The sequence below is a fragment of the Dreissena polymorpha genome, chromosome 2 (assembly GCF_020536995.1).
Source record: "Dreissena polymorpha isolate Duluth1 chromosome 2, UMN_Dpol_1.0, whole genome shotgun sequence".
Classification (NCBI taxonomy): domain Eukaryota; kingdom Metazoa; phylum Mollusca; class Bivalvia; order Myida; family Dreissenidae; genus Dreissena; species Dreissena polymorpha.
The window spans coordinates 100,748,959-100,812,533 of NC_068356.1; the positions used below are offsets into that span (position 1 = coordinate 100,748,959).

The window sequence follows — 63,575 nt, forward strand, 5'->3', positions numbered from 1 at the left end:
AATAGTATTAGAATAGTTTTTATACACACGAAAGTGGAGTATACCGAGTGAGTACGCGATGTTCTTTTTAGGTTAACAGGAAAGTATTTATACGATTCGCACCGAGCGCTTTCGAACATAATCATAATTTAATGTACTTCTTTCAAACGAAATTTGTTTAGTGAAAAAAACTTCGTCATTTACTTTCATAATAGCAAATGCCACTGTATCATGTTTTGAAATATTGTCGCTGCACAAGGAAATCCTGGTAATTGTACAGTCCAAAATGAATAAGCAATGCTCTCATCACAATAATGAAATGTGCGAGGCTTTACTTGATTTATAAACATGCGCACGCATATTTTGCTGTGTAAAAATTGGAATAAAATCCGATGTGTTAATGGGAAAACAATCATCGTGCAGAAATCTCGTATTTCGCCAAGACCTATGTTGTCTGTTAACCCATTTATGCCTAGCGTCTAGAAAAAAAAGCCTTGGCAAACAGCGTAGACCCAGATGAGACGCCGCATGATGTGGCGTCTCATCAGGGTCTGCGCTGTTTGCTTAAAGGAATTTCTGTAAAAAATATTCTAAATATAGAAATAAATATACTAGACATCCCTAATTTTGGAAATAAATTGATCCAATTTAGAAGGATGGGAGAGTCAACTCGGCATAAATGGGTTAAACCAACATGAAATGGATTCTGATGAAATACTAGTTCACGTTTTCAACATTCAACATATCAACTAGGCGCGTATTATCCAATGATATGCATTTTAACTTTCCAAGTTTCGCAATATTTTCTCACACAATAGCCCGAGTCGTTGAATAATGCAACTTAATTTATATTTGCTTGTATGTACAATGTTATATTAAAAAAGTGTCGCTTTCAATAAACTGCTCCATATACGCTCTTAAGTATGAATGTTTTCCTTAAATCACCGATTGGTATTCTTTTAACAAATCTGACTCACAGCATAAGAATTGAATGACATGTTAATTGCAACAAAAAAGATCCACCTTGTTTAATCACGTAGTTATAATTCAAGTTCTTTACTTACTACTATGTGACATGTATTACACATGCGTTGTTCAGTCGTGCATAACGTTTTCTGCGTCACTAGGGCAAATAAATTGTTAAGGAGGAGAGTATTTCGTTTAGACAAGTATTTAAAACGTTTTTGCTCATTTATGAAGGGGAAACAAATCAATACAGGATTTTAAAAGTTATATTTCGTCAGTTTAAATACTTTTAAGTAATATACACACAGCACAAAATTATTGATTTTTTATCATTAACTAACGTGAATAAATATATTCAACGTTTCTAAACATATCACGAAAGCTTCAAACGTGTTTGTTCACGTCATGCTTACATATAAACCTTGATAAGTTAGAAAGCTAAGGACATTATTAAATTCATTCGACTAACAATTTACCAAATACAAAATCATATAATTATATAAAGTAGTAAGTATAAATAGATGACAGTATTCAGTTATCATTTATGATTTCTATGATAAACTGTAAACTAATAAGTAAACTAGATAAAACGGATCAGTTTAAGTTGATCATGGTTGACTGGTCCCGATCAGTTTTGGTTGATTAAGTAACACATCTAGGACACTGTCAACGCCTTTATATTTGTTTGGAGCAGTAAGCAAACAGAATACCTTAAAGGGGCCTTTTCACAGATTTTGGCATTTTTTTTTAACTTATTCATTAAATGCTTTATATTGATAAATGTAAACATTGGATCGTAAAAGCTCCAGTAAAAAATCAAGAAAAAATTTAAAAAAAGGAAAAGAACATTGTCCGGACCAGGTTTCGAACCAGTGACCCTTGGAGTCCTGCCAGAGTCCTGAAGTAAAAGCGCTTAAGCCTACTGAGCTATTCCGCCGAGTAGACATACTCGTACTTGTAGACATACAATTTTGACGTATTTTATACCTTATATAAGCAATCTTCGTAGTTTCACAAAATTTAACGACAAAAACAGAACTCTCCAAATTATTCAATCGTTTCGCGTTGCAACGCTTTATAATTTTTAGGTTTTAAAATCGTCAAAAGATGCATATAATGGATATATTAGAGCATGGTTAATGTTCAGTATTACTGTTTCCTCACAAATATCATAACTAAAACGAAAACTTACGAATCTGAAACAACTTTTTTCAATTTTGTCAATTTACCAAAGCGTGAAAAGATCCCTTTAATACGGTCACAAAATAAAGTGATAAACAGTATCACCATGTACGCAGACCTAATAAAATAAGAATTGTTTATTGTCTGTGTCAATACAAGTTAATGTATTTATATACATAAAAACGCTATGATATTAATATCTGTGTACTCACGTTCCCATTTTAAAAAAGACTTCACAAAAGTTGATATTCACACATTTATAATCAACTTAAATTCATCCAGTCATATTGAACCATATCGCTATTTTATAAATCCGTCCTCTAAAATTGACTACAAATACATTCTTCCTATTTTAAATGTGAATATTTCAAACACGATAACGTATTCAAAGTGACACATAACTAGGTCGCGAGAAAATCACAATGCACTTGTCACATTATCAAATACCTGTATTGCTATGCTACTCTTTCAGTAATCCGATCTCTTATCATGTTTGCATGAATGTTTGAAATATATTTCGGATGGTAAGTAGACGCATACATCAAGCACTTGAGGTTGGACAAACGCTTATCAAATATACCTCCCGTTTAAAGGGGACTGTACGCAGACTGACGAATAAACAATAATGTCATTTAAGATTGATTTAAACAAATATCCCGATAATATCTAAATGAAAGCCTTTTTAAAAAGATAACCATGTCAAATGAAGTCTTTAAATCAGGTATGGAATGTGTACCGTTAAACCTGTCTTTGCATCAAGCATTGAATGTGTTCCTTTAAAAAGTATTTGCAGCAAAGCTGATTTAGTGTGCACGACGGTGTGAGAAAATTCGAGTCTCATTCAGGTGCATGATTGTAAGGTGAAAAGGTCACATAGGCTGCCTATCATTTTATCTCATACGGCTACGGGTGGTGGGTTTTACTTCTATACTGTAGGTAATTCCATTGACAATCATTTACCTTCTTGGAATTATAACCAGGGTAGGTGCTCAGTTGAAAAATGCTGACGTTCATGAAAGGAAGTAATTGTTTGTAGCATAAAACGCAATAGTGCACTTGTACTTCCACTTGATTAGACCATAACAGATAAACATTTTTTACTACCGCATGTCGCAAATAGATGGGGTTTGATGATATCTTTTTGGACAAAACACATTGTATCAGGAATTATTCACGTCCGCACATATTGGTGCACTGCAAAAAGGCATATAAAACGGATATTTTTAAATATTTAAAATGTGCTTGCCGGGCTTGCATAACTTGTATCGTAAAAACTAAGAATTTACCTCGAATGATAGACTTCACTACGCATCTGGTATCAACTATTTATATAACCGGGAATAGTTCTCATCTTAACCCATAGCGTGGGCTTTATTCCGTCCAAATCGAGTAAATAATAAGATACTAACACGGATTTAGATTTTCTAAGCGAAAGCAATTTATACAATTTTCGTCTTTGCGTGTTAGCCAAAATGACGTCACGGACCACGTGGTATGGCCACACTGAATCCTGTTAGTATTGCCATATCGAGTGTCCATTCAAAACAGATTTTTTTTTGGACTATACTTTAAACTCTTTGGAAAAATACTAAAAGTATTATGATTTGATATTTCTATATTTGTTCTGATCAAAAACAGACATTCATTATTTCAATACAATATGCTATATTTTCTAATGAAAATAAAATGCTGCAGTAATGGGCGCTTTAACCGAACCTCGCACTTTGCATATATCTAATAATAATTAATAACTAGCGAATTACTAAATATAGATTAACCTCACAACAGTACTGCAATTTAAATACAAACAAACAAAAAATATATGTATATTCAATTTAATGTACATGTATTTGATCGTTCATTAGTTTCGTCGGAAAATGAAAACAGACCAAAAATTCGGATGGCAACACGATGCAATTCATTCCGATTATAGAATGACATGTATTCTCTTTCTGAATGCTGTGACCCATCCAATTGATACATGTTTTATGTTTGAAAACGGATTTACTTGTTCAAACGACAACATGACATGTATTGAATAACTATTTTAAACGGTCAAATGTTAACGCGTAATTTATTTATAGGATCAAAAGATTAACTCAATTACTTTTGTAAACATTTTAAGTACTCGATTAAATATATTGGCAGCGCTTTGAGGGTTGTGAAAGATCGCCACAGAATCAAAACAAGAAAAATTATAAAGAAAAATCGAACTCAAAACAAATTTAATCTGTGGAACAAAAGACGGACGATAATGACAGCTCTGCCGGAAAGATGTGAATATTCAAAATTAATGTTAAAGTACCCATGCATGTTACTTTTATTGTTTTTCATCGTTGCGAGTTTGGTAAATAATGATTAATTAATAGAACTGAAACATTGCAAATTGTGTAATTGTCAAGTACAACTAAAGAACTGTCAAAAATAAACGACATATTTTGTGTTTTAAACGCTGTTTTGTGGTCAAAGAAATGATCATTGTATGTTAATAGTTGGCGCTCTTTTATAAACATAGTTAATAAGGACAAGCATTTCTCTGCTGATAAATTTTCTGGAGTTTAATTGTTCGCTATATCTCTTTTTCCTACCAATTAGCGGATTAGACTTATCAGTATGATTACGTACACAAGGTGTTAACGGGATTTTCTTTCGCTTCGAAGTCAAATAGAGTCAAATGTCTTTGTTGGTGAAAAAAAAACATTAACTGTTTCTTAGTCATAAAGCGGGAGCCGTTTTTTCGAGTTTACAATATAATCGGGTGCCGATTGTCCTGGTCGACAAATTTACAGGGCGTCGGCTGTGCGCATGTTCCGGGTGTGCAAAAAACACAGGGTGCCGATTGTCCTACAATCATATTTCAATTAAGTAATCTGATATTAAAACATCATTATTGTCGAAATGTTGTTAACTTGTTTAAAACTATTCGAGATTTCTGTATTTCGTTTTACATAAACATACACAACCAACCTAAGTAATTTGACCTTTAAAAACCAATTACGGCAACAGTTTCCTTAGAATGCATGGAAATAATATGAATATTTATCTATAAGATGCAAATTCTCAAAACCTTTTAAATCATAGACGATATGTTAGTGCTACTTGTTGAAGTTGTTACCGTGCCTAACATTACAATTAAAATTGCATTGCTCTACTTTGCACTTAACCGTTGGTCTGTTTAAATGTAATGTGAAATTGAAATGTATTGTATTATCCTGTATTGCTACGATATTTGACATGTAAAGAGGTTAATTCTTATTTACATTTAAATGTGGGGTGTATATCACATTTAACCTGTTTCAACCCATAATTCTTTGAAATGACCTTTCCGAAGCGAAGACCTCAGTTATATTCATTTGTGTGTGCATTTGTTCTGTGAGTCATATGTATGTTATTTGTTATTCAAAATGTTTGGCAATATCTTTCTTGTCACATATAAAGGACCACGTGCTCCTACACGTTTATCTTCCGCTGGTTCATATAAAGTTACTCTTTGAATTTGAAGTTTATTAGTTTATTTAAGTCACATCCACAATTCATCATAACAATTATAACAATCAAAGATGCATAGCATGTATGAATATAGTCATTCTTAGCGAATTATAAGAGACTATATATCCCAATCTCATACAAACTGACATAAAATACAATATAACATAATATACATGTAATTAATATATTAGAAACGATTAGCTTTCTTCATCTATGTGCGTGTAAGCCGTAACAAAAGAATAGCGTATTGATTTCCGATGCAATTTACCTACACAATTAAAGATACCTTTAAGGTTTGTATAACATAACACTCAGTTGTTACGATTAATTGTTGTGCTTTCTACTGAAAAAATATTTCTTATCGCTCTTGTGAACGAAACATTTTAAATAATTGTCTATATCAATCGAATGATCCACAAATCACTGTTCCAAATTTTGCCCTTGGCTAGAAGTTTGGTTTATCTCTATTTATCAATTATTTAAATCTTTTTATGGGAATTTGTTCACATATTGACGACACGACAATTGTCCAGATTTTGGTGCGAAATACTACAATACGGACGTTAATACATAGTTCAAAATTATAATCTATCAATTTAAGGAATTAAAGAAACACAACTTCAAAAATATGTGCACAATTGACTTTAAAAAGCTAATCTACATATTGATCAATTTACTATTTTTAAGCAGTTACGAATATTTTATGTAAGCTAGCAATGTTTTATCGAAAAAAACTCATACTTCTAAACCAAATCCATAACAATATGTTATACACATCGCAACTGTTGGTGCTGCCGTTGTTTTAGGGTAGTAGCAGTAGAAATAGCAAAAATAAATGTCTGTTTATTTAAAAAGTATATAACTAATACGAAAAAAAAAATATTAATAGTAGTAGTAATTGTTGTATTATTAATTATTTGTTATTACTTTCATATGCAAATCAAAAACTTTACAACACGTACTTTTTACGACTATTACTTTACAACACGTACTTTTTACGACTATTACTTTACAACACGTACTTTTTACGACTATTACTTTACAACACGTACTTTTTACGACTATTGAACGCACTCTTTATAAGTCCTTTTCAGCCTTAATAAATCGTGCATGTACTGCAAAAACACTTCCCACAAGAAAATCCCAGAACAGTTTTATTACTTTATTCCTTCAGGGGACGTCATCGAGTAACCTGTCTATCTATATTGAACCTCAATAGCACCATTGTTTAACGAAAAGCTTTGTATGTTATGGTGAAGACAATTTCGGCTGGACAATAACAATTATCGCGTCTATAAACGGTCCAAAAAATCCATTTAAAAGAAACAGGTCGGAGCCTTTGGCGAAATATTTTAAAACAAAGGACATGTGCATACACTTAGCATACAGTAAATGAATTATTTATGATTTTGCACATTTTCGTTACAATATGTTTAAGTTTATAAAACGTGAATTTAATATAAGTTCTATGCTTAGAACGCATAAATGAACACAATAAGTAAATTAGACGGAAAACGAATGTTTATTCATAATAATCCAAATGGCTTCTTAAAAAAACATGCTACACGGGATATATAAAAAATTATTAATGAAGATCACAGTTTATATTTAATTTAAATTAATATTGAATTCAAAGTATTTGTTTATTGGTTGTTTTTAAAATTATGTTCATATCTCTTGTCTCAAAAGTTAAAAATCACATTGTACAGTGTTAACTTCCCATACTTCTGACCTCCGAGGCTCTTAGTTAATTGATTTCAAGATTTGTACACACGGTAAAGGAAAGAAATAAGATTCTTTTTATTGAAAAAGCACATATATTTGAAAATAAATTGGGTTTTCAAATATATGTTAAATTTTACAAGTAAAATTTTTAGAATCGCTTCAGAAATGTACTTGTATGTTAATTTTAATATCAAAACATCATACAGATTGTCAACATTACTAAGTATAGCATGCATAAGTGTTTTACTAATTATTCAGCAAATCTTCAAGTTAATACAGTATCCCGGACCTTCTAAGTATTTGTGATAGCTTTCATTTTCGTATGTAAGTTTTAAAATACCAGGGGATCACCCTAGACCAAATTTTAAGACCTAAAATCTTAATTGGTTGAACTCGATACAGTTTTAATAACCGAAAACTACATGCAAGCTGTTCTCAGAAGCATAAGTTTCACAAATATGGCAGATTATGGTCATTTGATTTCGATATACTATTCACGCGTATTAAGGTCGAGAATGCAATCTTGATATCGGCTGTCTCCGGACTCCTCCGTAAGATAGGCAGATTTAAAGGGGCCTTCCAACAGATTTGGGCATGTATTGAAGCTTGTCAAAAAATGCTTTATATTGATAAATTTAAACATTTGAACTAAAAATCTCCAGTAAAAAAACAAGAATACAATTTAAAAAAAGGAAAAAAAGTAACCCTCAACAGGGCTCGAACCACTGACGTTTGGAGTCCTGGAGTAAAAAATCTCCCGCCTAGACCACTCGACCATCCAGGCTCATGCATAGAGCGGATGTATTTTTTACCTATATAAGCAATCCTCTTAGTATCCCAAAATAAAACGACAAAAAAAGAACTTTCCAAATTATTCAATCGTTTCGCGTCGCACGACGCTTTATTATTTTCAGGTTTTCAAATCATCAAAAGATGCATATAATAGATATTTAAGAGCATGGTAAAAGGTCAGTATTACTATTTCCTCAACAATATCATAACTAAAACGTAAATTTGCGAATCTGAAACAACTTTTTTTATTATTTTGTCAATTTATCAAAACGTGAAATCTATTGGACGGCCCCTTTAAGCAATAAATCGTCTGCTGATCCAGTTCGGTGTAGAATGGTTTCCGTCGTTGCTGGTTACGTTATATTATGGTCTTTACGAAGAAGTATGCACGTATTTAACAGTTTAAGGATGATTATAAGATTCCATAGGTCGTTTGTTTTTGATCATATTCGCCAAATGATTTTTTAGAAATAAATATTGAAGATTGATTTGGAAGATCTTTGTGACGTAATTGAATATCCCTATTAAATAAAATTGTATTGATCTTATTAGTGAATTTTGCATTAAGAACTTGATACTAAGAATCTTATATATATTTTTTTAAGTGTGGTTTCAAGTGCAAGTGGTTTTTTTGCTACACAATACAATTCGTTATTTGGATTAAACTGAATATCTTTTTAAGCTCCGGCAAGTTGTTTATAAAACTTTTAGGAAATCGATTGTTATTATAGATGATAAATCTTCCGGGTCAAAGTTGCACACGATAAAATGAAACGTTATGGTACATTTAAATCATAAATTAACTTGCCGCTATGCGTCAGACAATATCACCATGGAGTATATAGACATGTTCACATGCAGTGTGTAGGATACGTTTTTATCACACCACCGCATTGATATCTGCCTGACATAACGTTGCCTGATATATTTTTATATCATGGTCAACAGGAAGTTCTTATATCAGTCATGTGTGGAGGATGGTCATATTACTCGGAATCAACTATAAAGTTATCATTTAGTAAAATCGAATCAGATTCAACAAAACAAAAAAAAATTTGATACCAAGATATATTTTAAACACAAAATGCAACACATACAGCAAACAACATTTTTTACAAATATAAAGCGCGCGTGCTCATGACGTCATTATTAACACGTCAAACGACAAAAGTCATATTCGTTCCCGCTAAAACTGCAGCTTTTTAGCGATTTTTTCATTATTTCTTAAAAATCAGGCACGTAGAGATATGATAAACAGATTAACAGGTTACTGCCTGATCTTTTTGTAATATATCAGGCTCGGCACGAATAAAATAACGGATCGGCAAGCCTCGCCGTTATATTATTCTAAGCCTTGCCTGATATATTACAAAAAGATCAGGCAGTAACCTGTTATTCTCTATTTACCAACCGATGGTCGCGTATTCATACATCTATCTTCATGAGCACTGCACATAATGAATGCATTGTATAGACACTTAACATATTTCAGTGTAAATAGCGCTTTATACTTGAATCAATATTCATTCAAATATTGAACGCTTTAAAATGCATTTTAAATCCATGTGCCGAGGTTTGGCAGATCAAACAAAGGGATATAACTGTGCACCCAAATCGAACAACGGGCAGCGAGACGAATCTTTTTTATCCCCAGTTTTCTCCCTTCTTATCTCTACGCTTTAATTATAGATTTAAGACACGCGTTCTTATTTTGCCGATGTTTTTGCTCTGTGTTTTTGAACCGTTTCTTCTCTTAATATCTTTATATCTAAGTTTTCAGTCACCCTAAATTTGCGGACACATTCATTTGTCACAAATTCCTTTTTTTTGTGACTCTCGTTGTTCGGACATCCAGATTTGGCCTTATTTTTAATGACTTAATTTGAGGACATTCGCATTTTATCAGAATTCATCTTCTTTTCGTTAATACCATTAAACACCACACCTGTGTTTTTAAGACTGTGTGATAAAACATGGCAGATGAAAACAAGAAGTCAGTGAACCGTTAATTTTGGGTAAATAGGCATGACATGATATAGGCAATGATTTATAGCGAAAGCTTTAAGTAGTAACGCAGATGAAATGATATTATTAAGATCTGCTTAATGCATTGATAGTTTTGGTTCGTATGATTTCGAGAGCAACTGTTTGCTGTCATTTAGTGCGAATTATGCGAATCTCGATTCTTTTGAAAAATAAGAATTGTGTTGCTAAATGCTAGTTATCTGAGGCAATTCCCCCCCACCCCTCTCTTCATCGGAAGCGTGACAAATTGGCTACAGTTTTATTGCACTACACATGATGGTGTTTAAGAAAATCGATATGGTTGACAGTAAAACGTGTTTAAACCCTTTCCCAATCAGAAGCAAAGTTAAAATGGCCATGTGCAAACAGCATAAAACCAGAACAGCCCGCGAGTCACTCGCAGTCTGTTAAGGTTTAATGCTGTTCGCTGCCCATCAGTATCTAAGGGTTAGAAATGACGCCTTAAAAACTTGAATATAGTAAGAAAGGTCCTTAATTAAATTTTTAACTTTCTAAGGGACTACACATGCGTCGAAATACGTATCTAAGTGGTAAAGGGTTAACAATTCATTTAAATATATATTTATATATTAATTTATACAATATCCTGTGTTCATACAATAGCAAACACTACCTACTGAAAACCCATCCCGATCTAAAATAGATTACTTTTGAATGCAGTGGCTGCCGTCAACCCGTTTGGAGACGTAACCGTGCGACAAGTTGGTGTCAAAGGTATTCATGACATAGTAACAATAACTCTGCGGTATGTCAACTTACGCAATCATAAAGGAGTGTAACTGAACATTTAATTCAGCATTTTTGTAATGTAAACGTTTTATTTTTAGTCAATACCGATGCTTCCTTGAAAGGTACACAACAAAATGCAATGTTGCACCTTAAACGCTCCACGATAGTTGACGGAAGGAAAGCATTCACATGAAAAAAAAGAATAAGAGAACTTTTCTCAGAGGATGAGTTATAAAAACGCCATGATATATTATTGCAGGTTAACCTACACATATTCAAGGGAAGTAACTCTGAATACAAGAAATGAAAAAGGACACACTTATGTTCGTTTCTTCGAAATTGTAAAGTAAATCACGGCGCTGAACGCTGAAAGACTTTGGCTTGTCATCAATTAATGTCAAGGTCATGTAAGGATACAGCTGCATTATTTATAAATAAACTGGGTACTCATGAATAATGGTTCAAATTCAGATACTTTGTTTGTGAAAAATTGTTAGCGCTCCATATAACATTACACTACAAACAACGATATCGCAGAAGCAAGTCCTGAGCCGAAAACGATCACGTAGGATAATTCATATTCACACAGAACGCTATTAAAAAGTAGTTTTGCGAGAGAATACAATTTTTACAACTATGGCATAAGAGCAACGATGAAATAAAATAACAATCATAGGAAACAAGTCTTTGATTTCTGTCACGAAATTCGGTTTCTTTCAAACAATAAATGTACTGAGAAAAACTCAAATGACTTAAAGGGGCCTTTTCACAGATTTTGGCATTTTTTAACTTATTCATTAAATGCTTTATATTGATAAATGTAAACATTGGATAAAAGCTCCAGTAAAAAATCAAGAATAAAATTAAAAAAAGGAAAAGAACATTGCCCGGAGCAGGTTTCGAATCAGTGACCCCTGGAGTCCTGCCAGAGTCCTGAAGTAAAAACGCTTTAGCCTACTGAGCTATTCCACCAAGTACACACACTTGTCGTATTTTATACCTTATATAAGCAATCTTCGTAGTTTCACAAAATTTAACGACAAAAACAGAACTCTCCAAATTATTCAATCGTTTCGCGTTGCAACGCTTTATAATTTTTAGGTTTTAAAATCGTCAAAAGATGCATATAATGGCTATATTAGACCATGGTAAATGTTCAGTATTACTGTTTCCTCTCAAATATCATAACTAAAACGAAAATTTGCGAATCTGAAACAACTTTTTTCAATTTTGTCAATTTACCAAAGCGTGAAAAGATCCCTTTAAATCAAATCCTTCCTTCTTCGGATAACGTATAAACCTGTGTGACCCAATAAAGGTGATAATAATTAAGTAACATAGTGTAAGAATATATACGCGAATTAGAAAACAGTAATAAGACTGCTCTTACCTATTCTCGGGGTTCTCCTGTTTAATTTTCCCACATTTCAAGCACTCGTTATTATTATGATGATGTATCACTTCTGTCTGTTTTTCTTTATTCGCTTTACCAAATATGTTTCCCATGGTGCATTAGTGTCTTATTTCCACGTGAGCACCTTAGAACAACACAACAACTCATGTCCGACCAGTCTCATTTTTTTCTACACACTTAGATACCTTACTTTACAAGGTGTTTTTAAGTAATTGTGCCAATTTAATGAATTATGTTCTACTTTTATTTGTATTTAAAGAAGAACACATATCAAATATTTAATCAACTGATCAAATGTCGAGGCAGTTCATAGCTACACACCAAAAGTGATGAATACGTATGAGCCGTGCTCTGTGAAAAGTGGGTTTAATGCATGTGCGTAAAATGTGTCGTTCAAGATTAGTCCGTGCAGTCCGCACGGTCTAATAAGGGACGATACTTTCCACTTTTTATTACATTTTCTGTTTAAATAAAGTCTTCTTAGCAAAACTCCAGTTTAAGCGGAAAGTGTCGTCCCGGACTAACCTGTGCGGACTGCACAGGCTAATCTGGGACGACACTTTACGCACATGCGTTAAAACCCTTTTTCACAGAACACGGCCCATATTAAGGTTGTGTACACAAAATCGTTGAAAAAATACCAAAACAACGCCTATTCTGTTTTCCTCTCTTTTCAAGCTTATTTTCCGTTAAGTTATGAACCATAATTTAACCAAAACAACAAAGACAAAGTTCACGTTGTATAATCAAACGACTGGTTGGCTTATATAAGTATAGCATCATGATTTATATATACTACAAATAATCCAAATGAAGCCTCTCACTTCAGTGCTATTTACACGTTCCCCACTCAAACTGTTATTTCCAACTTTGCACTTTACAATGTCTTTGCACGTCTCATATACGATGTAATTACACAAAAACACATTTATCACATTTTCGCCCATTTTTTCTCAAATTCACTCTCACTTATGATGATATTATAATGTGTTTTTAGCGATGAGATACGCCTTAAATACTGATCTTTTTTGGTCAAACACATTATCACGGCTGTTAGTTCTGTAGTAAATTACCCTCTCGATAATTATTTCCTTTAAATTAATAAGACATGCCTAGAAGAGCAATTTATCCTTTTAATCTCACTTAAAGTTTAAAGCAAAATTAATTTCAAACTTTTAAATAATCTTTGTGTGTAACTAGAGGGATACGTATTCTAATGGATATCGTATGAGACGAAAATCTGTTTTCTGGGTCATAAAATGCAATTTTATGACATTTTATTGATGGGGTGACGAAAATTTAGTCATGACTCTAGTGCCTATAAAGGGACAGTGTAAAATCTCATTCATATCCAAGTCATTTCCAGTTGAAATTTAAAAACAACAAATATTTAAAAAAAGACTTTAGGAAGTAATCAAAATATATCCAAAAAGTGCTACAAATAAACTTTGATTATCTAATATTCATTTGACAAACTAGATTATTTGCTTGTTTCCGAGTGTATAAATCTAAACTATGGATTTTTAAGACGCATCGTGTTGATGTTTTGTAATACTGAAATATATAAGCAAATTATTTTAGACATTTAAAATGCTATATTATTCAGACACGAATTAATTATGTTAACAATTATCATCTAAGACATTGATATTGCCTCTGTAATCGTGGAAATAATATACAACGCATAGTGCGCAATAAAGTGCAGTAATTGGACACCATCTAGTTACACAACTGCTGTCCCTTTAGCTCTGTAAGTAACTGTGTTTACAATTCACATTCTTTCGATAAGCATTCTATAGAGGGTGAGTACATGTACTTCAAAATAACTAGGCCAATTTGTGATCTCTGCAAACATTGTCATTGATGTTGGGATCATGTTGCGCGATTAAGAAATACGACTCTTGGATTATTCAATGTATTCCCCGCGTCTAGAGACAGAGCTATTTCTTATAATTATTTTGTACCATCATTTGATCAGGCTGAACTAAAATAGAAAACTTAAGAGTTTTTGGTTTTAACTAAATCAAGGTGATAGTCGGGTACTTTTGTCTATGTACCAGGATAGACAAGTCCCGGTTTAATTTAATTTTTATATTAAAATCAGCTGCTTCTGTTTGAACAATACGAGCAGTAGTAATTTCTTCTAATTTAATAAATAAACATACTCGTTTTTTTATGATCATCCGTAGTTAAAGGAAAGATGTTTAGGTTTTTCCTGGTTGTTAATTTACAACTCGTTCGTAAAGTCCTCGTGCTTTATATTCAACCGAACACAATATCGAAAGAAACAACCACCGTTAAACGTAAGTAATGTTGAAGTCTGAATAAAAGAATATTGTACACTATTGACACCGCGTTTGTTTAACTTTTTAGAGTATTAAATTGACAAAATATTTGCGTTAATTTCACCAAAAAATAAGCTGCGTCATGCGAAAATGGGGTATTCAATGTACGAGCACCATGACCACCCACCAGCCTTCGCGATCGCGCATTTTTGAATGACGCCGCTCAAATTATAAGTGATGTGTGTATGAATATTGGTTAAGACAGTCACAGTTAAATTTGTGCGAGCGATTAATTTATATTAAAAAGGTGACAGCAATGCATACGGAAAATACCGTTATGGCTAGCAATATTTAAGAAATAATTCGTGTACGTTATAGTTTGTTGTCGAATAACCCACGGCCGTGGGTTATTCGACAACAAACTATCACGTACACGAATTATTTCGATTCTAACACGATATTTACGAAAGATTTATAGAATGTATCTTACTTTCTTGCATACTTTTTATGTGAAGCTCCGCCCATAAAAATAGCTTTCGGCTGTTCTGTCGATCAGATCTCCGCCCTCAATAACAGCCAAACTTGATGGAAAAACCCATTTCATTTCTCACGTTTGGTTAAATAAGAACAACAACAACTTGCGTAAACTAACATGTTTTCATTGTACACTTTAAATTAACGCAAGAGTGTTACATCTACAAGAAAATCCGCGATAAGAGCACATTGCTCCGATTCGAACTTCAGCCATTTTAGTATCGAAGCAGCAGACGAACACCGTGGGAAATTGGGTCAATTTTACGCATTTCTGTTCATAGCGTCGTATTTTGTCACGTGGCTTTCATTCATAAAATACCGAATTATTACGCTGGTGAAAAAATGTATCGGCATGTTTTGTTTTGCTACAGCGCGTGCTTTCAGTGTATAAGCTCCGCCCATAAGTTATTGCAGAATAACCCACGCTTGATTTCCTTCTTTGTCTATAGAAAACAAGTCACGTGCCGTGTTAGAATAACCCATTTATTCCTAGCGTCTAGAAAAAAGGCCTTTGCAAACAGCGTAGACCCAGATGAGACCCCGCATGATGCGGCGTCTCATCAGAGTCTACGCTATTTGCTTAAAGGAATTTCTGTAAAAAAAATCTAAATATAGAAATAAATATACTAGACATCCCTTATTTTGGAAATAAATCGATCCAATTTAGAAGGACGGGAGAGTCCACTTGGCATAAATGGGTTAACATGACTCACAGACATTTTTTTGAAACTCGAGATCTTAATATATTTAAATTATCTGTGCAGTTTTGTTTTGTTTGTCAGAAAAAAAATGTTTTGGTTAACATTTTAAGGTCACTTAATTACGTCCCTTCGTAATAGTTCAGGGCTAGTTTAGTGAAACAATATTTATATTGTTTTGTACACGCATCTCAATAGTGTACATATAGCCAAAAGTATAAGTGATATTTAGAAATGTAATACTTCATGTAATAATTGAAGTTGAAGAAAAAAGCGCAATATCATTCCGAAAGAATGTACATGTATACATACATAAAAATGAAAAACAAAGATGGACACGTATTTTGTATAAAGTAATAAATTTAAGTTTGAGTGTTTAATATATCGCCGAACCTCCAGAAATATGGTCGAATTTCGGTTATCAGCTAATATCAGAATATCGAATATTAGTTTGTTTGCACAAATGGGATATAAATTTAATGGACGAGGATAAGTTAAGAATACGAGCGGCTTCTCAGTGTACAGCGGGCATTTAAAGAAGTATTCGGTAGACTAAGAATAGATTGTCCGTCTGCGGGAAGCTGTTGCATAGTCGGCACTTGTTCGTACCAGGACTGTTAACTGTTAACTGCAGATGATTGAAAAAAAGATTGTGTAAGTAAGGCGGTAAGAAACCTTTGGCATGTTTATTTGTCGCTTTTCGACTCCCAAAAATGTTCATTCTGATAAAAAAAAATCATTAAAATAATTGTTATATCTGTTTATTTTTTTTTATGATTCTGGGTTTAATATTTATTAGTTTCTTGAAATATATAGTAAAGGCTTCCTCTGAGAAAACCTTGCTTAATGCAGGTGTGTAAGGTATCGTCTGACATTGTCATGAGCATTTCCTGACGGGCTAATCAGGTACGACACTTTCCGCCTTATCTGGATTTTCGTTCAGAAGACACATTATGTTAAACGACCAACTATTGAAGCGGAAAGTGTCGTCCCTAATTAGCACGCGCGGACAGCACATAATTATTTGGGACGATACTTTGCGTTTAGGCATTTTGTTTAGATTGTTTTTACAGCAAGGCTCATATATTATTTTCTTGGAATATATTTAATCAACTAATAATGTATCCACAATTCATTGATTTTCATGTAAGTAACCAATGTATAAATTTAAACTGTGTGCGCTTGTTTGATATTTGCGTAAGAAAGCTTGTAAAATGGCCCCTTTTACCCGTACGTAACTTGATAGCAAATGAGTTGCACACTGTAATGTAACAGGTCACTTAATTTACTTTCTGTACACAACTTAGTAAATCAGGTGCGCGTTATTCTGCAGAATGTTATTCTAATATTTAAAAAATGGGTTTTAAGAATTACGAGAATAATACAGTAAAATACACTTGCTTAAACACGCTATATGAAAACATTCAGTATAAAGCCAAAACAATTATATTCTTAAAATTGCTTTTAATAAATCTTCAATTTTCCGAAACTGTTTAAAGTGTGTTTGCTAGCATGGTAGTTCCACAAAAGTATCGATTAAAATGACGTCATTTTGGATCTTTTGTTTTAATCCCACTATCAGACGTAGTTCCACGTTGCTTATGTAAACAAATGATGTCATGGTGATATGCTATGGTTACAGCTATGAAAATTTATTAAAGTTCATACCTTAACTTTTCACGTGACTTTATTTCCAGATTCGGCGGAAGTGACGACGTCGGCGTGAAGAAAACGTCATCATCATTTTGTGAGGGCACGCCAGCAGAACTAGGCGATATGACGTCATCGTTATTCGGTGACCTCATCGGTAAAGACAGAAATCTACGGAGATGCTGTTTATAGTTGCTGATGTTGAACGTCGGCAGGTAACGCGTGACTTCTTGAGATTTCCAGCTTGGAAACTTGAATTGCTTTGAACTAGCCACTATTTTTTCTAATGTACACATTGCTTAACACTACGCGCTTAAATTTTAAATTAATTCGAATCTAACCTCCGAACCACAATAAAAACCTACGTCAAATATATGTTTATACTTCTTGCAAGTTTAAACTGTTTTATCTTAAGATTCACTTTTCTTATTTAACACCTCATCAGTCTCGTGAAGTATATTTCGAATGCTCGTTATTCATCCGTGAAGATCGCGTGGGTTTGAATGAAATACAATCGCCTGCGCATCATTTAATCCACTAAGTCGCAGAAACTTAGACCGCAAGGATCGGCTTAATCGTTCGATGTCAAGTAGCTTTCAATTGTAAAGCATAGCAACAATACTTGCGCTCAGTAGGGGAAATGCAATAATTTACATATCATTAGTTATAATCCGGAAGTCAAGATCGCTATTAATTTATACGATTTATAAATTCCCATCACGAAATCAAGAATGCTTTAGAAAAAAAAAACACTGAGTAATATGTGATGTTTATGAAAACAGTGCAAATCAAATCTCACATTTCGAATACATTTACATTGTCTACCTTACTTCACGGAAACCGGTAGTGCAAAACAAGTGTTTGTCACTAAAATCCCTGTCCTTAAATGTGTCCACAAAAACATAAAAACACTCCTAACTAAATATTCAAGCACTCATAGCTGTTCTAGACGAGACCTTTCACCGGACACAAGCACTTGATCTATTATCGCCTGTACCAGTAACTGATCGCGAACAAATCCTGTTAACCATCTTAATCGGGCATATTAAGACGGGCAATTGTCGGTTCTGACGTCATTCGGTATATTACTGGAAGAGAGCAATTATAAAATTCGCACAATTAAGCGAAACATATTTATCAAATCTGCGATCAACAGTTGTCTGCGTCCAATTCATATCTAACTTCCGCTAAATAATTCGCTGAGGTCGCAGATACTACTTAAAAGTACGCCGTGTACTTTTTTTATATACTTCAATATACACCTGGTACGGGAACTACACATAAATGCCCCGGCCCAACTCCGGGGTACGTTTTAGTGTATTTTGTCCACACAGGTACTTTAAATTATTACCTTAGACTTAGTCGACAATGAGCAATTGAGCCTATTCACTGATAACTCATGATTGAAATCGGCTAGCTCAGTTAGTGCCGTGCTGACTAGAAATTATTTGATCTCGGGTTCGATGCACGGCCCGAACACATCCTTTCTATGGCCATTCTCCCTCTGCCGTCTTTTTAAACGGTTGTGTTAAGAAATATTATCGCAACTTTTTACATGTGCTTTTTTCTAAATGTAGGGTCACTACCAGCAAAGATATTCAGTTTCATCAACGGAATGATTCCCATCATCATAATCATCATCGACAATTTTCATTCATCTTTAGGATCACCAATAACAACAGCAGCAGCAGATCATCGTTATCATCGTTTTCTACCTAACAACGCCATAGCCATCATTAGCAATATTCACATCACATTGATTGTGGGCATCAGCGGCATCATTATCACTCTCATTATCAGCGTTTTGCCTATGCTGATTATGAAAGTGATAGTCAGCTTTCATCAGCAATAAGTTCCAATTCCTGTTTGATATTTTTTTCTCTTATCTTATAGTGTATAATTACCTAAATCGTGCTTAAACGCGGACAATTCCCAATAAATGTTGTATAAGGATGTGTGGTATGCGTTAGAATGTTATTTTTGATGATTAATAAGTTATTTATATACGATGATTTAAATCTATTTGAGATAACTCCCTAGGAAATTAGTCACACCGTCTTTGACTTATCAGTCAGTGTATATATTTTAGGCATTTCCCCAGGATTTTGGTCAAGCACAGTGGCAAGACATGGCGGAATGGGGGTTGATTCAAAACGGTACCCATTAAGCTTTCTTTTTTTTACATTTTCTTAATCACAATACACAATACTTAACTTAGTAGCTATTTAACCACTTTTTTCTACATGTTCCTATATAAAATACACTCTAATTTGGAGCTATGAAAACATTTAAAAAAAGTTTATTGATTATTTATTTTTCCTCAATTTATTTTATTAAAGTCATATTTTATATTATAAAATAACAAGAAAAATTACAGCAGGCATTAGAACGCACTAAAATGATTGAAAAAAACACCACAGGTTACATTTTTTACCACACGTGTACATACAACATGTATATACAATTTTCACTTTGAACGCCTGTTACCCGAGGCTTCTCCTGGTGCCAGGCATCCACCATTCTTCCACTGCCTCATTGTCTGGTCCTTCAATGCTGACCATCACCAGAGCATTGAGGACAGCAGACTTCAGGCGAGCAGAATTTTCTGTGTTTTTACCCCCTTTCATTGTGCTTGAGTCTACTCGCAGTCTGAAATACAAACACAATCTAAAATTATTCTGAAATTAGAATGTTCAATCTCATTGACTTAACCCTAAGAGATTCTTAAGCAAAAACTCATTTTTTATTTGTTATTACGTATATTATTGACAGTCTATTCAAGTACCCAAGGAGCAGTACCGATTTTTTTTCTGAACGCACTGATCTGCACATGTGAAGAATACACGTAGAGCACAATAAACCTACAAAAGGGTGGATTATTTTTCAAACAACTGTTTTATTTTAAAATCTAGTATATGTTTATAAAGTTACGTTAAGATATGCTTTTATATTAAAATGTTATCATCGGTAGTGTCTAATATTTGATTCAACACAACATCTGTCTGTTTTTAATAATTATTCACGTGCGTTTTCATTTTGCGTTAATTTCACTACATACTTATAAAAAGTTTAGTTAAGTAAAGATATTCTTACCTCCTTCAACTTCTGTTTCCCATGGACAACATTGGACAATATTGCTGCCACTGACTCGCTGTTTGAGACTTTTGGTTCGTGGTTTGAAGTATCAAGATCACTTAAACGTCCTCGACACTTTCACTTTCACTTTTTTCACTCTCTGACAGCGACGATAATTAGTAGTGCTTACAAAGAAATGTGCAATTTCAGATTTCCCAGACACAGGGACTGGTCGTATATTCCATCGTATCATTATTTCGTGCATCAAAACTAAAGAAAACTTTGTTGCAGATATTTAGCGTTTTCCGAAAATATCGAATAAGCTATTTGATGTGAATTGCATGTTAAGTTGGTTATGTTACTTTAGTCACGTTTGAGAAAATAGTGTGAAAATATTGTGAGTTTGCGGGAGAAATCAAGTTAGACGTTTGACTTTAATTAATTGTAAATATAACTTAAATTACGCTGAAATGTATACCGTGTTTTACTAAAATTATATGATTAACGTGACATGAATCTTCTTAATCACGCTGTGTTTTGTTCTACTGCAAGTAATAATAAAACACATGTTATGTTCTGTTATTCAACTACCGCAACAAACAACGTTGACTGTTTATTTTGTGAATAGTCGTGTGCAATTAAAATGAAACCACAACAAAATCTAGCATACCTTCAATTGCTCTTACGTCACGTGTACCTGTAATAATCGATCATTATAGACCATTATTAGGGGATACACACCATAATTGACCCCTATAAACGACCCATAAATCGTGCTCGCGTCTTATCAAATTTATTATTATGAACATTAAACTTATAAGGATTGGTCGATGCCAGAATGCAGACAACATTCGGATCAGAGCTTGCAATGGCTTGTAAACTTTTCAAGCATCGCAACGTTATTACCTGAAAATCAAGCGCCGCGGCGCAATAGATTTTGAAATCCAGGCACCGTGGGCCCGCTGTGCTTAAACAGTCTGGGGAAATGCCTTTTATATCCTATCAATGCACATTTCCCGCCAAATATTAACTGTTAAATTATTGGAGATTTTTAAAAGTTAATGCGTGTGTTTTACAAGCTGATTCTTATCGTGAACAATAACGACTTTTCCCATGATGCATACAATGATGACGCGAGTGATTGGTTATTCAAACAGAGTCACCGGTTACTGATTCCTATACTTAAAGGGATCTTTTCACGCTTTGGTAAATTGACAAAATTGTAAAAAGTTGTTTCAGATTCGCAAATTTTCGTTTTAGTTATGATATTTGTGAGGAAACAGTAATACTGAACATTTACCTGGGTCTAATATAGCCATTATATGCATCTTTTGACGATTTTAAAACCTAAAAATTATAAAGCGTTGCAACGCGAAACGATTGAATAATTTGGAGAGTTCTGTTTTTGTCGTTAAATTTTGTGAAACTACGAAGATTGCTTATATAAGGTATAAAATACGTCAAGTATGTGTACTCGGCGGAATAGCTCAGTAGGCTAAAGCGTTTTTACTTCAGGACTCTGGCAGGACTCCAGGGGTCACTGGTTCGAAACCTGCTCCGGGCAATGTTCTTTTCCTTTTTTTAATTTTATTCTTGATTTTTTACTGGAGCTTTTACGATCCAATGTTTACATTTATCAATATAAAGCATTTAATGAATAAGTTAAAAAATGCCAAAATCTGTGAAAAGGCCCCTTTAAATTTGACCAAGGAGTGTTCTACTAGCTTATTATTAACCCATTTATGTCTAGTGGACTCTCCCATCCTTCTAAATTGGATCAATTTATTTCCAAAATTAGTGATGTCTAGTATATTTATTTCTATATTTAGAATATTTCTTACAGAAATCCTTTTAAGCATACAGCGCAGACCCTGATGAGACGCCGCATCATGCGGCGTCTCATCAGGGTCTACGCTGTTTGCCAAGGCCTTTTTTCTAGACGCTAGGCATAAATGGGTTAAGCCACATATGGACAGTTCAATGATTCGTCCAATTGCATATAGCTTAAATAGAAATGCACGCTTAACATATGTAAAACCTAATTATTAGTATGCTATGTACGGCATGTTTGTTCTATAATGAAAACGAACCAAGATATTTGCGTACTTCGCTAGCCCGCCTAGCTCTGATGGTCGAGCGATGGATTAAATACTTAGGATCGCGAGCCACATTACTTGTTTGGGGATTTGGTCATTAAATGAGTCGCGTTCTGAGAAAACTGGGCTTAATGCATGTGCGTAAATTGTCGTCCAAGATTAGCCTGTGCAGTCCGCACAGGCTAATCAGGGACGACACTTTCCGCCTGAACTTGATTTTCGGTAAGGAGTGACTTCCTTGAAACTAAAAATACCATACAAGTGGAAAGTGTCGTTCCTAATTAGCCTGTGCGGACTGCACAGGCTAATATGGGATGACACTTCACGCACATGCATTAAGCCCCGTTTTCTCAGAACACGACTGAAATCCTTGCTATGGCCATACTCGCCCTTCTTGTGATTCAAGTAGGCCAGTAGTCAGTTGGCATGTTAAGTACTTAGTACTTGTATACCAGCTGACCATGGAAAACTGAGTTGGTTTACTGACAGCGGCGATATGACTAAAATACTGTTGAAAACGTCGACTCGAAACCCAATACAACAAACAAAATATTTCCATATTGAAATTCATTGCCGTTTCGTCTTATTTTCGATTGCGTTATTCAAACATTTTTAGATGATTTATTATCAAGGAATGGCTAGAATTTAACGATATCATTATATTGCACCAGCTTCAACTATGCAAACCATCCTTTATGGTTTTGTCGTAATTAATATCGCATTACATAGATTTAAGTCAATACAAATGGCTCTTTGTAAACCATGCGTTTAAATGCAAATTTGTCGAGCGATGTTGCCACTAAGCCCAAATTAATACGTTAAAATCTGCATCCGAAGTCAATGTCATCCATCCCATCCATAGCGTAAACATTTAGTTACGATGTATCCTATTAGACAAAGTGACCCGTTGTAACGACGCTTCTTATTGGCTAACACTTGAAATATACTCACTACAGTTTTCGCACTTTAATGTTCGCAATGTGTTTTTAGTTTATGAGTCATAATAATATTGGTTTTAAAGCTACTGTACTCAGTCAAATCAGGAATGTTTTTGTGTTTCATAACGTTTGCTCAATGTGTTTGATTTTTTGCCAGGTATTAAGTAAATCAAAGCGCTGAAGGCACTCCAGTCGTTCTCTTTTGTGTAAACAAAAGTCATTGGAGTGTCGCAGTTTGGTGTAAATCCAACCTTGGTCTTAAAACAAAAGAACGGACACAATACGTTCAAGAAGAACGTATGCATATTGATACGAAAAAAGAGGTTTTGCCTAGTACATCCTAATTACGTCATCATTATCATAGTCATCGTCACCATCTCCATCTCATTGTCAAAATTCAATATCACCATTAAAATCTAAATCACCATGATCACTATTTCAATTATCATCAAATGCACCATCCCCGTATCTTCACCGCCATCATCATCATCGTCATTATTAACACCAGCATACTACCAATGCCCATTCGCTTTGATATGTAGGTATCAGGAACACTCATTTCTGGTAACTGAACTATTGCGTTGAAACTTGAGAATAATAATATTCCAATAATGATTATGTATAACCGTGTAGTATATGCAGATACTGGGAATAATATGATAATAATTATCATATTATAATTAACTAATTAATGATGAAAAGGTTGATTTACATCTTTTATTTTATGATCACCTACAACAAACATAGAACACAAAAAAAATGTGTTCTATAACAAAATCCGGTTAACATCAAAGTGCGTGTGAAAGGGAACGTACTTTGGAATTGAACACAACGCCACAGTGTAGTGTAACATTAAAGAATTCAGTTTCTGTGTGTTATTGTGTGTGTTGTTTTAATAATAACAACACTCATACAAATCAAACTCTAAACTTTTGGTGCAGTGTTGATTCAATAAATGGCTGTCCCATCAATGAATGAGCTCATTTCCATTGTTTTCTTTTTTGAATTTGCATTGTTTAAAGTGAACAGTGTATGCTTTAATCAATGCATGAGTGCAATGAATCACCACACCACGTTGTTAGATTGTGTATTTAGCATTTGGACTGATTTATTTTGAAATGTTTATATTAGTTGTTCTAGAAATTTACCATGTCTGAGAAGATACAACTTTTGTTTGCAAAGTATTTCGATGCGTGTCCTTCAATGATTAAACATGTGATTTTCAAACAGAGGGAAAATACATAGACTAAACAGTTGTTATTATTTGGAATGCCCATAATTATTGCAGAATAGGATTTAGTTGATTGTCCTTATATAGTTAGTGTAATCGTGCCGAGTTAGAATATATATGGAATGTGCTCTATAAAAAGGGGGTTTAATTCATGTGCGTAAAGTGTCGCCCCAGAATAGCCTTTGCTAAGAAGAGACTTCCTTAAATTGAAAAATATCTTAAAAGCGAAAAGTGTCGTCCCAGATAAGCCTGTGCGGACTGCACAGGCTTATCTGGGACGACACTTTACGCACAAGCATTAAACCCCCTTTTCACAGAGCAGGGCCCATATTTAATTTGCAATTTGTACATAATATTGTATAATTGAAATAGTTTGTTTGCCAAGGTGCCAATGATTATATTGATTCGTTTATGAGGATACTCTGTTTCTATTTCTTGTGCAGCTGCAGTTTCCCTTGGTTTTCGTCCATTATTAAAAAAAAAACTTTAGTCATTGCGTGTAGAAATTTCTTGTAAACCGCGAGTGATTCGTATACGTCTGTGAGTAGCCTGTTCTCTATGCCAGGTTTTATGATTTTCATCCGGTTCTAAAACTGCATGATCGAATGGTCCCAGATAATCGAAAACAGGGCAGAAATCTAGTAAAATAGCGCTGTAAAAGTGCGGCCTAACAAATTAAATTACCAACAAAAAGAAATTAAATACATGTATTATTAAATTAAATATTGGAATACTAAATATTATGCGCATTGAAAAAATTTAAACAACAGCAACTCAATATTATAAACGAATCGCGAAATTGGCAAATTCCCACTTTAAGCAATAGCTTACATACAAAGAGCCCAGCTAATTAATGAATTAACGGACACATGTTTCAGAACGATGCTAGATGGCCAGTATCCTCGAGTGACCGGTTTTAACGCCTGTAAGCAGTCTGTTGAATTGTGTTGCTCTAACTAGAGCTATAGGTCATTAATATTTTATTTCATCACACATCTACCTTTTATTTACACAAATGCAAGTGATTATGTTATCAACCAAAATTTGTTGATGAAGTAAATGATTTTATGCTACTGTAACGGCGGCCATTTTGCTGAGAGTGCCCTAACATGACGCCTCTGATTGGTTACCTGCTTTCAATGTAAAAATCACTCCTGTGGAGACTGAATGCATGTTACAAGAATGAGAAAAGAACAAGAATAAGAATTGTTTATTAAACCAATCACGGGTCATATTGATACTGACATATGAATCACATATATAAAACTGAATTGCATCAGTAATTCAATATACTAGTGAAATACGGACATTAAAGAAATAAAGCTTAATTCTAATTAGATGATACATAATAAGATAGAGTTTGATTATGCAAAACAAAAGATTTCTAACAGAAAACAAAAGAGCAAATGTCTTTACACATTACTACATGTTTCTTATAGATAGTACATGAATGTTAAATGTACTCAGTATAAAATATATATGAACTCACAAGTAATACTAAGAGCCTACTCTTAACTATTATTGTAGATTTTGCATGATCATTATTCATAATTAGTATATAATATTATGCAACATTTTTTTAAAGTTACACAGATTTTAACAAATTACCAAATTAGTTCTTTTATTGTATGCATTATACTAGAAGGTGGCAAATAGTGAGATAATATCATGTTGTTCTGAGCTCATAAGCCAGACGAATTTCTGTTCATTTGAAATATTAATAAAATTATTATTTATCTCTTGTACATTTTAAAATAACTTTTCTCTATCATCATGAAAACATTGACACAACATTGTAAAGTTAATTTCATCCTCTACCCAATTTTCAAGTTACATAAAGTACAGAACATTAACTCATGATTGTTGTACTTACATTTGTATCACTGTTAAAGCAGTATGGATCTTAAATGAACGTAATCAAATGAGTTTTTGATTTTTATTCATTTCAGTCATAAACAAGTTTTCAACAAGTTGCATATTTACATTTTGTATCTTGTTTCACTCCTCAAAGAATACTATCAGAATAGCAAACAGTTTGGATCCTGATGAGACGCCACGTTCTGTGGCGTCTCATCTGGATCCAAACTGTTTGCAAAGGCCTTCAAAATTCGGTTCCCGCACTGAAAGGGTTAATAGTTCCAGAAGGTTCAGGTTATTTAGTTTTGCTCAATTTCTGGGACTGTGTCTTTTTGTTTTGTTCATATTCATTTTCCTGTATGCAATGGACATACTATCCTCTGGTATGACATACATTCTGGCAGTGGTTTTAATGGGGGTTTCTGTCATCAACATCTTGTCATAAACTTTGTTCGTGGAAGTAGGTGAATAGCACCTGTATCTCTCTTGTGAAACCTTCAAATAGTAATAACTAAATGAAAATAAGTAACAAACATGACACGCAATTACACACATAACTCTTGCTAGTTATAATTTTATTAAGCATATCCCCCCCCCCAAAATATCCGGACTTCAAATCAAATTTAACGCATACACCTTTTTCGTAATGAAAATAAATCTATGTATATGATGTTTTGTACCATGAAAGTCACGTGACTTATGAATGAAAATAGTGAGCATTTGCCGCAGAAACCGATGTTTTTTCCTACGGTCTTATTTGCAAATAAAAATGGGTGTTGAAAAGTTTTGCATTAAGAAAATACATAAAAATACATAAATTGCGAACCAATCAACCATATCTTACCTTTTAAACAGCTATTTTCCACATAAGAACTCACAACTGTAGTAAATTGTGTGTAGCATACAATCGGTAATTGTATGACGTCAACGGATGTCGCTTATGTATCAAATAGAGGCAAAACAAAAATGGCGTCAACATAAGGCAGCGTCATTTCGGGTCGCTCGACTATATTAACGTCAAACTAGCCAAGACGAACACACGAAGTTAATTACTCATTACTTATCTCGCTAATTAGACATGTGTTGGGTATGCAGAGAATGTAAATGGTGGCTTACATCCTTATACGACCGTCGCATGTATAGCATATTACTTCGCTATCTTTGGGCACGTGGTTTAGCACAAGTTCCCATCGGAAACTGTACACGTCACCATTGCGTGTTTCAAACTATATTAATACACTGTTCTTGAGTAGAGAAACAAGTATCATACACACGGCCTAATATTACATTCACACAATTTATCAAAGACTATGTAACAAAATATACTGTCCGAAAAACTGGAATCATTAATTATGGACGAAAACCCGTATGTCCGAAATAATAGAGTCACGAAAAATAATTATTTTGGCAAATAAATGGGGCGTCCAAAAACTTAGATTGTCCGAAAAGTTAAAGTTAATACGGTAGATCGGAATGTGTGAAAAATTGCGATTTTGTCCTATTCGTTCTCGCTAATTAATAACACCGAATGAAGTGAGGTGCGAAACAGTTTGTATGTGCACTTAATTTCGATAAATAAAGGGGTTTTACGGGTTTTAAAAATCGCGGCACGTGAACCTAAAAAGCGGACACTTTATGGACCATTAACCCATTTATGCCTAGCGGCTATAAAAAAGGCATTGGCAAACAGCGTAGACCCTAATGAGACGCCACATGATGCGGCGTCTCATCAGGGTCTGCGCTGTTTGCTTAAAGGAATTTCTGTACAAAATATTCTAAATAAAGAATTAAATATACTAGACATCCCTTATTTTGGAAAAAAATTGATTCAATTTAGAAGGATGGGAGAGTCCACTAGGCATAAATGGGTTAACCATACATACATACAACAATTAGTTTACCGTAATTCATATTAACGCCGAAGGACGCAGAGGAAAGATTGGTGGCCGTTTAAAGGGGCCTTTTCACAGATTTTGGCATTTTTTAACTTATTCATTAAATGCTTTATATTGATAAATGTAAACATTGGATCGTAAAAGCTCCAGTAAAAAATCAAGAATAAAATTAAAAAAAGGAAAAGAACATTGCCCGGCGCAGGTTTCGAACCAGTGACCCCAGGAGTCCTGCCAGAGTCCTGAAGTAAAAACGCTTTAGCCTACTGAGCTATTCCGCCGAGTACACATACTTGACGTATTTTATACGTTATATAAGCAATCTTCGTAGTTTCACAAAATTTAACGACAAAAACAGAACTCTCCAAATTATTCAATCGTTTCGCGTTGCAACGCTTTATAATTTTTAGGTTTTAAAATCGTCAAAAGATGCATATAATGGCTATATTAGACCATGGTAAATGTTCAGTATTACTGTTTCCTCACAAATATCATAACTAAAACGAAAATTTGCGAATCTGAAACAACTTTTTTCAATTTTGTCAATTTACCAAAGCGTGAAAAGATCCCTTTAAACAATTGAACAAAGAAGGAAGTTTCGACGAATAAATGGTACACAAGTAGTATTTAATATAATAATACAGAACACGTAAAACAACCGTAATATTAACCAATCGTATAGGAAATGGTAGTGGTTGACAGAAAGATAACTCAAACGTGAATAGTTTTCACTGGCACATAAGAGTTGTCTTCCATAGATATAGTATTTTATGCTTTATTGTTATTGACCTTACGACAAACCGATATAAAGTTCGTAAAAAAAGTCATTTTTTACCATAACAATTTCGATCCGTCCCTAGTGTGTTAGTGTGTCCATGTTCACTGTTATAGCGATTGTAACGTGAATCCGATTCTAAAAACGTGTAACAAAAATGTAAAATTAAAAATAGGAGCGTACATCAGTAACATCTGCCAAACTATGTGTTGTTCAGACACGACTGCTTTATACTCACTGTGGAAGGTTTTTCTGTAACGTGACTTATCGAAATAAGACAACGGCGGTTAACGGTGCATTACCATGCAGTTATTGATTTGCACAATTTAAACTTAGTCTTTATTTCTAATCAAGGGTCTTTGCTAAAACAAGCACGCCTGAACAGTCCAATCATTATTCGTTATTTGTTATAGCACGCACTTATGCTGATATATTGCTTTATTAATACGAACGTGACTTATACGTACGTGCCCGTGGTCAACAGCTGAAAACGTTCTTTCTCTCTTATTTTGATCTACATTTTAAGTTTTGCGTTAAACAAAGCACTATATACGAATTTAAATTTTCCCGATCTTTAAGGTAACAGTAATAAGAGCAACTTAAAGGGATCTTTTCACGCTTTGGTAAATTGACAAAATTGAAAAAAGTTGTTTCAGATTCGCAAATTTTCGTTTTAGTTATGATATTTGTGAGGAAACAGTAATACTGAACATCTACCATGGTCTAATATAGCAATTATATGCATCTTTTGACGATTTTAAAACCTAAAAATTATAAAGCGTTGCAACGCGAAACGATTGAATAATTTGGAGAGTTCTGTTTTTGTCGTTAAATTTTGTGAAACTACGAAGATAGCTTATATAAGGTATAAAATACGTCACGTACGTGTACTCGGCGGAATAGCTCAGTAGGCTAAGGCGTTTTTACTTCAGGACTCTGGCAGGACTCCAGGGGTCACTGGTTCGAAACCTGGACCGGGCAATGTTCTTTTCCTTTTTTAAATTTTATTCTTGATTTTTTACTGGAGCTGTTACGATCCAATGATTACATTTATCGATATAAAGCATTTAATGAATAAGTTAAAAAAATGCCAAAATCTGTGAAAAGGCCCCTTTAAATGACTTTCAGGAAATAAGAACACTGTTACGTTTACTTCAATTAGTGTTCAAAATTGCAATGACATATGGCACGGGTTATGCATATGCGGGAGCTGACCGGGTAAAAGTGAGGTAAGTTAGAAATGACTTTCTAAATGACGTCTTTTGATGATTTTCCCTCAGGAGTAACTTGGATTTTCACTCGGTACGCCAAGTTGTATTGATGTTTCCTGAAAATGAATACACCCTTTCGGCTCCAGGGTGTTTGAGCTTCCTTATTTTTTTGTTTCAATATCGTATTCGTCGCAATCAAACATTATTGAAGGAATCAAAGTACTGACAGTACTGGTGTGACGATGCTTTTGAAGCGGATGGATAAACAAGCATCAATTTAAGTTTATCTACATCACCACAATTGTGTTTGTGGGTACGAAAATTTTGGAAACGAAACAAAATTGGGTACGAAAAATTTGGGTACGAAACAAGTATGCACAAAACAAATGGGAACGAAAAAAAATTGGGTACGAAAAAAGTTGAAGCAGCATCGTCAAAAACGTCCACAAATGTTTTGTTTACGTACGTTACCTTCGAGTAATTTGAGGTAGTAATATCATTTTCGCAAATAATACATGGTATTTGCGCATGTGTATTGTAAAATATAACAAAAAAACGATTATTTTATTTTCCCGACGCGGTTTTATCTCTAAAACTTTCTTTTAACCCATTTATGCCTAGTGAACTCTCCCATCCTTCTAAATAGGATCAATTTATTTCCAAAATTAGGGACGTCTAGTATATTTATTTCTATATTTAGAATATTTCTTACAGAAATTTCTTTCAGTAAAAAGCGCAGACCCCGATGAGACGCCTGGGTATACGCTGTTTGCCAATGCCTTTTTCAAGACGCTTGGCATAAATGGGTTAAGCACATTTTTGGGACCAGACTTTCAAATGACAAACAACTCTTTCATATTTTACAGGGTTTGGCACGAAATACCCATCCACCTTTAATAAAGTTTTTATGTGAACTTCGATATTATTATTTGTGTTATTTGTTGGAATGTGTGTTTTCTTACTCACGTTACTTACTGTAGCATTATAATAATGCTATTCGAAAAACATGTCTACAACTGAATCAAATCACGATTTTCAATAGGATTGGCTGCGGGGGGGGGGGGGGGGCTGATATACGAGATAATAGAGTGTGTATTAGGTTAATCCGTAATTGCGGTTCAAAGCGATGCACCATATTTTCGGTTCATTTTGAGTTGAATATCTTGTTATAGAGCTATGTACATGTATATTTGATAGTGAATGTTTTTTCACAGAAGTTGAGTTTTCGATATAATCTGACAATTTTTCATTAAAAATGATGTTTTTATTAATTATTACCAAAGCAACACGCTAACCACCTGTATTATAACATATGTATGAGCTGTGTTTGTCGTTTGAAAGTCAGTTTCTAAAATATTCTAAAAAGAGGAAAGTATGTGTCAAAAGAGGGATTTAATCATTATAATTCGACATTAAATGAATTAATAGAGGTAAAACGCGTCGAGAATATAAAATAATCGTGATTTATGTAATATTTTACTGTAAACCTACGCAAATACTGTTTATTATAAGAGAAAAAGATATTCGTACATCCAAAGTCTTTCTAATCTCGAGGGTGGAATAATTAAAGCGGGACTGCAAGACTTTTATTTGTGCTAAAATGTAATATATTGATAAAAAGACAAAAAGGCAAGAAAAAGTATACATTAAGACGAATTTCATAAAATGCAGCAAAGACAAATTAGCGACCCGAGCCGATTGTGACGAAGATATTTCGTACATATTTTCCTACAATAACCGAAGTATTCGTCTTTTTTATGAGGATCGGAGTTAGTATTCGTGTGTCGTATGAATAGATATCGTTGCTGGAAATTAAAATGATCCGTAAAACTAAATTTAGATTCACATCGTACATGCATAACATACATGCTGGCGAATTCGACTGTACAGACATTTTCGATTTCAGAATTAAATATCTGTCTTATTTCGCATTTTTCGACACATGTTCTTTTTAACGTTTGTTTTAATTTATATTGAAATATATGTATAATTAGTTGTTTACACATTTTATATAAATTCATAAATATTTGACAAAATCGTGCAGTCCCGCTTTAAAGAACCAATTTGTGGACGAGTTTCCTTCAATAACTTTTTTATTCCGAAGTCTACGATCTTGAAACAAAACACCGACGTAAGCACAAACACAGCAGGGCCGAAAATGCGTATTCTTCTTTAAAACGAAATATACATATGAGGTGGCTTACTAGGTGAGAATACACGCTACTCCTTGGCGAAAGTCGCGAAAACGACGCCATTTAGGAAGTCAGTTCCAACTAACCCAGTCAGCTCCCTTATTCGCATACCCCCCCCCCCCCCCCGTATGGCTTTCTTTCTTTGTACAACCACCATAATTATAAACGTGTGGGGTTGATTTGTAATGGCACAATTTATCACGTTACAATACAATTACTATTCCTGTAAGACAAGACATACCTCGTAAGTTAAGACATAAGTTAAGACAACTTCAGGACAGTACATAAAAAGAGTACCTGTTTATGCGATAGCTGATTATCTAATTATAATAAGCATGTATAATTTATGGCATCGGATATTCATAAAAGGAAGCTAGGTAGTAATTAAACCACAGATGTAATCGAAGACCCACTCAATAAATCGATACTTCATGCAAAATCAAATTTCCAATCACCCATTCATTGTACGTTAACCATACTGGAACAGCAGAGTTTTAAAGTATTATTTGTAATGGCAAATAACCGCCAAGTGTATGCTAATCGTAGAATAATTATATTGAAGTTTTCAATCGCAAGGTAAATACAACCGAGTTGAATCGAAGACAAAATCGTGAATTCTTCTTCCTGCTTACATTGGAAATGGTCATGCATAAAGACAGACCGCATTGAAATGTACAAATGAAATCCTTAGATCGAAGTATATATCAATACGTGGTATCTTGATGAATTATTTAAAACGAGTGAATATATATGGATTATTGAATCGCAATGTCGGCTTTCACCGTAAGTACATAACTAACTGCCGTAATAGTTATTGCTGTTTCTTCAATTGCTGCTGATGATGATAATGAAGGTTATTTTGATTATTATGCTTATTATTTTTATGCTGCAATTGAAGATGCTACTGCTGCTATTGCTGCTGCTGCTGCTGGTGATGCTGGTGATAATGGATATGAAGATGGTGAAGATGGTGAAGATGACTGTGATGATTGTGATGATGATGATGATGATGATGATGATGATGATGATGATGATGATGATGATGATGATGATGATGATGATGATGATGATGTCCGTAAATATTATCACATAATTTTACATACCATTTTCAAAAGAAACAGTTTAAAAGCGTGTCGATTTTATTAACACCGTTTCCACCAAGAATATATTTCAGTCATAAAATAAAGAACACATACAATGAGACACAATGTCGTCTTTCTTCACACCTAGCATACATGTACATTCGAAATCGCCACTCAGTTGGTTACAATATTTTACTCTATATTTAACAGCTAAATGAATGGATTTTATTATATTTAATGTTCTTCCTCTGGACCTAGTTTAATTGATTTATACAAGAGATTTTATACAAATGACAGTATCAAAAGCTTTACTACAATATAACACATATTTTTCTGTCATTTGCCCAATGCGGTACCCCCAAAAAAACTTCATAACAATATCATGATACATTTTTTTAGCGGTTAAATATCCATTTTTGTTTTACCTGCTATCAATGCCTAATGGGATATATAGTGTTTCATTAATGACTTATAAAACACATTAAAGAACGTTAACGTTCAACAATACATCAAAGACGCGCCCATATCTTTTAAGTTAAAGGACAGCTCACTGCTAAACCAAGACAAATCCCCAATCAAAGCATATAAATGGACAGTGCTCTATGAAAATGGGGTTAAATTCATGTGCGTAAAATGTCGTCCCAGATTAGCCTGTGCAGTCCGCACTGGCTAATCAGGGACAACACTTTCCGCTTTTACGATATTTTTCGTTTAAAAAAGTATCTTATTAGCAAAAACTAGTTTAGGCGGAAAGGGTTGTCCCTGATAAGCCTGTGCGCACTGCACAGGCTAATCTGGGACGACACTTTACACACATGCATTAAACGACCTTTTCAAAGAGTACAACTCAAATCTATTTGAGTATGCTTTGTTATTAACATTACATTTTCAAATCCTTATTATAATACGTAATATTGTACAAATGATAATACATACGCTATCAACTTAGTTATAACAGAGTTTTGTGTTCCCCAAAATTGCCAAAATCCAAATAATCTGTCGTTTGAGGTCTAAATTACACGCAAACGCTAGGAATTGGCTTGTCGGAGGTATTTATCATTTTGCAGCAGTAACCATTTACGTAGCAATACATGATAATTACACTTCCTCTTAAACAGGGTTATTTAGTATTTAAACTATTTGCCCCAATGTTAAATATATGTACTTAACTGCGTGTCAAAGAAGTTAGCAATTAGACTATTTTTTTTATAAAATGCTTAACTCCTAATGGTTGTCTCGATAAGTGTTCATATGGGCTGTGACTCCTTTGTAAATTGTTGAATGCTTTTATGTTGTATAGAAAGTTGGCATTTTAAATGTGTTTACATTATTGACCAAAGAATATGGGAAGATGTTTTACTTTTTTTGCTACGCAATGTTAAAGAACTGATGTAAGATGCGTATTTTAGAGAACCTGTAAATGTTTTGTTTGTAATAAAGGTGAACGCACTGAGTTAAAAATTATGGCTAAATGAATGTGTTAATGGAGTTAAAAGAATTGGACCTGCTTTGATTCTTTGGTCACGGCAATTAAAGACTTATTCTTTTTCAGTGAAGTGCTCACATGTGGTTTGTCAACATTTGTTCAAATATATATTGCCTCATCTATCTAAAAAATGGTTTGTTTTTGGATTTTTTGGATTTTCTCTTTTGATAAACCCTACATGCAATATTTGAAGTAATAGCTAAGTACACGAAATTTGAGTCTAAATGAAGTATGGCTTTAAGGTATATGCCATTTGTCGTTGTTCTCTTTGGCAAAATAACAATCCAATGATGCTTTATGGAGAACTGGACATGCATGATACTTAATGAGTAATCATGTATAACGGAAACGGATACAGATAGTTTAACCCATGTATGCCTAGTGAACTCTCCCAGCCTTCTAAATTGAATCAATTTATTTCCAAAATTAGGGATGTCTAGTATATTTATTTCTATATTTAGAATATTTCTTACAGAAATTTCATTAATAAAACAGCGCAGACCTTGACGAGACGCCGCATCATGCAGCGCCTCATCTGGGTCTACGCTGTTTGCCAAGGCCTTTTTTTCTAGAGGCTAGGCATAAATGGGTTAATTGTTTGGTCATAGTAATAAAGCTGAAATGATTTATACGTCGGATCGGAAGGTTGCATGGAGTTTTAAGGCACAGTGGTAAAATTCCTAATATATTTGCTATTATTTTTATAGCAAAGATTCAGACATCTCTTTGATCGTTGTTTCTTAAGCTTTCAATGCATTTTCAAATGAGAGATTATTGGGGAAAAAAGCTTTTTCGACCAAACGTATTCAAGCTTAGATGATTCAAATAAATGCCCACGTCTTATGGATCCTCATATGACAAATGCTGAATTTCCTTATCTATTTTCAGAGATTCGGACAGTCGCAGTTCGACTCCGTTAGCAGCTCTATGGCGAGTACCCCCGCGTTCCCTTTGACGTCAAGTGATGGCCTAAGTGCAGCCTCCCGGGTAAACCTGATAATTGAGACAGTCCACACGGTCTTTTCTGGGACGATACTTTCCGCTTTTATGATATTTTTCGTTGAAGGGAAGTATATTCTTAGCAAAAAATAAAGTGTCGTCCGTACCCTGTGCGCATTGCGATGGCTAATCTGGGACGACACTTTACGCCCCCTTTTGACGGAGCGAGGCTAAATTATATATAAAAAACAATACACCATGTGATGATATTGATCCCTAATAATAATATTTGTAGTATTGCACACATTGATTCACTATAGATGTGTAATTGTTGCTGATTATACCCTTGTTAGCTTACAAACCATATGTTTTCTGAGATCAGTGTCATCGAACATTTTAATTGAAATAAAAATGAGCACGACAGGACAGTAGCCAAACTAGTAGTTATGAAAGTCGGGGAATGGAGGAAGACACCGGATTAGAAACAAGCGACGAACACCACACTAGAAATGAAGGAAATGGAACTGATCGCGGAAGATTACTAGTTCGATTGGATTTTAACGAGATCAACAGAGGAAGGCAAAAGGCAGCACTGAAACGGTGGAAACGAGATAGATCAGCTGCAGTATCCCGAGTAAGAATCCTTCAGCAAGAAAGAGACAAGCTTAAAACGAAATTAAAAAGTACACAAAGAGCGTTGCAGAGAGTCAGAAAGAGTACTGAGAGTACTTAGCATGTACCAAGTGTTGAATTGACACCGAGTAAATAGACAGAACCAGACATGGAGGCCGCAAATCTGACTGCTGAACAGAAGGCGAAACTTAGGCGTCCCATTCTGCTAGGTAATGTATTAGTAAGTGAAATTAAGGCGTCAAAAAAGAACACACCGAGAGATAAGAGAGCAGCAATTTACAATATAGTAGCTGGGAGAATAGCCAAGAAGTACAGAACAATTAAATACTTGTCTATGAAAACCGGACTTGGGCGAAATCAACTAGGACTAAGAGTCAATAGCAAAGGGGAGGCGGAAAACTACAACGAGCGAGGCATGGTATGATATTGCGCAAGGGGGGGGGGGGGGGGTTAGAGGGTTAGGGTAAGGGTTAGGGTTAGTGTGAGAGGTCGGGTTAGGGTTTGGGTTAGCCTAAACCCAACCCTAACCCTAACCCGACCCCTAATCCTAACCCTTACCCTAACCTTTTTTTTGGGGTTATCACCCCTGACCATGCCTCGCCCGTTGTAGTTTTCCGCCTCCCATAGCAAAGTGCATCAGATTGGAATTAGGAAGCGCCTGAGTAAGCTTGAAAAGAATCGTGAACATGTAATTAACTCCATGAAGCGTGAAGACAACAGTCGCACCCAGCCAGGTAAAAGTGACGCATAGAAGACTGCAACAGGATGTAAGCAACAGGTGCATATATTAACAGATTACCTAAAAAATCTGTATCTGAAATTCAAAGCAGAAAACCCAGCAAATGACATTTTCTTTGCCACATTTTGCCGATCTAGACCATCTTACATATAAAAAACAGCAATGCTGTCCAGGGTTTCATGTTTATGCTTTAAACATCAAAATGCATCGCTTTTGGTGAAGGCCCTTCGAAAACACATTCAGATGTTCGCAATTCCAGAAAAAGTTGTTGAAACCAAGATTTCTGAAGATATGTTGAGAGAGAAGCTGCCAGATGAGGTGTCGGTAAGTCAGTGGACGCGTGTAGAAACAGAGGATAAAGGCAGAAAACGGACCGTGACGCGGATAGTGGAAAACGTTGTACCCGAGATAAGTTTATTCATCAGACAACTACACAGCTAGAAGACTTTAAAGAACATGTGCAAAGAGTTCACATTCAGTATGAACAAATAAAACTGCTGAAGCAAACATTACCAGAACATCACTTTATCGTACAACTTGATTTTGCAGAAAACTATACCTGTCGTTCTCACGAAGAAGTGCAGAGTGCCTATTTTAATCAGTCAGCCGTTACACTGCATCCTATGGTTGCATATTGGAAGAATGCTGATGGTGAATAGTTGCATAAAAATTTTGGTACGGTCTCAGATGAGGCCTCACACAAAGCGTCCACGGTGTTGGCCTTCATCGATGACCTAATTCCAGAGTTGAAATTGATTGATCCGCAACTGGAAATGGTTCATTACTGGAGCGACTCGCCGTCATCGCAGTACCGCAACAAATATATATTTAATGCAGTTGCCAACCACTTTGAAACATATAGATGTCATGCCCGGTGGAATTACTTTGAGAGCGGGCATGGCAAAGGTCCATGCGATGGATTAAGAGGCACAAGCAAACGGATGGCGGATGAGGCGAGCAGAAGCAGCAGGTGCGTCATAAGCGATGCGCGCGATTTCTACAACTGGGGCAAGACATCGAATATGACCAATGTCACTTTCCGGTTTGTTTCTCGGGTATTTGTGAAGCAAGAGCGGTATCAGTTGCAAGTCAAAGTATTAAGTCGGTAGCCGGTACTATGAAGCTGCATGCTGTAGTTGGTTTGGGTGATTGCAATATATTATATCGAAATACCAGCTGCTACTGTGCTGATTGCTTAACTGGACAAATGGGTTGTTCATGGTCAAAGGCGTCAACCCACGAAGACATGAAAAGCCCAACAACCAACAGTGATACGGTTACTGCTGAAAATAGTTCATTGCCTCTTGAAAACCTTACGCCATCTGAGATAGAGTGCGAACAGGATGATTTTGTCGCTGAGATAGCTCAAGGCCTCTTGAAATCCTTACGCCATCGGAGATAGAGTGCAAAAAGTTTGATTTTGTTGCTGCTATATACCAGGGAAAATGGTATATTGGGCAAGTGTGCGATCTTGCCAGCGGAGAAGTTGAGATTAACTTTATGCTAAAGAAGAAACAGTCGTTTCAGTGGTCGAGCCAGAAAGACCAGATATGGCTTTTCAAAAAAGATATCCTGGCAAGCCTCGCGCTACATCGGTTCTAAGCCTCGCATGATAAACTTGATCTTTATCCAAAACTCTCATAATATTCTCTATATCTTCAGTATTGCATACATTGATTCACTGCATATGTGTTGTTAATGCTTTTTCCTTTCTTGTTCATACAGGAGCAAGCGGTATTTCACTCCATCGAAGACGACGAGGTGAGTGTCTGCAGTTCGATACAAGAAATATTTTTTCCGAATAGAGATGTAGCGCAATATGACAATGTGTGTATTGAGGTCAACCAAGCCCCTCCCCCCAAAATAAACAATATATACCAAGATTCTAAAGCCTAATTGAGACTTTCCCTTGTCCGTTTATCGGCTAAATATACGCTCAAGAGAAGGATTCAAACCCGGATTCCACTGATGGACTCCATCTCCGATTCGCATCGACAAACTTTTCAGTATTCTGGTAATAAGATAACTTGTGAGTGATTTGGGTGAAATAAATTAAACCGTAATTCAGCTTCTAAGCCGTTATTTGTCACACACAAATGAATTAATGAATTCAAAGATGCAAATTGTACAATAAGAACATGCCTTGTGATTACTTCTGTTCTAAGACACCGGTTCATCGTGTATAAAATATCACAATCTGTTAATATAAATTTTAGTGTAAATGTTCAGGCTCATGCATCATTGACTAAACCAATGTGCGTTTTGGTCAGTTTCGGTGTCAACTACCAAGCAGAATGGGATTATAGCCAGTGAGTAAGAAATGTATATCCACTTGTCCCTATGTGTTCATAACTGTGTATCTATCCTTTACAGACTTTGGTTAAGGAACGTGTTATCCACAAACCAACCGCTGACGTAAACAGGCCTATGGACACACCGGACTCGGTAACCAAGAAATATTTTGTTCAATTACCATTACAGTAATTCTAAGCTCAAAAATGCAGTATTTCTTAAGACTTTTTGCTTACTTACCATTCCAGTATTCTACACTACAATCATAAGTATTGCTTAAGAGGTTTTGCTTATTGAAAAATTCCAGTATTCGGCACTACAAACATCAGGTTTGCTCAGGAGCTTTTGCCTCTTTGGTATAACCATAACCATTCAACAATTCAACAATAATATTTTAAAGACATGAAAAACGTAAAGACGTCTGTACGAAAGCAAACTTCTTAACTCGGACTTTTCCGATCAATTACTCAACAACATACTTTTAATTTATGTTTGCACTTTATTTTATTAAAGAACAGTTAATGGAAATGTCATTCAAAACATTCTATAATCGAAATATGTTCCGAACCATCGTTGTCCTAAAGGCAAATAAACTACGTCGTTATTTTGCTTCCAATTCTAGTTATTAAGCCACAAGTCAAACGTTTTAAGGCGATTCCCTATGCATCCGAATGTCAAGTATCCGCTCATGTAACGATAAAGAACTCTCAATCTAATACAATTTATTAATCAACAAACTGGTGAAAACAAGTCAAAATGGCAAAACTTAACTACTGCGTGCGATCGTATACATTATGCTCGCGTACAATTATGAATGACTTCTGCTTCCTATGTTTTCTAAACGCAGACGTTTTGTATTACACACATGCAGTCGGGATTTTGCTTTAGCGGAATGGCAACGGTCCCCCGTCCAATTGAATGTATAATTCTTTAAAAAAATGATTTCTTCTACATATATTTTAATTGTTAATGTAGGTGATCAGTTCGAGCTCCAATCGCTTCATCCTGCCCTCCAACGGTCGGCCAGGAACGTATGTGAACGCAGGAGGTATACAGCAGGTACCCGACTAATGATGTTGCACAACTAGTGTGCAATAATATTGCGTGTGCAGGGAACCATAATGTTGTAGTATAAGTTCAAATTGAAGATAGGACCACCAATATGGCTGTAGATTATAAAGAATATTGTGATTAACATGTTTATTTTAAACTAAGACCTTTAAAACTTCATAATATAGAAAATAGTGTCGCAAAGGTCTAGTTCAACCAGTGTGTAGCCAAAGGACTTAAAAGCATAGAAAAGGACGTGTTAAAGGTATTTTTATAACTAGGACTGTATATCACAGGAAAGTGTGTTATAAAGGTCTAACTTAAACTTACACTGGTCAAAAGAGTGTAAAGTATGGTTTTATGGTTTTATTTCGGAATACATTAAGCTTGAAGCTCATGAGTACTCATCTATATAACACTCAATGTATTCAACAGTGGCCAATGCCATACAGGCATATACATATATAATATTTAGCAATATAAATTTAGAATAAAAAAAAAATTTGCAACTCTCAAGACATGCATATTGCAAAAAAAGACTTTGTTATTGGATATAGCTTGACGCAAGAAACTGGCCTTGTTGAATATAGAAAAGGCATTGGTAATATTGTAAAATAATTTACAACTAGGTACCAATAGATTACGGAAAACCCAAGGACAATTCGACGAACACGTTTTATAGATCGGACTCGAATTGCCCGTCCTATCTATATAGGTCAAACATATATATTAGCGATAGTATTCATTTAATGGAAGCCAGAATTACGCAATAGTACGATTCCTCCCTTTTTGTGAGACGGTATTGTGTGTGTGTGTGTGTAGGGGGGGGGGGGGGGCGGTATCAACCAGGACTAGATGGTCTTTTTAAGCACTCGTACAAACCAAGTCGGCCCTGATCGGACTTTACTTGCATCAAGTAAGGTGAATGTAGACAAACATTCAAACACATAATCCTTGAGCTTACCCACATCAGTAAGTTATCAACCAGGACTAGATGGTCTTTTTAAAGGGGCCTTTTCACAGATTTTGGCATTTTTTAATTTATTCATTAAATGCTTTATATCGATAAATGTAAACATTGGATCGTAAAAGCTCCAGTAAAAAATCAAGAATAAAATTAAAAAAAGGAAAAGAACATTGCCCGGACCAGGTTTCGAACCAGTGACCCCAGGAGTCCTGCCAGATTCCTGAAGTAAAAACGCTCTAGCCTACTGAGCTATTCCGCCGAGTACATATACTTGAAGTATTTTATACCTTATATAAGCAATCTTCGTAGTTTCACAAAATTTAACGACAAAAACAGAACTCTCCAAATTATTCAATCGTTTCGCGTTGCAACGCTTTATAATTTTTAGGTTTTAAAATCGTCAAAAGATGCATATAATGGCTATATTAGACCATGGTAAATGTTCAGTATTACTATTTCCTCACAAATATCATAACTAAAACGAAAATTTGCGAATCTGAAACAACTTTTTTCAATTTTGTCAATTTACCAAAGCGTGAAAAGATCCCTTTAAGCACTCGTACAAACCAAGTCGGCCCTGATCGGACTTTACTTGCATCAAGTAAGGTGAATGGAGCCAAACATTCAAACGCATAATCCTTGAGCTTACCCACATCAGTAAGTTGTTTACACATAATGCCACGAGTGTTTTAACATACAAGGCAACAGTAAACAGAAACAACAAGTAAGAGCGATGTAAATCCTTCAAAAACGACTGTGAAGTTAAGAGAGACACCAATGTATGAAATTTGAAACGCTCAATGAGTTAAATACTTAATACTTATGTTTATGTATATTAGTCAAGTATAATTACTAATCGGTTGTATCGGGCTCTTTCGTAACTACGTTGTGTTGCATACTTTGCTATTTCTTTCTTAGATATTTGGGAAAAACCGTATCACATTAATATGTATTTGCTTTATGATTGTTTATGTGCCTTATTGTTAAATACATATGTGTTTCTCATTTTAAACAACTATTTGTTTGTTGTGTATTTAAGGAATTATTTAAATTATTTTAATCAGTGGTTCACATTTTCTTGTCGAAAAAATAACTTACTGTATATATATATATATATATAAATATATATATATATATATATATATATATTCACACATACCTTCACTTACGGGGTCACTGAATGAGACCATGGTGAGGGGCAGAGTCGGAAACCCGCAAATGTGTATATCGAAACCCACAAATGTGTATATCAAGTCTATAAAAATGCCCCTTTACAATAATATATAATTATATATAATGCCCCTTTACTTAGTATATATGTATAAATTGTAATGGGGGTCTTCAGAAGCCAACAAATATATAGATCTAGATATATATACATATGTTAACAGTATCTATAAAATCTCTTAATACGGTGTACTAGGACGGCATGGCGGACGATTGAAGGCCGGGTTCAAGCAATCCTATAGTCCACTTGTCTCCCATCACGAGTTAACTAAAACTCTGTATCGGAAATGTTATTGAAACACAAGAAATACGAGCCGCATCACATGATAAGATACCTTCGGACACTGCGACCTACATTGACCCAGACAACAGGGTCTGGCGGTGGCTAAAACAACATCTACTCTTTCACTTGACTTGCCAACCTAATCATTGACCCCACATGACACAAAATCGAACTTGGCTTACATATTGTCCAGACAAACATTCTGACCAAGTTTTATGACAATTGATGCAAGAATGTGACCACTAAAGTGTTAACAAGTTTTTTTTAATATAATATTAAACCTAGTGATCTACTTTTTCCCCAACCAAGCATGTCCCAAATTAAAACCGGACACATATTGAATTTTAAATACCAGAAACATAAATATCCATGTCTCTGTAAATACATTTATACCAAGTTTCATCTAGATTGATTCAAAAAGGTGGCTTCCGGAGTGTTAACAAGATTTTTCTAGGATTTGACCTGGTTTTCGACAAAAAGAAATAAAACACTTCAGTATATGTTAAATAGTTTTATTAAACGTTTTACAAACAGAAACACGAATACATAGTATGATACTTCCCACAACAGATTTCAGATTTTATTTAACCAAGGCATAAACTATGCATGTATAAAACATTTTAACAAGATGTGAACTAACAGAAATCATTGCAAAATGTTTAAATGAATAAACCTTTTAATTTCAATTTACTTAAAGAACATAGACTTGCCAGGACTAGAGATAATATTAATTCAAATTTTAAATAGTACAATATCAAACCATGCACTATTTTGAAGGAACAAGTTATTTAAATTGAGAAGCTAATTTAGACTAGAAATTTGTCCATAGGATTTTAACAAGTCACAGAAATGTTCAACACACATGTAACAGAACAACAGGTAGAAAGTATTTGCAGGATTTTATTTTTCAAGATATGTTATTTTACAGTTAGGCAATAGAAAAAAATATTTTAGATTCTCATCCACGCCCGCCCCTGTCCAAAACCACCTGCCCCCCCCAAAAAAACATTATTTGTAAAAAATCAGAACATATACAGTTCCAGACACCACGGGTTTTAGACCATCCCTGATATGAAAAAAACATGGCTGATAATAATAAAGGTTTGGGGTAACGATGAATGCCTTTTTCTCAAAATTTTAAATAATTTTTACTACTGTTCTCCGGTTTTTCGTTAAAGAGACTCTCTCAGAGATCGAGATTTTAACTTTTTGTAAATAAATTGTCTTCTACCATAAACACGACAACATACATTTCTAAAGTAACACAGAACTAGATTATTGACAGCTTTCCAAACTTGCTCATATTTGTACAGAGAAGAAAATTAACATTTAAATCGCAGATATGTAAGACCGTTTAAACGGGTTTATTTTGTAAACAACGATCTTAACTTAGAATAAGAGGTGGTGTTTTTAGATACCATCGTCACGTGGGTCTTCGGAAACGTTTACTGAACATGTGCATGGTCGCATACATTATTTGCGTTAGACGAAAATGGGTCGAGCGATGACAAAAACAAATAGAGAAGACATTAATATTTATTGAATCTTGGTCAATTTGGTAAGGAAAATAAAAAATACTCGCATTTTCTACATCAAATGTTCAGAATTCCACCCAAACTAAGCGCACGATTATTTCCCTTTGCTACTATGTTGCTGTGTAGTGTTTATTTTTAGACGTCACGTGATAGCTTGGCGCGCGAAAAAGAATTCCTCAGTTTATTTATAAACCGGCTTTCCCAACGTTGAACAGACTGGCGCGAAGGCTCACTTCACACCAAGCAACAAAAACATGGGGTTTTAGTAACTTATAAGTAAGGAAAATGAAAGCGGTCTTTGGTATAGTGACGAGGAAGTTGAATATCAAATTTTTAACGTTTATTTACTCCCAAATTACACGTGTCTGAGAGAGTCCCTTTAATGAAAAATAACAAGAGGGCCCAAAGGGCCCTGGGTCGCTCACCTTAGGAAAAGGTCAAAGGTCACAATGGAGCCATTTACAGAGGACCACTAATGTTGTCCACCAAATACTGGTAGAGGACCTCTAGATGATGTTATACATGAAATTAATATGAAAGCTCTAGGACTTGTAGTTTCAGACAAGAAGATTTTTGAAAATTGCATTTAGAAAACCTATTTTTTTACCCCTTGACCTACTTATGCAACCAATCAGAACCATTTGAACAATTGTGGTAAGGGGACCGTTAATGTTGAGTTTGTTCAAATTCCCATTAACGGTTCAAGATAAGAAGTCATTTAAAGTTTTCCTTATATAATTCAATGTAAAATTGTGACCCCCGGTGCGGGGTCAATTTTAACCCTAGGGGCATAACTTAAACCAAATTTGGAAGAGGACTTCTAGAGGATGCTATATACCAAATATGAAAGCTCTGGGTCTTGTAGTTTCAGACAAGAAGATTTTTGAAAGTTGCATTTTAAAAACCTTTTTTTTTTGACAATGTGTACTTATGCAACCAATCAGAACCATTTGAACAATTTTGGTAGAGGACTACCCAGGGACCATTTCTGTTGAGTTTGGTCAAAATCCCATTAGCAGTTCAAGTCATTTAAAGTTTTCCTTATATAATTCAATGTAAAATTGTGACCCCCAGGGCGGAGTCAATTTTGACCCCAGAGGAACAATTTGAACAACTTTGGTAGCGGACCTCTAGATAATGCTACATACCAAATATGAAAGCTCAGTATAAAACAGATTCTAGATTGGACATATTTACTTATATAATTATACAGTAGAATCACAATTGTGTGTGATGTAAACACATACATCTAACATAATTAATTTCTAAAGTAATATGAACTCAAGAACAAGTACCGGTAGAACTGTATTAACAAGCAACAAAACTTACAACAGATTTTAGGATATTACAACAATTATATTATGTCAAAGTAGCACTAGGTCACACTTTCACAATGTAGTTAAAAGAATTATGACTATAGCACAATACTAAGATTTACATGTAATTAAAAATCCATGACATGATTTATAATGAATAAAATTATTCATAACAATTTTACAAAATAATACTAACTTGAAAAAGTACAGATGTATATTACGTATTCATTAACTTTTCCATTTTATAAGAGGATGAATTCTAAAATATTTATAAATATTTTTTTACGTGTAGATTTAAAGTGACTGAAACAGTACTGAAACTCATCACCTAAACAACTTCACAAAGTACATATTCTTTGGTTACGTTCTATGCCAAAATGGCGTAATAGTTCAATAGGAAACCAACTACTCATTGTATGAAATTTACAAAGCCGTCTATACATAGAAACAGATAAAATATCAATATAGTTTTCAAAGCACCAATTTTTCTATCTGATAAGAGTTATATTGTTCTTATTTACAATAATCTGGCAGCCATTTTGATAGTTTACAATTACAGTGGGGGAAAATGTTAATAGCTTCTGTTATTTTTTAACTAAATATAAAAAATATTGTTAACAGCTCTGAGAGGGTATATTAACAAGATGGCCCGATGGCCCTTAGACACTCACCTGAACAATTAGTGTACTAGTTCATGTCAAAATATCCAATAATGTTCTAGCGACAACTGCCATCTCTTGCATCATAAAGAAATGATTTAATCAATTTTGTCAAGGATAACCCAAGGATCACTTCTGTAAACTTATTTGGCAAATTTGGCGTAGTGGTTTAAAAGAATATGCCACTTAAAGATTTTTTTTATTTTTAGTAATGATAGTCATCTTGTGCAACAAAAGCAGAACAAATAAAGCAATTTTAGTATAGGGTCACCCAATGATCATTCTTGTAAAGTTTTATCAAAATTGGCATAGTTTAGGCGATGTCATTTGAAGCAGGTTGACACACCACGGACAACGGACGTAAGGTGATCCTAAAAGCTTCGTGCTCAGGTGAGCTCAAAATGGTATCATTTTAACTGTTATTCATTTTGCATTTTAGATATAAATATATTTTACAATATAATATTGTCTACAGAAAATTATAAGCATAAAAGTTACACTATATGATTTTTTCCCCATAATTTGACTGAAAAGAACATTGAACAATAAATGGTCTGTTTGTTTAACCTCATTTTTAGTTTTTAATTATGACATCTTAAGAATTTCAAGAGCTTTCCAATGAAATATGAACGATAGGTATATGACCAGAAATGATGAAATTAAAAGAAAATGAAATTTCTGTTTATATACATTTCATATAGAAATCTACTGATATTGCTGGACTATCAATATTGCCATCTCTGTGCATCTTGCATGTGCCCATGACATAAAATGGGAACTTTGTATACAGTAATACACGATTTGAAACTATGTAAGAACCAGAACAATGTATTATTGTTACATTACGGTAAAAATTCAATGTGCCTGATGATGTGCTGGGCACAAACCTTCTAAGAATCAATGGCAGATAAAATTCTTTGGGCATGACCAGCATTTGCCTGGATCAGCTTGGGTGCAAGATGTCTCATGGATTATGCTATTCAATGACACACAACACATCAGATAGTAATACATTGTAACACAATTTGGCTGCAATATTATCTGCATTTTTATCTTGTAATTGCAAACATAGATATATGAACCTTCTAACATTCATATGTATAATACTAATACTGACCAGACCATGTCCAAAATGGAATGAAGATACCAATCTTAAAGATCATTAATTAATAATAAAAGAGTAAAACAATGAATGTCCACAGTAGCACAGCTTTACTTTTTTTCTCAAAAATATGTAAAACTTGTAAAATGTGATAGAACTGTTGAACTAAATAAAATGTGAAAGTTGTAGAGGACTAATTGTAGTTACCTTGAACAAATTTTTTTTTTTGATGAAACAAGAGTCGTAATGCCCCAATGCTTGTCTTTTTTTTGAAGGTCACCAAGAAGGTCACACTCAATGAAATATTCTCTATGAGATACACATACATGCCAAATATCAAGTTGCTATCTTCAATATTGCAAAAGTTATGGCCAATGTTAAAGTTTGTGCAAACAAACCAACAGACAGGGCAAAAACAATATGTCCCCCAGCATAGACTGGGGACATAAAAAACAGGCAACCAAGAAAAAAGGCATACCAACAAAATTATTAATGGGGATATTTCTAAAATTATGCAATCTAAAGTTATGATTCTTGTGGGCTGCACTTCTATACACCACAACCTACGTTTATTCCAAGTTTGATGTTAATTGGCCTTATAGTTATGAAGTTATGACTCAGAAAAGAAAATTTAAAATGTGGTATAATTCTGAAATTAAGCAAGCTAGAGTTATGGTTCTCGTGCACTGCACTTCTTCTCAATGAAATCAATCCATATATGAATTTTCATGTGAAAAGCTCTTATACTTTAAGAGTTATACTCAGAGATCTGGAAGCCGCCCACCCATGGGTGATCACATAATATGTCCGTTTTTTCAAACGGGCGTTAACAAAACTTAGTCAGATACCTGTCAAACAGGCTACAACAGTAGATAGCAGACCATTTATTTGGTCAAGGGACATCTACTGACCGACTACAATATCAAAAATAAAATAACCTGAGGTATATACAAAACTTAGTCAGATACCTGTCAAACAGGCTACAACAGTAGATAGCGGACCATTTATTTGGTCAAGGGACATCTACTGACCGACTACAATATCAAAAATAAAACAAAATATAACAAAATAAAGCCGTGCAGGAACATATAATTTTACTACATCCATTTAAGGAATATACACAAATTTAAAGTGTCCACTGTGACCTTGACCTATAAACTGGGGACAAACATTCATCTTATTCGTGCTCAAAGTAGTAAAAAATGGATATACAGGTTTAATAGAAAAGGACAAAGAACTTAAGTCAGATACCTGTTCAACAGGCTACAAAAGTAGATAGCGGACCATTTATTTGGTCAAGGGACATCTACGGACTGACTACATTATCAGAAATAAAATTAAATAATTTTTGCTATATTTTTCTTTCAAAGGCTGTTTCACATAAAAAATTGGGCATTTTTGTAAGTAAAGCAGTGCGACAAAATAAATAAAAATCCCTCTATTTCCAATAAACATTGTTTCAAAATACAATACCAAGTTTTAAAACACAAATCCATACATGCCCTGGGGTACTTAATAATTAATTAACTAGTAACTCAACAACTAAATGCAGTTGTTGCCCCAGACATTACAGTCAAACAACTTACAGACATTAATAGTCACACAACTTATGGACATGACAGTCACTTAAATAATTAACATTTAAGTCACACAACTTACGGACATTACCGTTACTTAGAATAGATTATTAACATTAAAGTCACACAATTTATGGACATGACAGTCACTTAGGTTATGAACAATTAAGTCACACAACTTACGGACATTACAGTCACACAACTTATGGACATTACAGTCACACAACTTATGGACATTACCGTTACTTAGAATAGATTATTAACATTAAAGTCACACAATTTATGACATTACAGTCACTTAGGTTATGGATGTTAAAGTCACACAAGTTATGGACATGCCAGTTACTTAGTTTAATAAAATTACAGTCACACAATTTATGGACATGACAGTCACTTAGGTTATGAACAAATAAGTCACACAACTTATGGACATTACAGTCACACAACTTACGGACATTACTGTTACTTAGAATAGATTATTAACATTAAAATCACACAACAATTTATGGACATGACAGTCACTTAGGTTATGAACAATTAAGTCACACAACTTACGGACATTACAGTCAGACAACTTATGGACATTACTGTTACTTAGAATAGATTATTAACATTAAAGTCACACAATTTATGGACATGACAGTCACTTAGGTTATGAACAATTAAGTCACACAACTTACGGACATTACCGTTACTTAGAATATGTCACTTAGGTTATGGACATCAAAGTTACACCAGTTATGGACATAAAAATTGCTCACATTTAGAAATTTGTTAATTTTAAAGTCACATACATTATAAACAATAAATGCCAACAGGCTGTGGATATTATGGTATAATGTTATAAAAGACGCCTTGATAATAGGGATAAAAGATACACTAGTGATGGAGTTCAGATACACAAATCATGCCTATTATAGTATTAATGACACAGAAAGTTCTGTAATTAAATTTGAAGTATTTGAGTTTGTAGAAGAACTTGACCTTTGACCTAGATGGGTGACATTGAAGTTACCAATTCACTATTTCAAACGTTCAGCTGTATGAGATACATTACATATGAGATATTAAGTATGTGAAAGAAGTTCTAACGAAGTTATAGTGTATATTTAATGAGCGCTTTTAACCGTATATTTGACCTTTGACCTTTCATCACTCAAAATGTGCAGCTCCATGAGATACACATGCATGCCAAATATCAAGTTGATATCTTCAATATTGCAAAAGTTATGGCAAACAAGCCAACAAACAAACAAACCAACAGACAGGGCAAAACATGTCCCCCAGTATAAATTCAAATAATTTGAAAAAAAAAAAAAAAAAAAAATGAATAAAAAAAAACTGTCTTCTTTTATATCATTTTTGTTTACATTTTGAGCATTTTTTTATCAGTAATATAAATGTGTCAACTCTTAATCTATTTCAATCAATCCTCCCTGGTTAAGTGGAACAGTGCTTGACTGCAGAACCATAGGTTCAGCTATAAGAAAGAATCAAACGATTTGTCACTTTAAATGAATATTATACAATAAATTATATTTTTAAAGAAAAAAAGCTGCCTGCTTTTATATCATGTTTGTTTACATTTGAGCATTTTTTTTATCAGTAATATAAATGTGTTAACTCTTAATCTATTTCAATCAATCCTCTATGGCTAAGTGGAACAGTGCTTGACTGCAGAACCATAGGTTCAGCTATAAGAAAGAATCAAACGATTTGTCACTTTAAATGAATATTATACAATAAATTATATTTAAGCAATTGAAAAATTTGGTAAATAACATCAAAAACTTAACTTATTCGGTTGTTGTCAACAACACTAACCCATTTTTCTCTATATATAAAGTTTAAATTATCTTAAATTATATAAATTAATTCGTTAAAGGATTATTGTTTTTAAGCATTATTGCGTGTTTTGTATGTTATCATAAATAGTGTAATTTCTGATAGGTCTACCTTTCACAATAAGTTTATAATTTCCAATATGTCTCAATATCAAATGACAATACATAAACAGTAAAATTAAGTGCACACTAAAATGTTATAGAAATTAAAAGCATAAAAAAAAATGTGTAACAAATCTGGATATAAGCTAGTCCATATGGCTGTTTTTCTTAAGCCTTCTATGCTTCAAGTGGCTTGTATTTCAAATTTGAAACTAAAAATGTTTCACTGACACGGATGGGCATAAAAACACAGTAAATGTTGATACCCTATGAATGGAAACAATGGATAACAGACATTTTTCGTTTGTCTTTGTTCAAGTTGCTGATCTTCTTAATAATGAGATGTGCTTTTCTCATCCAAAGAATGCCGTTGTTCTTCCTGCTTTTTGCCATGGCCAACTGTACTTCTTTGTTTCTAGGTGTTATGCCAGAATCCAAATAAGTCTTAAAATACTCCTTTATTTCAGCAACTTCGTCTACACTCCATTTTTGTCTTGTGTTGGTTTTGACCAAAATATATTATTTGAATAATTCATAGGTGCCATCTACTGGTCACAGCCAACTACACTATGTTTCTTTAACTTAGGCCCAACTCTTTCACAGTGTTTGAACATACAAGGTCACTTTGACCTTTGACCTAGTCACCTAAAAACAATAGAGGTCAACCAAAAAACAAACCTTCCTATTAAGTTTCACAAAGCTTGGCCCAACGGTTCTCCAGTTATTGATTGGAAAAGCAATTTCCTCCAAAGGTCACTGCGAAAACTAAACAGTGAAAGTCATTTATAATTTCAAAAACACATGTCTTTGCAAAGTCCAATTCACTCATCAATTTCGGCATTCTGACACAAGAAATGTTCATGATCATACAACTGTAAACCAATGGCTTTATTTTTTTTTAAATTACCCTTATCTAGCAGTGGTTGAATTCAGTTCATATTTTTTTGTATTTTCCTAATTTGATGTTGTTTATTTTGTCCGAATAACAGCTTCTGAATCTGTCTTGCAACACAGGATAACACTTCTGTGCTTTCCTGATCTCCATTGTTGAAACGTTTTTCTGCATTTTTATCTGAATGTCAAAGGCTTCCCGTAGAGCACTCTCCTCCTCTTTCGACCATCGTTTTTTTGATCCTGAAATATTAAAAGAAAATGCAAATTCTTATATCTACTTAAGGCGTCTAACTATATTTGAAGGCTATAAAATGCATTTTTTTGTTTTTAAATTATATTAAAAGACAACTTGTTATCTGCATATTGATACCATTTTATGCAGATATGATAAGTAGATATTGTATAAAGCGCCGTTTGTTTCAACGCATCGCACGTTTCTACTTTGTTTTCGCCGCGCTGCCATATTGGGAATCGCAGTCACTCAGTAAGAGGGGCGCCTACGGGGTAATCAGCGCATTGATACAGTTGTGCGATTTATTGCCCCTTATTAAACAGATTAACGGCTATGAGAAAGAATACTGTTTGTGATTAAGCCTCTGTCATTCATTCATTTAACTGCAGTTATGGGAAACAAACGAAACAAACAGGCAATTACGAAATTGATGAGACAGTGAAAGATAATTTGAAAGAAATATGCCGTGGATCTTGGTTTACGGGACCCGTGTATGATGATACGGGGAGTATCTGCATAATATATAAGTTATTTCTAAATTACCAACCAATTTAGAGCATCAAACAACATGTTCCACAATTTGCTTCACCCATCGGAGAAACCGTTTAACATGTGAAAATTAATGTCTTTTGACATGAAGCGTGACTATGTCATTTAAAGATCGCAATTATCATCGGTTACTTTGACAGTGGCCAACATAAGAAAGGTGCATTTTAGGTACATGTTGTATTGTTTGAGAAAGGTGTTGAGAATAATTATATTGCGTTAATTATGTAACCGTAACAACCCATTGAAAACCATCAACACATTAAAAACAATATTAACCACGCTTGGAATAATGTTCAAATGCACTGCACTAAAATGCATATTATTCTTTTGTATGGAAAGGGGTATGTAATAGGGCATATTAAAATTCCTTTTCAATTCAATTGGCGAGGATATTTACAATATCAATGTTGAGTAACGAGATAGTATTATATTATACTATACGGTAAAATTCTACTTTAATAATATATAATTATTTTTAAAAGAAATTTCAGTATATTGAAAAAAAATATTATTAAAAGAATGATTATGAACTTGCCTTTATTCAAAGTATCTTATATGTTATTTAGATCATTTATTTCATGTATTATTTAAAATACGACTTGAAAATAATTTTAATAACAGAACATATATTTTATATTCACTTATTTTAAGACATTTCGTGTATCTTAATTATCACAAATGTTTAAAAGAACATTAATTAATGTAATTTCATGAAACTAAAAATCAAAGTCATGAAGGGCCGGAATAGCAGCTCTAAGAGCTGTATGTTATTGTGAAAGGATTTACAAACATGTTTACCGAGTGAGAAATGAGGAATGTTTCTAGATGTGTGACCATGTTATTTTCACAATGCTGAAGGAGACTGTCATAGGCGTTGGTGAGCATGTTACCCTTGTAGGTTTGGAAGAGGTGTAGGTTGGATATTTAATGTGACAGTGTTATACACAATGGCGACAATAACACAGGCATTGTATACAACACATTTATGACAAGAATCATTTTGTTTAGTAAAAATAATGAGCTGTTATTGCTGCATGTGACAAGCCTAATTACAACATTTGTTGATTATTTTGTTGGACGGAGTCTATGAATTGGTTTATGTGATGATTGTCGAAAGATCTGCAACTTGATTAGCCGATAGATATGGATTATTGCCCTGATAACTTGTCTGATAGGGTTTTAGATCTTTGTGGGCGTGATTTTAGAGAACTGATTTCCAATCGTTTGGAGTTTTGAATTGGGATAGTTTTGTTATTTGTTATCTGATTTTCAGGCGGTTTTCGACACATCAAAATCTATCCCCCGGGGAGGGAACCGTGTCACAGAATTTTTATTGTCCAATTTAAAAGAAAGTTGTGTTATTTGAAGTAATAGAGGGTAATAAAAATAGCAAAAAAAAATGGTTATTTCTCAATATCTTTGAAACGCATTCGGATATCAAAATTTTGCAACACGGTTCCCTCCATATTGATATTATTTACAATACAAAGTTTGTTTGAATGAAATTGAAACACAATTGTAAATTTTATCGCAAATCAAAAACTTTGGAATGTGAACAATTTTCTTTTCATAATTATGACACGCAAATGCAAACATTAAAAATATAAACCTTAATGACATTTTAAAACAGTACTTTATCGATGTATATGCTTTAAACATAATTAAAATATTCAGAAGTGTGAAAAATCTATAATAGGCTTCAAATATAGTTAGACTCCTTAAGTTTAACACTGCAAAATAGAGGGCCCAGATGGAATATTTCCTTCTATACATATAAAGGTGGACCACATAAATATATACATATAAAGGGTGTGGCCAATATGACCCCAGTGGCATAATATGAGCAGACTTCAAACCTCTAGTTAAAATAGAGGCCAAACTCTGTACAGGTTACTTCATATTACACCGTTATGAACTTTTCAGCTCTAATACATGATGTAATATGCATCAAAAAGTCATTATTGACCAAGGCGATAGCCGAGAAGTCTTTAAACTAATATTAATAATAAACTAAGTGAATCCTAGTGTTTCCCAATACAACCCTATGAAAACTTAGCAACACTGGAGTAGTGCCAATTATGACCCCAGGCCATAATTGAACAATATTGGTAGAGAACCATAATACCATGCTACATACATAATATCAATGCTCTAACTCTTGTGATTTCTGACAGGATTTTTAATTTTTTTACATGATGTCACAATTCAACAGCCTCCTGTTCAAGTAAACTGGTATCAGGATTGTGTCAAACCATCTCTCCAGTTCACTGACATAAGGATGTTGTAAAAAGTGGTAAATGCCATCACAATTCCACAGCAACCTCTTCAAGTACACTGATATGAGAGTGCTATTTACTATCACAACTGTCAAACAAAGGCCATAGTTCAATAACTATTCCAACTAGAGTAATCAAACTTGATTATGGCAGTAGATGTGATAGTGGAGCAGACACATGTGAAGTTTCAAGCTAATACATTTGACGTTTTTGTGATATTCATGATAAAGTGTTTGCATGCTAAACATTAACCAAGGTGTCATGCCTGGGCGAGTACAATAGCTCAGACTATTCTTCTGATAATCAGGTTTATTAGAATGACCTAGCTGAGGCTAATACCTACAGCCTTCACATCAGAGGAAACTGTATTTTAACTCAACCAACCTGGGCTGATTTTAGTTTCATTAAAGAGAAACTTCAGTTTTTAGTCAGTCAGGACACAACACTTTTTACAGCTACAAAAGTATTCATATAAAATAAATACCTGTACATGCATGAGGCTTCTGTACAGCTTCTGTTTCAACTTCAGGAACATCCTCATAGCTGTTGTCTGGTTCAGACAATTCTTCAAATGACCCTGCTTTGTAAGGTTCAGGTTCAGGTTCAGGCAATTCTGCAAGAAAGGATGTGTTGCTCTGCTGAGAGTGTGTGTGGCAACTTTTAGCATTATTTCCGTCATATCATGGCGGTCAGTTAACCTACTCACCATTCCTGGGCATACTTAGGGCTCTGGCCTAAGTTGGTAACTAAGCACAAACCTACACCAGACTGACCACTTCCCTACATAAATCAGAAGTAGTGGAAGAATAACAAGAGCCAGATGGAAACAACTGCACTCTTGACTATTCGAAAAGTCAGAAATGAAGCAAAGTAAACATATTATGCTCATTTTAAATGCGACATTATTTCAACTGGGGAGTGAGTCAGGAATTCGATCTAAACCTTTCCCACCAACAAGAGGGCCATGATGGCCCTGAATCGCTCACCTGCGTATCAGTTGCCTCTGTAGAGGGTCCATAAATTTTGCAGCACCATATCAGAAATAAATGCAAACAGAACCTAGCGCAACTGTTTAATAAGTGTAGTGTAGTCTATTTTAGCAACAGAGAACTTGACCTTAACACAGACAACAAGGTAGCAATCCAAAGTTGTGTCTTAATATTAGCTACCCACACACCAAGTTTGGTGTCAATGGTCACAGCTTACTCAAGTTATTAAATGGAAACTGAATTTCATTTTTAGCAACCTGAGTGACCTTGATCACAGACACCTAGGTAGGAATCCCAAACTGCCTCTTGATATAAGCTACCTATATACGAAGTTTGGCGTCAATAGGCCAAAGCAAACTCAAGTTATTAGGTGGAAATTGAATTTCATTTTTAGCAACAGTGACCTTAATCACAGACATCTGGGTAACAATCCCAAGCTGCCTCTTGATATAAGTTACCCATACTTTAAGTTTGGAGTCAAAAGGCCAAAGCAAATTCAATTTATTGAGCTGCAACTGAATTTCTGTTTTTAACAACAGTGACCTTGACCTTGATACTATGGTCATGATTTGAACAACTACTGTAGACATCAGTGCCAGGATGCTTCAGGACAAATTTGGTTAAAATCTATCTAGTGGTTTGAGAGGAAATGTTGTTTAAAGCAAATTGTTGAGGGACGATGGATGCCGGACGAAGAGCGGTCACAATAGCTCACCATGAGCCTAAGGCTCAGGTGAGCTAAAAAAATTACTGCATGTATAGAGTAAGGGGTAAACTGACAGTTTAAGGTTTAAAAATACTTGTTGTTTAACAAAATCTTAAAACTTTTGCACAGTTGAGCTTAAGTTTTAACCAGCACAGATACTGTGAATATCCTTATTCCTATATTAGCTAACAACTTACCATCAAGGCTGACCGACGAAAGGTCGCGACCATTAAACCCCTGTAGTTTACCATCTTCTAAAGCTAGAAGAGCCCTTGCAACTTTTGTTCGTTCAAGCACTGACGTCTGCATTCTGTACACGTCAGTATGTATGGCAACAGAGTGTCCCATGTGATCAGCAATTAACTTCAGCTCATCATCTCTCATATCCATTATCTGTAAAATATGATAACCTATCAATTAAGAGTGCCATGGCCATGCCATAATCTATGGCATGTGATCTTAGACTGGTCAGACATCAGATAGTTACAGAGTTTGTTCCCTACCCAATATGGGATATATGGTTAAACTGTTCTGTGGAATAATTCTATGGAGCTTGCTGGCTTTATCAAGTCTTTTAGGCTTGGTCATGCTGATCATCAAATATTAACATGTAATACTTAAAAACAGGAATTATGCTGTAGAAAAAAATAGGGTTGGTATTTCAGCAATTTATTTAAGATGGCCCCTTGTTCACAAAGAAATTGCAAATCTGGATCAGGATAAAGATTTTTTTACTGTGAATTTCTTCCAAACCAATGTTTTAAAACAGGAATGACTCCAAATGAGTGAAAAGAATTATAAAGAGAAATGCAATGATGCAAAGTGGTTTTATTTTATTGATGTCTTGAGACAGAAAATGTTGATTATTGATTTGAACTGAATTTAATAAATTTAGATCAGGTAAAATTTCAGGATCATTGAAAAATTGGATAATGCAAGACAGTGAACAATTGGACATTCGCTTCCCCTTGCAGCAAAAATTTTAAGAGACCTATTACCTGAGTAGTAGTTGCCAAATACTTTCTCAGTTTTGTTGTCCTGACCCGTTCTGGAAAGGCAAGATTGTGACACTTAGATGTGACCACTCTCAGTGCTTCACAGCCATCCTGTGGTGAATCTGTACATCTGGAGAATAGGAACGTGTTTGTTGATGGTACACCAGCCTGCGCACGAACCATCAAGAGGTGCGACAAACCTTCCACCATGTCGGTGCTTAGAATTACAAACACCTTCCTCAGTCCCCGAGTGCTCTTCCCTCTTACCTCAAGAAGTTCCATTCTGAAATGATAAAAGTAACTACTACCTACAATAGCAGAAAAGAATGCTGACACTTATATGTTTGTCAATAAATTACTGTTTTTCCAAATGTAACGTTTAATTCTCCAGCATGTGTTTGATGACATCAGTACTTTGAGACCTCAAAAGCTGTAATATTATCTTTAAAAGAACTGACCAGTATGTGGTAAGAAAACACAAGTGCCACATTTGTCAGGGTAAGACAAAGTGAATCTACCAGTCCCATGAGTTGTAAATAAGGAAATCTCACCCTGAGGGTTAGAGATATATGTCCAAAAATGAGGCTTGCCTTAGTTTTTTGGACATATATTAATTATATCTAACCGGAGGGGTCAGATTTCCTTATCCACAACTCAAGGGGGGGGGGGGGGGTAAATTTGTTTTTTCTCACCTTTAAATTAATCTATAATTAAAACACAGATTTGAAATTGTGACGTACAGACAAACGGACACCGAGGCGATAACAAACTATGTTCCTTTGGGAGTATAAAAAACAAACAAGTGTGACCAATTGACAATTTAAACACATAACTTGTTACTACTGCAAGTGCTGTATCGTTAAAATAGTAGTTGACTCTTTCAGTTATTTGGATATGCATATTTGCAACATGACTAGCTTTTTTACAAATTCTTACGAATGAAAATTAGTCTGTCAGTAAGTAGTCAGGTAGTTTGAGACAAATCTATCTCAGACTGAAATTTTGGCGGACAAATCTGTCCAAAGAGTGAGAAAAATTCTCAGTCCTTGGGAATGGTTTTGTTACAGTTCTCTTGTGCCTCAGGGTGCACACAATCAAAGCCCTTGAATCCAGAATACCTTGTCTTACTCCAACAAACTTAAAAGGTACTTATAATTTGATACACTACTAAAACATCTGAAATCAGTTTTGAATGCCATAATCAGGAATATTGAGCATTACCTCTTTAACAGAGCCTTTTCACTGACAGCCAGGGAATTGTAGATTTCGGTGGTTTGTGTCTAATTCATCTCCTCTATTCGCTTCTGGAAGTCACTCACTTTCAGCTCAGAGACCTCATTTACTCTTCTTTTGTTGAAGAGTGCTATGCGGGGGCGATCAGTAAGTGTGTTATGTACACATACTCGGGATATGTTGGTGCTGGGTTTCCATTTTTATTTGTATTTCTTCCACAAGAAATTTTTTGAGGGACACTAAATCTTCAGTAGAAGGAAGTTCACATCTTTTGTTCATTGCTTTTAGACGCTTGCTTCTGTTGGCGACTGATGAAACCTTTCCCTTCCACTCGGCATCGAACATTTCTGTGAACTCGTTTGCCTCTTTTTCCGCCTACAGTCCTGTCTGCGAAGGCACATGCTTGATTTCAGCAGGCTTACCTGTTTTATATAATGTCCTAAGTTTAAGCCCAGCTGTGATGAACCAATTTCTTGATACATTTCTTTCACAGTTTTTGCCACTAAATCAAATTTTTGAGCACAGATGAAAATGGCTTAAAGGATAGCTGAACAGTTCCTCTCCATTTAATCTTACAAGCAGTCTGGCTAAGCTTCTCATTTTTGTTCTCACATTGTCTTGGTCTTTCAGTCTTTGCTCTTCCAGTGGTCCCAATCTTCCCAGATGATACAACCCAAACTGTCTTATTAACTCATCTTCCTGACAAACTTTCTTCAGACCAGGATTTTCTTTGGTTTCTTTCATTTTATCAATAACTTCATCTAACATTTCAATATCTTCATCCTGTTGTTGAAGAAAAATGGGGCTATTTCACATCTAGCTTCTCTAATGAAGTTTCTCTCAGTGTCATTTTCAGCCCCATCTGGTTTGAAACTGCAGGTTTTGACAGGTGACCATAGAAGTTTGTGATGGTAAAAACCTTACAAAAACGACAGTGAATATAGTCATATGCATTTGCTGGGACGCCTGGTCTCCTGTACACAATCAAATTCCCTCTCCTTTCTGAAGAACCTGTTAAAACAGAATAAAGATGTTTATGATAGTCCTGCATATATCTCCAAAGAAAATATGCTGTAGTGACATTTTCTTTAGATATTCATGATTATAGCGTTTGCACACTTAACTTTAACTGAAAACCAATGATAACAACAGGATGACTATTAAAGCCCTTCTTATTCTTCAAATGATCAAGCTAAGGAACCTGTGGATCGAATTTGAAGCTTAAAGATGGAAAAGTAGGTCATGGTCACATTCATTTTATTTTCCCACATACATGTAAAATAATGTACCTGATATTGAAAATAGCCCATGTTTTCAATTTCTGCCAATACATACAACTTTGTTGGCCCTGAGAAACAAGTTCAATAGGCCAATCTTATGCAACAAACCTCTTAGTCTAGTGATTCTTCACGCCAAAGATCTAAGGACTTTTGGTCCGTGTACATGAAGGATTTCATATACTGAGAGGCAAAAGAAAGTTAACAGTGTACCTAAATATTAATTTCTTTTGAATGAAAACATTATCAACCTAAAATAAAAACTGGAAATGAATTTCAACCATTGATTGAATAAATACAGTGACTTCGCGAGGAACAACGTTTGACATGATGTCCATTATTGAAGTTGTTACAAGCATACCCACACGGCTCTGAGTGCATCTGTGAGTTTTGCCATAAAGACAAAAAGTAAAAGCCAGAGTTTTGCTACACGGAGTACCAACATTGACATGCATAAGTTTTCCTTTTAAAATCATTCAAAAAATCATTTACCAAATTGGTGAAAGATAAAAAAAAATATTCACAAAACAAAAGTGTAAACTCTCTTTTTGTTTCTCAGTACACGTGTATAAGAGGAATGTAGGTGACAAGTATGGTATGGCTAAGGAGCATGGATGAAAAATAAATGACCATAACTAACAAGAGGGCAAGATGACCCTAATTGCTCACCCGAGTTAAAATTGATCCCAGGGGGCATATATGAACAATTTGGTAGAGGAACTTTAGTTGATGCTTTATGCCAAATATCTTGGCTCTAACTTTAATGGTTTCTGACAAGATTTTTTATGAATTTTCCCTATATAACTCTATGTAGATTTGTTGATTCCCGGAACGGGCCATTTTGACCACAGGGGCATAATTTGAACAATCTTTGTAGAGGACCACTAGATGATGCTACATCCCAAATATCAAAGCTCTAGCTCTCCTGGTTTCAGAAAAGAAGATTTTCAAATTTTGTCCTTTGCCCTTTGAAACAATTATTGATGAAGCACAATGACATTCAAGGATCAGAAAAGCTTACCATGAGCACTTCGTGCTCAGGTGAGCTAAAAAGTCACTGCTAAATATTGCTTACCTCAACATTATGATTGAAGTTACCCTCATTCTTTAATTTCTGTAGCTCTGCTCTTTTACTTTTGCTTTTCAGCTCCATTTGACTTATTTTCCTCACCCTTGGTTCTGCTGCATGGACAGCAAATAGGTGTTTTGACATCTTAGACTTGTACAAGTTCTTGCAATAGTAGCAATAACTCTTTTTAGAATAGTTCCTTTTGCCATCATTGGATTTGTAGGATTCAACATAAACTGAAATTGATATAAATGCAAGATCTGGATGATGCCTTAAATCAACTGCTTTCTAAGCAAGTTTGTTTTTGTCACAAAAAATAGGTCTCCCCCCACCCCCACCAACATTTTTCAAATTCAGCATTTTTTAAATTTTAAGCAAAACTTTGATAGGAATAATATTAAATGTCAATGCCACGCACACACACACGCACGCGATGATGATGTATACGTGTATTGTGGGGTTGATTATGTATACATGTAATGTGGGGTTGATGATGTATACCTGTATTGTGGGATCGATGATGTATGCGTGTATTGTGGGGTTGATGGTGTATATGTGTATTGTGGGGTTGTTGGTATATACGTGTATTGTGGGGTTGATGGTGTGTATATGTGTATTACACACACACACACACACACACACATTCACACATACACACACACATTTAGAAAATCTTTTTTATAGAGCAAAAGACATAAGGGCAAACAAACAAGTTTCTTTAGGCCTTAAGTGTTCATTTACCATTTTAAAGCAAGATTTCTTCCACGTCTTCCCATGATGTCCATCACTAGTATTCTTGCTTGTAGCATCACTGAAATAGACAAGCAACCATGTGTCGTCCCCGGTTTTAACCACGTGGTTTTAACCCGTTTAAAACCGCCACGGTCAATACTCCCAAAGTGGTTAATACTGGTCAATAGAAAATATTAACTTTTCTTTTTACATTTTTCAGCATATTTCTTTAATCATACACTACTCATAGTAGAAATATCAGATATACAATGAAATATGCAGTTAAATACATTTGTGTATCAATATATTACTGGATATATGGACCATTGAAGTTTGCAAGACCTGATCATGTGGTCAATATACTTGATAAGGTGGTCGATTGAGGTTTAAATAGCGGGTGTAAGAGGTCAATATACCTGAATAAAGTGGTTACTTGAGTTTAATAACCAGTTTATATTGTCGAAAGGCCTTAATTAAGTGATTGATTGAGATTGTATTAGCCAGTGAATCAATGTATGTGATCAATATGCTAGGTTAGTTGGTCTATTGAGATTTAAATGGCTAATGTATGTGGTCAATTGTCTAGATGAAGTGGTCGATTGAGATTTTCATAAACGTATATGTGGTCAATTGCTCTGAAGAGGTGGTCGATTGAGACTTTCATAGCCAGTGTATGTGGTCAATTGCTTGGAATAGGTGGTCAATTGAGATTTTAATAGCCAGTGTATGTGGTCAATGATCGGAAGAGGTGGTCAATTGAGATTTTCATAGCCAGTGTATGTGGTCAATTGCTTGGAAGAGGTGGTCAATTGATATTTTCATGACCAGTGTATGTGGTCAATTGCTCGGAAGTGGTGGTCAATTGAGATTTCATAGCCAGTGTATGTGGTCAATTGTCCAGATGAAGTGGTCAATGAGACTTTCATAGACAGTGTATGTGGTCAATTGCTCAGAAGAGGTGGTCGATTGAGCCTTTCATAGCCAGTGCTTGTGGTCAATTGCTCGGAAGAGGTGGTCAATTGAGACTTTCATAG

At 34.6% G+C, this 63,575-nt stretch overlaps 3 protein-coding genes and 1 long non-coding RNA gene across 4 annotated transcripts in view; 1 reads left to right on the plus strand and 3 right to left on the minus strand.

Moving 5' to 3' along the window:
• LOC127869939 (cytosolic phospholipase A2-like) overlaps positions 1-17,856 on the minus strand; it is a 42,306-nt gene extending 24,450 nt beyond the window's left edge. The window contains exon 1 of the mRNA XM_052412597.1: positions 17,508-17,856. Within this exon, the coding sequence (XP_052268557.1) occupies positions 17,508-17,785 (278 nt within the window). The 5' untranslated portion in view covers positions 17,786-17,856. The remainder of the gene's footprint in view (positions 1-17,507) is intronic.
• A 15,513-nt stretch (positions 17,857-33,369) lies between these two features.
• On the plus strand, positions 33,370-40,998 carry LOC127869940 (uncharacterized). The gene is made up of 5 exons (XM_052412599.1): positions 33,370-33,539; positions 36,213-36,311; positions 39,361-39,396; positions 40,009-40,080; positions 40,903-40,998. Exons 1-5 carry the CDS (start codon positions 33,525-33,527, stop codon positions 40,996-40,998), a joined length of 318 nt encoding a protein of 105 aa, XP_052268559.1. The 5' UTR covers positions 33,370-33,524.
• A 2,952-nt stretch (positions 40,999-43,950) lies between these two features.
• Positions 43,951-51,179, minus strand: LOC127868273 (uncharacterized). The gene is made up of 2 exons (XR_008044060.1): positions 49,035-51,179; positions 43,951-48,914 (listed from the first exon to the last, which is right to left on the minus strand). It is a non-coding gene; the product is annotated as an uncharacterized LOC127868273 (long non-coding RNA).
• Positions 51,180-52,523: 1,344 nt separating this feature from the next.
• On the minus strand, positions 52,524-59,496 carry LOC127869941 (uncharacterized). Its single transcript, XM_052412600.1, has 5 exons — positions 59,452-59,496; positions 58,234-58,513; positions 57,433-57,628; positions 56,025-56,153; positions 52,524-52,723 (listed from the first exon to the last, which is right to left on the minus strand). The coding sequence occupies exons 2-5, from the start codon at positions 58,510-58,512 to the stop codon at positions 52,524-52,526; spliced, it is 804 nt and encodes a 267-aa protein (XP_052268560.1). The 5' UTR covers position 58,513; positions 59,452-59,496.
• Between the last annotated feature and the right edge of the window lie 4,079 nt (positions 59,497-63,575).

What these genes read in the sequence shown, in the direction of transcription:
- LOC127869940 (XM_052412599.1), top strand. An exon ending in ACTCCATCGAAGACGACGAG is followed by an intron (nt 39,397 to 40,008) that starts GTGAGTGTCTGC and finishes TATCCTTTACAG; the next exon opens with ACTTTGGTTAAGGAACGTGT. An exon ending in CTATGGACACACCGGACTCG is followed by an intron (nt 40,081 to 40,902) that starts GTAACCAAGAAA and finishes TTGTTAATGTAG; the next exon opens with GTGATCAGTTCGAGCTCCAA.
- LOC127869941 (XM_052412600.1), bottom strand. Translation starts at nt 58,512, where the DNA reads ATGGAACTTCTTGAGGTAAGAGGGAAGAGCACTCGGGGACTGAGGAAG. An exon ending in TTCGTCGGTCAGCCTTGATG is followed by an intron (nt 56,154 to 57,432) that starts GTAAGTTGTTAG and finishes CCTTTCTTGCAG; the next exon opens with AATTGCCTGAACCTGAACCT. An exon ending in GAAGCCTCATGCATGTACAG is followed by an intron (nt 52,724 to 56,024) that starts GTATTTATTTTA and finishes TTAATATTTCAG; the next exon opens with GATCAAAAAAACGATGGTCG.